The sequence below is a fragment of the Rhamphochromis longiceps genome, linkage group LG3 (genome assembly GCF_057381845.1).
Source record: "Rhamphochromis longiceps isolate RC_006_pf linkage group LG3, R_longiceps_female_GT1.1, whole genome shotgun sequence".
Classification (NCBI taxonomy): domain Eukaryota; kingdom Metazoa; phylum Chordata; class Actinopteri; order Cichliformes; family Cichlidae; genus Rhamphochromis; species Rhamphochromis longiceps.
Window position 1 is genome coordinate 32,488,966 of NC_140559.1, and position 52,553 is coordinate 32,541,518.

The 52,553-nt window shown below is 41.5% G+C and overlaps 1 protein-coding gene across 2 annotated transcripts; it reads right to left on the reverse strand.

The window, feature by feature from the left end:
• Positions 1-7,118: 7,118 nt before the first annotated feature.
• LOC146674172 (uncharacterized) lies at positions 7,119-29,558 on the reverse strand. 2 transcript variants are annotated; one of them, XM_085394512.1, is made up of 11 exons: positions 29,439-29,558; positions 29,166-29,353; positions 28,837-28,974; positions 28,528-28,666; positions 28,146-28,326; positions 27,789-27,930; positions 27,135-27,278; positions 11,580-11,636; positions 10,652-10,692; positions 9,835-9,911; positions 7,119-8,906 (listed from the first exon to the last, which is right to left on the reverse strand). In XM_085394512.1, the coding sequence occupies exons 1-11, from the start codon at positions 29,556-29,558 to the stop codon at positions 8,796-8,798; spliced, it is 1,338 nt and encodes a 445-aa protein (XP_085250638.1). In that variant the 3' UTR covers positions 7,119-8,795. The 2 variants fall into 2 exon arrangements, with proteins under 2 accessions (XP_085250638.1, XP_085250647.1); XM_085394521.1 differs by lacking the exons at positions 27,135-27,278; positions 27,789-27,930; positions 28,146-28,326; ... (2 more) ...; positions 29,166-29,353; positions 29,439-29,558 and having other exon boundaries at positions 10,652-11,488; positions 11,584-12,409.
• Positions 29,559-52,553: the final 22,995 nt, after the last annotated feature.

Genomic DNA, 52,553 nt, shown 5'->3' on the forward strand with positions numbered 1-52,553 from the left:
CAAGTGAAATTAAAACTCACTCCTGCTGACGAGCAGTGGTGAGAAAAGAAAAGTCCAGACGCCGGACAAAAACAGTGTCTGTAAACTGAGAGATTTAAGAAAAAATATAAACAGTCGGAAGAACAGAATCCAACTGCCAGTTTAGTAAAACCAGAAGACGAGACACTGTGCAGTCCCCACAATCCTTTTAGTAAACCAACACTCATTCCTGCAGCCGCATCTGCAGCACCACCCATATCAGGAAGAACATAATAATCCCTTATTAAGTGAAAACTAGAGATCAAAGTAGTTTGAAGTAGTTTAAAAGGGTTGAAAACAGACCCCACTGAGTAGATATAAATATAAAAAGTACGAAATAAAGATGAACAAAGGGAAAATTACAGTAGAAATGATCTTTAGAGTATTTGAAATTAATAATAGCAAGGATAACAACCTGTAAAGTGATATTATCAATGAAACACAGTTGGCATGATGACCATGCCCAGCATGTATAAAATGAATATAAAGCAAATAATTCACACGAAAATATTTTAATAAGATAAATAAGGTATATTAAGGCTGTGTCACTGTTCAGCCAAGGACAGTGTGTGAAAAGGTAACTGTCTCCACCTTGGGAAAAGGATGATTCTGCAGGTCATCTGAAGCCCTTGATGGATACAAAATAAAATATAAATAATATATTATAATAGAACTGCCTGGTCCGCCATGCAACAGAGAGAACAAATGTGACCGCAGATTGGATGAATTCTAAATTATCTGTTTGCTGAATAAGATGATCCTAACTAACAAATTGGCTCAGGAGTAGTATAGTGGTACACACTGATAAAATATTATAATATGCTATTGCTGTTATATAAGACAAAGAGGATAATATTAACAATGACATAATATTAATATGAAGAGGCACCTTAATCGGTTATGATGTGAGGTGGATAATTGTTAAGCAGTAGTCTGCATCAAGCTTAAGGTTTGCTAAAACTCAGTGTAATGACATGTGAGATGAAGACAATACAGAGAATAACTAAACTAATGAAGTGCATAGAGGCACTTAACCAGCTTGAAACCTATCATCCTAGAATGACACATTGCTGAGATATAGAGCACACCTATAATAACAACCAATAAGCAAAACCCTGTAGACAACAGCTACAACTACAGGATTGAGAAGCTGAATTAAATATGTAGACACTGCTGATGAGCATGTTCCACATTTTCTTTTCTTTTTATTTGTTTCTTTTAGAGCAGAAGCTGCTGTAACACACCCAAAGAAAGACTCTAGGTCTGACCAACCGTTTCAGTCATGGGCAAAAAGATGTCAGTCAATAAAATTCTAAAAGATAATTTATTGACAAAAAATATATCAAGAGATAAAAGATAAAACAGTCCAGTGTCCCACTTAAGAATTGTATAAAAACACACAGTCCCAAGGCCAGAGCCAGCTATGCCACACAGCCAAGTTGCACTCCACATGTTGCCTTTAACAGGGTTAGAAGTTGTCCTTGGAGACCCACCACCCTGCAAGCATATAGTCAGTGGTCACTCAAGCCTCTGCAACTCTGCTGCCTTTAGGCTGTGGCATATAATAGGCCCTGGCCTGCACAGAGAGACAAAACGACACACTTAATATAAAATTCATAGGGCAAAACCCATCCATCCCAAACATATCTGATTTCATCACATTACATACCTGCACAGAGAGACAAAACAACACAGCAGTGTTTGTAGTGTGGGCTATAAGTAGACCAGTGTGTCAGTGCAATCAAGTACACCTGCCTCTAATTAGTCCAACCCCATTCCAGCCATTGGCTCACCAAAAATGTGACACACACAAAACCACTCCCAACCCAGTGCAACTTCACACAATAATATGGAGCTGAATTAACACAGGCACATTAGTCTACCATGTTACAAGCTGCATGCTATTACAAGCCAACATATGCAGACTTCTGCCTTGTTCGGGTGGCAGCATTTTTCTTTTTTCTTTTGTGTCCTGACACGTTTATGTTTTTTGTTTTTGTTTGATTATTTTGTTGGTTTTGGAAACGAATTTAACCGAACTTGTGACAATACTTGAGAATCACAGTGACACATAGTGATTAGGCATATGATTGAAAAATGCCTAGGTTTAGAGCTGTGAGCTATGAGCTGTGAGCAATGCAAAGTTAAATATATATATATTTGTATAAATGGGAAACAACCCTAACTTGAAAGTTTGAAATGTGTGAGATCCATGAATTGTTTGAAGAACTAGAAATTATCTAAAAATGCCTTAAGTGAAAATGTAGAGTTGCATCTATTCTCCCAAACCAAAAAAAAAAAAAAAAAAAAGGAGAAGAAGCATTCTGTAACTTAGAAATAAGGCTGACGTGTTGACAACAGACTAAAACACTAATTCGCAGGTGGCTATCAGGAACAGAGAGGCGAGCAAAGTCACAAACACCAAGGCTGCAGACAGCCACGCAGCAACAGCAGATAACATAGAGACAACGCCTGCTAGAACCGTGGAGAGGAAGGTCACTTCACACGAGATTGTAGGAGTAGGCCACAGAGAAATAATGCAAAACAGTTTTGAGGCAGCCACTTAAACTGACAGTTTTCAAAGGACAAATTAGTTGTAAAGTCAGCTTCAGGCCACACAACTGTACAACAATTAACTGCCCCTTTAGAACTAGTACATACAGCAAGTGGCCGCAGGTGCTTTATTAAATGCATATATGACCCGTCGTGTCCAGTAAATTTGCTAGGTAGAGACGCTCTGACAAAACTTAAGATAGCAGTCATGCCATTCTTTTCTGGTATTAAACCTGAGTGCATGCTAAATGACACCCGCCACATCCACTTTCCAGAAACCGACCGAGTATCACAACATTCTGAGATTTAAACAAACTCCAGGCCCAGATCCACCTTATGATCAGCAAGTGTGGAAGCTAGGAGAACAGCATTTGACCTTACAGCACAGGCCGAAATTGTGTAGGTTACGCAGTAACCACAAATAGTAGAATAATAGAAGCAAAACCCCTTTCTTCTTCATGTTCTGCACAGAGCGCTGAGCTGATAGCTGTGATACGCGAAAGCTAAATACACAAAGACAAACTAATAAACATACATACAGACAGCCAGTATGTTTTCTCTGCTGTGCATCATTTTGCAAAAAATTTGGCATAACAGAGGAATGATTACACCAACTGGAAACTGACAGAGCAGCAAAATAGGCGGCACAAAAGACAAACATCACATTGATGGCAGTAAACACACATCAGATTCCACTGGATGTGTTGAAAAATGAACAAAAGCAGCAAGCACAGCAGAGCAGGCAAAATGGCTAAAACACGGTGCAGTTCTGACAAACGACTTAATGATGTGTTATGGCAAGCTAGTGTAGCCAAAATTCCTTCACAAAATGGCGGCATTAGTGACTCATGGCTGTACGCATTTGTCAACGGGGGGACTGACCAGTATTGTCAACTCTCATTTCTACACTGTAAATTCTACACTGTAAATTTTGAAACCTCAGCAAAACAATTTGTCAGAACGTGCATGACGTGTCAAAAATATAATGCTCAGGGAAACCTGAGACCACACAATCCATATGGACTTTATTGAGCTAAATGAATGCCAAGGGTAAAAATACACCCTAGTGGTTATAGATGTATTCTCAAAGTGGCCAGAAATCTACCCAGTGAAAAAGGCAGATACAATTTCAGTAGCAAAATGTATGTCTAAGTTGTAGGAAAATAAAGAGATGATTGTAAATGACGAAGAATGTAATGATGTCTATCAAGTGTCTTGCAGATCACAGCCCGGTGACTGGGTTCTGATCAAAGTGCTCCAAAGGAAAAACTGGAGCTTGCAAAATAGCGGAACGACCATCTTGCATCCATCAGAGCCAGTAAGTGAAGCCATCTAAACACAGCTGACGGCAGGCTTGCCCACTTGTTGTGATCTCGCCCGGTGGAGGGGTCAGCTTTCCTGGCCGGGGGGTCTACTCGCGACAGGAGGGTGTGTCCCGTCGTCATGAGGTGGTGGCTCTTAACAACTGCAGCGGCCCTGACCATGGCCGGGCTCCTCATCTTTGCTTCCGTGAGGGACAATAAGTCACGCTATATGAAGAAAAGGCAGACACTGTATGACAAAGGAAAGTACACCAAGTTTCCCCATGGCTATGCCACTAATTTCTGGTGGCAGTTTATGAACACTACAGCTTACTTGAATAATAAAACTGACTGCTATGCAAATACATATACACTTTCTGCCCACCGAGGAACGAGAGGAAGTGTATGGACTGTTCACTCAACGAAACCTGTGCCAGTAACGCAACACTGATGAGCCTCAACTGTCGCTCCAACTACAGCTACCGAATGATACTACAAACAAAGACTCATTACCAGACAGGATGTGCACGGACGGCACCAAGCAGTAAAGGAACCAGAGTTTCGCATCTGAGGAGGAGTGAAATTCTTACAGAGCTTGATCCCCGGCATTGGAGTTGCCGAGGTGCGGGATCATGTGGAAATCAACCGATATGCTCTGCTACGACACATCAACTTGACTAAGACCCTGGGAACCGCCTTAGCAGGTGAACAGCAGGCCATCAGAACGATGGTGCTGCAGAACAGACTGACACTAGACCTGCTAACAGCATCACAAGGAGGAGTTTGCAAGCTGATCGGGGAAACATGTTGCACTTTTATCCCTGATGGATACGAAACTGGAGGAGACATTTATGAAGCTTTGCAGAATTTGACCGCTCTGCAAAAATATGTCACTGACCACACACCTGGAGCAGCTACAGCACAAGGCTGGCTGGACTGGCTGTTCAGCGGTTCATGGCTGGCTGCTGTAGCAAAGCCATTTTTCCTTCTAGGTCTCATCATGATAGCACTGCTCATATTAGTGTTGTGTGTGTTGCCATGCCTAAGAGTAATGATTTCAAAGATGATAACAACTACAATGACTGCTTATGTTGCCGTGCCTGAGGAAGACCAGCATCCCGTTGCAATTCTGTTAGAGGAGAACTTGTAATAACTGCTAATGAATGACGTGGTGATTAAAAATGACTTGTCAAGTGATCACGCACTGATTAAAACATTAGTAGGTTATGCAGGTTTTCATCCTTTTATTTTTTGAAGTTTTCAGTTTTAAATATAAAGTTTTCATCCTTTTATTTTTTGAAGTTCTCATCATTTTATTTTTATTTTTTTGAAGTTTTCATTTTAAATATGAAGTTTTCATCATTTTACATATAAAGTTTTCAATTTAAGGTTTGCATCATTTTAAAATATAAGGTTTTTATCCTTTATTTTTTGTAGTTTTAGTTTTATTATTTCTTGTTTATTCCACTTGTTATTTCATTTACTATGATTTTCATTTACTATGTTTTTCTTTTTATTATTTTCTTTTGTTTTATTCTTTAGACCAAATGACTTCCATTTCTGCTATGCTGACATTTTGAAAATTAAAAAATTGCTTAAGATACTTAATAAATAACCTTCACAGACAATTGCTGTATACATTTAAAATAAGTTAAAACAGGAGGGAATGTTACAGGAAAAATGATTCTATGTTTCTTTACCTTCTTTTAAATGTACAAAGATGCCTTTTGTCTGCCCTCTGCCTATGGTTAGATTAGTTTAGAATTATCTTTTTAGACTTTCCCAGCAAACACATCTTGTTTCTGGGACATATTGTTTTAGATTGTTTTATCTTCCCTAGCTCTCTGCTGACGAGACTAGCACCATATATGGAGTTGTTTTATTTTATCTGTTTATTATTTGTTATCCTGTTCTCACTGTCTCTGTGCTCTGTGCCTATAAAAATTACCAAGCCACTGTGCATGGTGTGAGTTGTTCTTAGCAGCTCACCCGTGTACACGTTTGATAAAGAAAGTAACTTTGTCTCATTGTGTCTTTATTTCTCCTGGGTTTCTTACAGAGTTTTCCCCCGACATATATCGTGAAGAAAACCTTGGAAAAAGTTATCTACAGAAATATTTATGCAGAAAAAAACAACTGAATTTCCTGATCAAGGAAATTCATGATGTTACAGTAGAGGGCACTACAGCTTCACCAATCTGCGCCTCCCTGCTTCAGAGGGCTACAGTAATATCTCCTGATATCGCCTAAGTCTGGTATATTTTTAATTTAGAAAGGAAAAAGGAACAATAAGATGCAGGAATTTAGAAGCAATGTGTTGTAGAAATCATCCTTACATTAGAGAAGATCCACTGGTTCTCAATGTTATTATTGTGTGTCTTATGTGTAGTTTAAAGGTTGAATGAGGAGACTCAGATATAGGCAATTTTGTTGAATAAACTGTGTGACAGCATATTTTACAAATTATTTGCATTTTATGCATTTTAAACCTCCCCGGTGGTTTACATGCTTTGCAAGGCCTAACTGTGCCTACAGCTGTTATCAGTTTTCTCTGTAGAGCTAATGTTTGTACAATTCCAATTATATTTATAAGGTTGGAAATTACTGATGGTAGAAGTAATATACCTATTGTAAATATCAAGTACTAAGGCATTTCTTGATGCATATACATTTGCAGTTTGCATTAATGGAGCAATGCTCTATCTGTAGCTAGAGAAACACATAAAATTCAACAAGACAAGACATGGGTTACTATAAGAGACATCAAAGTTCCATCTTCCCATCTTTTTGCACACTAATTGGCTGTTTTCAATCCAGCTGCTATTTTTGGTAGAAGTCCCATTGTGCCTGATTGTCCTAACAACAGCTCTCCTCCTGTGTGTAAAAATGATCAAATATAGAACGTTCGAAAAAATTATGGGAGGGTAAATCTGCTGCATGGTCCAGGTAGTGAGAATCTTTGGTTTAAAAAAAAATCTTTCAGTTTGGCAGTCTTGTACACACCGTAGTTCACATCTTTCTCTTGTTTTGGTAAATCTCGGGTGTATGATAGCAGCAATATTAATGAGACTGGGACGGCTCTGTCTTAACGTGGTGACTCTGTTTATTCCCAAGCTGCAACAACAAACACACACAGCGCAACCACCAGAGGGTGCTGCATGACCCATTGAATTTTTTCTCTCATACGCCTCATGATTCTATAGTACAGGGTGGGCCATTTATATGGATACACCGTAATAACATGGGAATGGTTGGTGATATTAAAGTCCTGTTTGTGGCACATTAGTATATGTGAGGGGGCAAACTCCTCAAGATGGGTGGTGACCATGGTGGCCATTTAGAAGTCGGCCATCTTGGATACAACTTTTGTTTCTTCAATAGGAAGAGGGCCATGTGACACATCAAACTTATTGGTAATGGCACAAGAAAAACAATGGTGTGCTTGGTTTCAACGTAACTTTATTCTTTCATGAGTTATTTACAAGTTTCTCTTTGTTCACAGCCATTGACATGTCAGAGGTTAACTACAGTTACATGATGATGTGTTTCCCTCTTTATGCACTGAAGCTGGCACGTTCCCTGAGTTTTTCCAGCAAGATGGTGCACCACCACATTATGGGCGCCAGGTCCGAGCATTCCTAGATGAACAGTTTCTGACCCCCTTAGACTTTTATCTTTGGGGTCATCTGAAGGATATTGTCTATGGTACGAGATCTGCAGCACCTCAAACTACGGATACTGGATGCCTGTGCTGGCATTTCTCCTGCGGTGTTGCTATCAGTGTGTGAAGAGTGGGAGAAGAGGGTTGCATTGACAATCCAACACCATGGGCAGCACATTGAACACATTTTATAAGTGGTCAGAAACTTGTAAATAACGTACAACTTTTTAAACAGATTTTCGCTATCAGAGCTCTGTTGAGCCAACCAAGGCTTGTTCCTACTTTCTTCTAACAGTGATGAGCAGTAAGATTTTCTAGCTTTTTTTTCTTTTTTACAGAGTAACACGTGTTAACACATGGCATTGAAGAAGGTAACAAAGGAGGAAGCGCTTGTTTAAATTTTGTTACAGTATTTTGTGAGATTATTATACTATCTTATGCCACCTTAGACTTCTAATTGAAGAATTGTTGAATCATTATACGGCTATAGGCCACATTATACCTTGGATTAAAGATTGTGAAATCATTACACTGTTTTATGATGCATTATACTGCTGAATTATAAGAAATGCTGTTTTCAGAGGATCATGGCCTTAATTGTCTGATTAGAAAGAACAGAACATACTGCACAGGAAGCCAATGTCATAACTTAGGCTCACTGAGAGAGAAAGAATGTGGAAGTTTAGGTTTTATGACTTTGGAGGGGGGCTGAAGCTATAAGAACGTGAGAAATGGTCAGACATTCGAGATCTGGCAGACACCCTGCTGTCCACATCTCCCCTCCAGCCGTTTATGCTCAAAGTGTTGTATGGAATAAAGAGAATTGTATGGAATAAAGAGATTGTTGATTGAGCACTTATACACCAAGTGTTGTTCTTCCTTCAGCCCAAAGATCAAAGAATTGGGATATTTAACAGTTTTCAGAAAGTGAGGTTGTCATTATCAGCATCAATTAATGTTAAAATCTTCCACTATAATTATTTTATCTGAGCTGTTCTTCGTGTTTTCCAGTTGTGGATAATGAGTGTATCAGTTCTAGACTAAGGATAGTCACACCAAAAATAATATTTAATCTAACAATTTCTAAGCACAAATTAATTCATTTTAGATTATAGAACTGGAGAGTCAGGCTAACGTGTTGCTTTTAAAAGCTGCTCTTGAGAAGTGAACTTAATTATTAAAAATGTGTGTTAAATAACAGTGAAGCCAAAACTTCATTCAGCAGCTGAAATGAAAAAGCTCTTGAAGCTGTCAATAGATGTTCATGTTGTGCCAGTAGAGGGCGCTGTAGTTCCACCAATCTGTGGTTTGCTGCTTATGAGTTGGATGATCATGTGTTGGGGCAGCCCTATGGATATAAGAAAATTTTTGATCTACAGAGAGAAAAAAAGAAGAGCGAGAGATATGATCACTGATTTCTTTTATAAATGTAAGAAAGAAGTAGCAAAGGTTTTACAAAACTCTGCTCACAGAAACTATTTTTATGTTGAAATATGTACTTTTGTGGTTGTGCATGTCTATCATGTGTGAACACTGTGGAGTAAATTAGGATGATTATTCAGTTCATAGTATGGCCCCATGCAGTCATTTCTCAGAGTGGGATATTAGACATGCTCACCCAAAGGAATCGCTGTCCAATGAAAAGGCATATTCTTTAAATTATGATAGCAGTTTTGTATGCAACAGTTTTGCAGAGGAATTTGGTTGCGAATTTTTGTTTACTTGCATCCTAGCTTATTGTGGAAATTTTTGAAGTCGGGTATTCCACACACACACACACACACACACACACACACACACACACACACACACACACACACACACACACACACACACACACACACACACACACACACTAAAATGAGACCCCACTGCTGCAACAAGTCAAACAATTTCATCCCTCCTACATATTCCATGATCAACTGTAAGTGGTATCATTACAGAGTGGAAGTTGTTAAAAATCACAGCAACTCAGTCACAAAGTGTCAGACCACATAACGTTACAGATGAGGGTTGCCAGATTCTGGGGCACATCAGCAGAAAAACTGTGCACCTGGAGCTTCATGTTATGAAGTTGTCATTTCATGGTTTTTTGAGAGATCGGCTCCTGTAGTTTTAACGTGTTAGTGGCCCGGTATTTTTACCATTTAGTGTAATAAGGAGCCTGCCCTCATTCCCTTTATCCTTATGAGTCAGTGGGGATAATGGGTGCATTCCCTGTAATTTGTTGTCGATAAACTTTTTATGGTGCAATTGTTTGACGCTCTGATAGAATTTCTGAATAAATAAAAATATACTTACCTGTGTAAGGAAGGTATCTCTATCAATTTTAGACAAGTCCACCAAAGAGGTCATCTTCATTTGCAAAACTGCAACATCTAAACAGAAGAATGCAACATGTTAGAATTCAATAGAAATCACTTTGCGCTAAAGTTACTGCAAGTAGTTGCATTTATCAACGTTTCAAAGCAACCTCAATTCTGTTGATATTTTTTTAATTCAGACCAAATATTTTTTTCCTATTTTGTGTTAGTAATGAGAGATTGTGTCTTCCATGTTGTCCTCCATGACACATTAAACACAAATGGCTTAATAACTCCAGAATGTGACAATGTAAAATCAATCCGTGTATCTTTGGGTACACACTTTAAAGACTTTTATATCAAACAAATTTGTTTTGTGTTTGTTGTTGAACGAGCCTGTGTTCATCCACCAAGGCTTAGTTGGCTTTACCTAGTAATCGATTTCATTCCTGCTGGCATTTTGATTGTGATTGTATATTTCTTACTTTGCTGATCTTAAGTTTATTCACTAATTGACACTGTTGATTTCAAAGACAATCATTGTGTTTTTCTGGCCAGCTCATGCCTTTATTTTGGAGTTTGGATTTTGTATGCAGTTAGTCAATGCTACAAAATTCACTCAGCATACCTCAAAAGTATTTTGCTGGATTTACAAATTGTGACATGAGGGTATTATGTAGTGATATAAAACTGACGTGAATTTTACTGTTTTGGTGTGACCAGCAATCAATAGACATGAATTAAGGTGAGATTAATAATTGTTACACTGAGACAGAGTAACTATAAAAACATCACCTCATTTTATTCATACTCACAAGATGGTTCACTGGGTGTAGTTGATGTAGGAAGAGTTGTGCTTGGAGTATTAGTAGTAGTAGTTGCAGGTACAATAGTTGGAGTACCGGTAGTAGTTGTTGCAGGTACAATAGTTGGAGTACTGGTAGTAGTTGTTGCAGGGAAAATAGTAGGAGTACTGGTAGTAGTTGTTGCAGGTTCAGTAGTTGGAGTATTGGTAGTAGTTGTTGCAGGTTCAGTAGCTGGATTACTGGTAGTAGTTGTTGCAGGTTCAGTAGTTGGAGTACTGGTAGTAGTTGTTGCAGGTACAATAGTTGGAGTATCGGTAGTAGTTGTTGCAGGTTCAGTAGTTGGAGTATCGGTAGTAGTTGTTGAAGGTTCTGTAGTTGGAGTATCGGTAGTAGTTGTTGCAGGTTCAGTAGTTGGAGTATCGGTAGTAGTTGTCGCAGGTTCAGTAGTTGGCGTATTGGTAGTAGTTGTTGAAGGTTCAGTAGTTGGAGTATCGGTAGTAGTTGTCGCAGGTTCAGTAGTTGGAGTATCGGTAGTAGTGGTTGCAGGTTCAGTAGTTGGAGTATCGGTAGTAGTTGTTGCAGGTTCAGTAGTTGGAGTATCGGTAGTAGTTGGAGTATCGGTAGTAGTTGTTGAAGGTTCAGTAGTTGGAGTATCGGTAGTAGTTGTCGCAGGTTCAGTAGTTGGCGTATCGGTAGTAGTTGGAGTATCGGTAGTAGTTGTTGCAGGTTCAGTAGTTGGAGTATCGGTAGTAGTTGGAGTGTCGGTAGTAGTTGGAGTATCGGTAGTAGTTGTTGCAGGTTCAGTAGTTGGAGTACTGGTGGTAGTTGTTGTCGTTATTATTGGTCCTATAAACAGTCAGAATTAGATGTTATAACTCAGTTACACTGATTCAGTAAATTCAATTTAAAATGTGGCTGAAATGGTGAAAGGCTCTACTCACCGTTTGCAACAGTCACAGTGACACATCGAAGCTCTGAGTGATACTTGGTTCCACTGTAAAAATAAGTAAGTTTAATATAGGCCTCTGATGCCATGATATCTTCAAGTCACCTAAGCACTGATACTTTCTATCTTAATTGAGCATGCTTTTACGACATGGTGGTTTTCAAACTGGCTGCTTTCTAATACTTGCACCCCTTACTGTACCCCTTACTTATTTCTGGCGCCACTCCGAGCTGGCAGCCAGTATCAGCAGCTCCGACCTGACCGAGTCCTTTTTTCTCTTTTTTTATTGTTATTGTGTTTCTTGTTCTTGTTTTTTTTTTTTTTTTATTGAGGGCTGTACTACTCTGCAACAGAGCTTAGAATTTTATGGACAATTGTTTTTTTTATCACATTTTTTACGGCATCTGTTTCCGGAGAGCGCGTGGATGTCCGACCGCTCATTGTATACAGCAGGGATCAGCTGTTAGCCCTCAGCGCCGCTGCTGTTCCGCCTAGCGCCAAGTGAGCCAGCATCCCCCGCGACGTGAGGAGGATGAGACGCGGCACTTGGGCCGGGATCGGGCGTCGCAGTAAGGTTAGGAGGTACCAGCCTGCGATTCCATCTGTTATTATGGGGAATGTGAGAATGCTCCCCAAAAAAGTGGATGAACTGGCGGCTCTAACCCGACATCAGCAGAGCTACAGGGAGTGCAGCCTGATGTGCTTCACAGAGTCGTGGCTAACCGCGCTAAATCCGGACTCTTGCAAATGGAACATTGAGCAAAAAAAGATCACTTGAACGCAGGCTGTAAGAAACAGTACTCCTCCGTGTGAGCAGATCGCAAATGTAGGTGGGCATTTGTCCAAGCAGGGCCTTATAAATAAAGATGCACCAGTGAACAAACCTCCTGGAGGACAACGAAGGCCATCCCACTCAAGCGTACAGATCACAACAATGGGTCAAGGCCCTACAGTTTGTAATAAACCGTAAAGAGGCATGATATACTGAGTCAATCTTATGAAGACACTGGGCGGAAGCATTCATGTACAGCTGATCACCATAATCTAAAACAGATAAAAATGTGGCATTTACAAGATGCTTTTTTGTCTCAAAAGAAAAGCAAAATTTGTTTCGAAAGAAAAATCCCAGTTTTAGTTTGAGTTTTTTCACAAGATTGTCTATGTGAGATTTAAAGGTCAGAGAATCATCAATTAAAAAGCCAAGATATTTATACGTATGCACCACTTCTATGAGGTTTCCCTCAAGAGTGGACACCAAAGGGACAGTTTGAGGAAATCTCTTTATGTTTGAAAACAACATTAGCTTTGTCTTTTCAGCATTGAGAACCAATTTCAGCTCCAGAAGTGTGTTCTGGACCACGTCGAAAGCTTTCTGCAAAGATTCTATTGCCTTTTCAAGGTTTGAGCCAAAGGAATAAATAACTGTGTCATCAGCATAAAAATGCATACTAGCATTGGACACATTTTGTCCCAAATCATTTATATACATGATGAACAACAGAGGTCCTAAAATTGAATCCCGTGGCACCCCAGTGTGAATATTCAAAAGTTCTGCGCACAGATTTTCACATTTAATGCATTGAGTCCTGTCACTCCAATAGTTAGTGAACCAGGAGACGACATGTCTAGACAGCCCCAAAGAAAGAAGCCTATGCTTTAAGATGGCGTGATCCACAGTGTCGAAAGCTTTTGACAGGTCGATAAAGAGAGAAGCACAGTGCTGTTTTTTATCAAGAGCAACAAGTATGTCATTTATCACTTTTGTGGCAGCAGTAACAGCACTATGCTGTTTTCTGAACCCAGATTGCAGTTTTGAGAGAACTTCATTAGAGTACAAGAACTCTTTTAATTGCTCACTGACGAGAGACTCAAGGACTTTTGCCAAGACACACAAGTTTGATATTGGCCTGTAATTAGTCAGAATGGCCGGGTCGCCTCCTTTTAATATTGGCGTAACAAAAGCAGACTTCCAAACAAGTGGAATTTCTTTATTTTGGATTGAAAGATTAAAAAGGATCGTAAGAGGTTGTGCAATGTAATCAGCTGCTATTTTCAAAAAAATAGGGCTCTATTAAGTCTGGCCCTGGGGGTTTCCTGTGATCTAAGGCTTTAAGAGCTTTATGCACTTCCTGGACAGAAAAAGGAGAAAAATCAAAAAGCTCCCCAAAATATGTTTGGGGTTCTGTGCAGGGAATCATGGGGGCTGCTCCAACAGAGTTAAATAAAAAACCAGTAGCTACGAAGTGCTTGTTAAAGCTATTTAAGACCTCAGTTCTGTCATAAACTGGGACAGAATCTTTTAAAATGAATTTTGGAAGAGCCTGTGATATTTTATTTATAGATAAAGACTTAATTACTTTCCAAAATTTCTGAGGGTTATTCAGGTTTTCTGTAGTAACAGATAAATAATATTCTGACTTAGCCTTCTTGATAAGTGTTGTGCATTTGTTTCTTAATTTCCTGAAATCTAACCAGTCAGTCAGGGAATCGTTTTTCCTAGCTTTTGCCCATGCCACGTTGCGCTGATGGATGGACTCTGATAATTCCGATGAAAACCAAGGGTTCTCCCGTCCCTTGACCCTAAATTTTCTGGCAGGTGCATGCTTATTTAAAATCTTCATAAAAATTTCTTTAAAATAAGCCCAAGCCAGATGGATGTCTGGTATCAGACTCACATTTTCCCAATTTACCATGGACAAGTCATAATGAAACGCTTGCTCATTAAATATTTTAAAATTTCTTTTACAGATGATACGCGGTTTACATTTAGGGATTTTAGTGTTCCTACAAGTAGCAACTACACAATGATCGCTTAAATCATTACAGAACACGCCTAGAGACAGGAACTTATGAGGGACATTTGTTAGAATTAGGTCAATCAAAGTAGATTTGTCAGGACTCTTTATATTTGGCCTTGTAGGTAGGTTGACCAACTGGCTAAGATTAACAGAGTCACAGATTTAAATTCATCAGAAGCTATATTCAGCCAGTCCCAGTTCAAGTCTCCGGCCAATAGAAGTTCATTATAATTTAATTTGGACAGAAGATGCTTTAGAGATAATAAAGTTTCCTTTACAGCAGACGGAGGCCTATAGCACCCAACAACTGTTAAATGGAATTCTTGGCTTTGAATATTAAAATAGTAAAGTCTCTCTCTATGTTTAGGAATAGATTCAGATAAAACAATGGATACTTCATATCTTGATTTAACATAAATTGCTACGCCTCCACCTTTCCTAGGCCTATCTGTACGATAAAGATTGTATCCCGTTATGTTGATGTCATCATCTGTAATAGATTTGGACAACCAAGTTTCGGAGATAATCACTGAAGGAAATTGCCATCCCGGGTTTCCTCCGTGGCGTGAGCGATAAGCAGAGTTCTGTCCTTTCCTTCTAAGATTCCTAATTATTTAAAGTAACACTCAGGTATGCCATTCAGCGTGTTAGTACGAGCTCGGGAGCAGCTTGGGAGAACAAGAAAACAGAGACTGCTTTAGGTTGCCTTCCCAATCGACTCAAAGGTTTATTTAGTACATAACAGCTTATATAGAGGAAAAAAAGGTTCGTGTGTCAGCTTTCCCAGTTCAAACCGGTACAGACCAAATAAGGAAACGTCTTCCTGCCTTGTGAGCAAAGAAGTATCCTGTGTAGTTTATCAGTTCAGCTATAATTTATGATCATCCCAGCAAAATACACTCCTAGACATAGAATACAGAGTTCTTTCATCAGTGAATTCTGAAACAAACCACCTAGCCTTTAACGAGCCTTTTCCAGGAGATAAAGAAAAAGGGAGGATGGGAGTAAGGAAGTGGTCTCATCTCTGTGGTGTTTTCGACCTTGGGGTACCAGCCTGTGAGTCCTACACATTAATTCTTGGGTCACAGAGAAAGAGAAAAACAACTAGTATATAGGCCTTATTGAGTAACAGTTTTCCTGTATAAAACAATCTTCTGTAAATGCTAACCGTGGTATCAAAATATCATAACAGTTCTCCCCTTTTATCATGAAATGATAACATAGTATAAAGACAGAATGTAATAACATAATATAAAGATAAATCATAAATGTGAAACAAATCATAAATGTAACTAGTCCTTCGAGGAAGCTTAATATCAAAATCTTAAAAAGAAGAAAAGAAAGAGAAGAAAACGTCATACTCTTCTTGAACAATCGAGTAATTCACAATCTAATGCTCAATACATACATCAGGATCATCATCGATGACATCTGACACATAATCTGGGTCAATTCGTGCCAATTGAAAATACATTGAAGTAGCTGTACTAGTAGCTATACGGGTTATCATTGAACGTACACAGGGTACCACACAACAGACAATAATCATCAAAAACAAATAATACATGCTGCAACGGTTACAAAGGCTACAATTAGTTCCTTCCATCTTCCAAACGTGTCCTGTAGCCACTTATGTAGCCACTGACCGTGACCTGTATTGGCAATTAGTTCTATCTGCAATGCTTCAAGTTTATTCATAGCTTGTGTGAATGAACCGTTAGGGGCGGTATTATTGGGAATGAAAGTACAGCATACATCAACGGTTACTAGACCACAGGTACCGGTCCAATTAACAGGTAAAGCTAATCTAAGAGTATTATTGCACATCCAATAAGCATGTGGGATTGCTCTAGTTAGGCGCGTGACCATGTGTGATTTAACTAACTCCCCCCCAGTCAGTATCATTTAAGACACCCTCTGGGGGAACAATGATCGATTCTCTGCTCGAACTTGAACTGTGTGTGTGTTCCTCCAGATATGATACAACTTCAGCCACAGAGACAGCTAGCCATGTCTCATTACAGCGTGCACCTGGGGAGTCAGAGAAGAATGTATAGTTATCCTTTGTATAATCTATGTGTGTGTCTGGGCCAGTTAACTTTAGTCTGCGCAGACATATCATACTAGTATTAAAATGGAGAGGGATCTGTCCTAAGGGCAGTGAGGGTTTTAACCTATTCTTAGGGCGTTTCATTGGGGCGCAGGTCCCTGCGGTGTCATTAGATAACTTCAATAATTCGCCTAATGGAGTCTCAGGGTTAGTTGGTGTGTGTGTGTGTCTAAGTAAGCAGTCGAGAGGGCTCAGAGTCAACTGTAAAGCGTCTTTAAAGAGAGCATTATTTCCGCTGATTTGCTCTAGTCCCTCAGTGAGGGGGAAACCGGATATGGGGTATCCTACTATTACCTGTTCTGGATTAGCCTTTGAACAGACATAACAGTTACTGTTTCCTAAATCACGAGCGGCTGTTCTGGCATTTTCATACCAGGCGTTAGCTCCTGTTCTAGAGGGCGCATAAAATGGTTTATTAGTGGCGTCTATGTTGCTATTTACTGATTTTAGGGAACGTGAGGAGTGCATTAAGTAGGTGTCTTGCAAAATGGAGCATGAGGTATAGTCAGCAAAATATGACCTGCAGAAATATGAACATGGTTGCAGTCTACAATACAAAATAGCAAAGAGAAATCCTAAGGTTAATGCGATAGATATGATAGATAACCTAAATATATAAGACAATATATAAGAAAAACAGTTCTTCAGTTGTCTCCTGGCCTGGTCCCAGGTTCGAGAGACATTGAATAAGCGTCGTGTGATGACAATGGGCATTTCATTTTCTCCATTATCAGGATGGAATGAGTCTGGCTTTATCAGGTTAGACATCATGTGGTACTTTTGGCTTTCTGTTCCTGCTGGATGTTTGAGTACCTTGTTGTTGTTCTTTCAGACGTTGTGTGTTAATCAGTGATTGCGTGTGTGTATGTAACTTTTGGATCCGGGCGCTGGCTCGCCTGAGATGTCATCTACCCGTGTGTGTTTATTTGCTCTAGTTCCGGGCGCTGGCTCGCCGGAGATGTCATCTGCTTGATCCGACGCCTGAGATGGTCCGATTGGGCTGGTCTTAACCCTGCTGGCATGAATCCACTGAGGTTGTCCGTCCGTAAGGATGCTGGTTCTTCGTCACTGCCAGTACAGTCTGGGGCTGGAACACGCGCGGCCTCCCAGAGAGTCCTTGGTTTTAGTGGCTTCTCCAACATGCATCTCCTTGTCTCCACTGGTGGAACTGTGGAGGGGAAAGGCTGAGAGAGACAAACTTTCTGATAGTTATTATTCAGTTTTTCTACCAGGTTGTGAACATCAGTGGACAATGCAATATACATCACCTTCTACTAGCGGTGCCCCTCTGGAAGCTGACCATGGTGTTGGAAATAGTCTTATTTCAAATGGAAATAATTTGGTTACTCTAGATGGAGTCATTCTAATCTCACACAGGACTTGAGTAAGTAATTTGACCCAGGTCATTAAAGTTTTAGCACACTTTTGAATTACTTCTAATGTGAATTAAGATCCTCTATCACTGTTAATCTTGTGAGGTATTCCGAATCTGGGTATTATTTCATTGCTCAACTTTTGACAGACTACTTCTGCAGTTTCTTTTGAGGTTGGATAAGCTTCTACTCATTTACTAAATTGATCCACTATTACCAGTAAGTACTTGATGCTTCCTTGTGCTGGCATATGTATAAAATCAATTTGTAATGTATGAAATGGAAAATCTGGTTGTGGTAAATGCTGATGTTTTGCTTTTGAGCTACCTACATTAGTTCGCGCACATGTTAGACAGGTTGCTAATATGCTTTTTACTGCATGCAATGTTTTCTCAATTACAAATCTTGATTTTATTGCTCCTATTACCCCTCTTTGTCCGACATGACTCACACAGTGAAAATGTCGGGCAAGGACTGGCATCAGGGAATATGGGAGGGCAATCAAACCCTTAAGATTTTGTATAAGCCATCTCTGTCATCTAAGGTACAGTCATTATTCTCACAATAGGTGTAATCACATGCAGAGGCTTGCTCTTGTATGAATTTTAAATCAACATTTGTGTCTAAATAGTCTGGGAGTGTAACAAGTGGCAGCTGTAGGGGCACAGATAATACTTCCTGCGGAGGTGGGAGCTGTGATGCAGCTGCAGCCTTGGCTGTCACGTCTGCTAAGGCATTACCTGTTGCTTCGTCTGTGTCAGCTGTACTGTGTCCATTCGTTTTTACAACTGCAACGGCCGATGGTAGCTGTATAGCCTGAAAAAGTCTTTGAACAAAATCAGAATTTAGCAATTTATTTTCCATCAGCAGATCTAAATCCTCTCTGTCTCCACAATGTGCCAAAGTCATGCACAACGCCAAATGCATAGCGGCTGTCTGTGTAAATTGTCACACGCTTATCCAAATGTAGCTCACAGGCGCGTATTAAAGCCATGAGCTCTGCTTTTTGTGCTGAGTGAAATGGTAATGAGTGAGCCTCTAGTATGATGTCAGGCAATGTCACCACTGAATAGCCACAAATAAATGAGTTGTCACTCGGCCTTGAACAGGACCCGTCCACATAAACCGTGGCTGAGTCTGGGATAGGTGTTTGCTCTAAATCTGGACGTGGTACTGTGGATTCCCGTATACGTGTCATGCAGTCATGAACGTCAAGCCTGTCTGAGCCATCCTGTCGGTCAGAAGAACACAGCATAGGATCAATAAATGTGCTGGCGAATTGGGTGTGCTGCTCGCTTTTATAGTGAGATTTGCATATGTTGTGTAGTTATGTTTGCTAGAATGGTCGTGACCTGGTGATTGGTGTGTAGAATAGTGTCATGTGAGAGTGTGAGCTTCTCGCAGTCCCTTATCATGATAGAGCAAGCTGCTACTGCCCTCAGGCAGGCCGGCATTCCTGAACAATTCAGGCAGCACCTTTGAGTGGCGGAGGTCAGCACTCCCTGTAATGCATTGAAAGAGGCAGTCATTTCTGTGGACCACAGTATTCGAGGAGGCTTGTCTTTTTTTTACAACAGTCACGCAGAATGTGGTCATGAAAAGAACAGTCTGGTATCCACTGTCTGCAATAGTTCACCATGCCCAGGAAGGACAACATTTCCTTCTGTGTAGTGGGACGAGGGACAGAGGTCACAGCTTTGACCCTGTCTGCAGTCATGGAACGTTTTCCGTGAGACAGTGTGAATCCCAAATATTGAACAGAAGTCTGACAGTACTGCATTTTCTTTGCAGATGCTTTGTGGCCAGTCTTTTGGAGGTGCTGGAGAAGCATGTGTGTAGCAGTTTGACATAGTTTTTCACTCGGAGCACAGAGGAGGAGGTCATCCACATGTGGATCAGGGTGCAGCCCTGGAGGAGTGAAGCACCATTGAGAAAGCAGCAGAGCTGTCTATCATGCCTTGGGGCAAACGAGTCCAAGTGTACTGCTTATTTCTATGTGTGAATGCAAATAACGGCTGTGTGTTTTACTGAGAAAAAGGAGCGGAGCATAAATCCACCACGGTAAAGTGTGTATGCAAAGCATGTCAATATGCTGTGAACATCTGAAACGAGAGGTGGCAGAGGAATGTTGACTGCATTAATTTGCCTTAAGTCTTGTATGAAACGCCATACGCCAGGTTTGTTAGGCTTTGGCACAGGATTGACAGGAGTATTATATGGAGATACTGTAGGCTTTATTACTCCTGTAGTCAATAAATCTCCTATGATGACATCTAGGGCTGAGGCTTTTTCGACAGAAATGGGATGTTGCTTGACATATACTGGCTTGTTGTGTTTTAATAGGTGTACGTGATAAAGTGTACAGTCAATAAATCCTATATCATTCTCACTTTTTGACCACAATGTCATATTCTGGTATTCAGCTGGCAATGTAACTGCAGAAATAGTACCGTCGATAGGGTAGGTTAGATCTATGTGACGACATATTTCGTAACCTATGTCTGAGTTATGTAACAAAATCACTGTTTGACCTTAGAGAAACAAAAGTGTGGCTCCCAGTCGTGGGATTACCTGTTAGTGGCGTCTGTACACGTTTTTTTTGGCACAGTGTGTGACATAGAGTACCGGACAAAAAGGATGTTGAGTTCATTCTCTGCTGAGGGTCCAGCTGACACAGAGGATGTTCCTTCTCCATCATGTCGGTACATAGGGCAGAGAAAACATAAGCTGTTATCAGTGTCAGCAAACATTTCACCCTTTGTGTTAAATTAAATACACAAATTCATTTTTGCTTTGGGTGTCTGCGGCTGCTGGAAAACTGAGCTAAATTTGCACCTCTAGCTTGTCCAACAGTGCATAAAGCGTTTTATGAATACTAGGATAGATTCATCAGGCTTCTGTTTACACATAGTTACTGCATTTAAGTCAATTTTGTCTCTGGACATTGTTAGCAGGAATTTCTTTAGATTCTTAAAGAAATCGGCGACTTTGTCATTATTTACCCTCCTTTTGTCCATAGCGGTAACATTTGATGCATCACGTCGCGGCATTCTATCATATATTTTCTACAGGACTTTTTAAGCAGACTACTTTTCTTATCACAAATGATATTCAACATTTCTACTGACCTGTTTTCTGGCGATAATCGTTCGGGATAAGGCTCCGAAAAGAAATTAGAATGCATTGTACTCACAGTCCGTAAGTTGTAAACAAAGTCAGTCACATAAGCACTTCCGCATGTTCTGGATACGTAATCATGGAAGTCTTCGCCGATTCGTGGACGTAGGTTACACGTAACCGGAAATGGGAGGCGCACTGAGCCGTTATTTGAGACTTTAAATTTAATTTTTTTTGGTTTTACAGGTAATTTTGATTTTTTATCGGACTTGTCTGTGGTCTTTGAATAATTCTGACCCATGTTCAGTGATTTCCAGAGGGGTTTACACGCTAGGAGGATTTATGTTAGTATTTTCGCTGCGGCACAGCTGAGGTTACTTTAAATTTATTGCTAGCAATTTTTTGTTTGTGTGAGCAACTCTCACATAGCGAGCAACTTCTCGCTTAACGAGCAACTTCTCGTAAAACAACAGGCAACTTCCTGTGTCTTTCTGCTTTTAATTTACTGCTTTTAACCCTTGTATGGTAATCGGGTCTGTGAGACCCGTTTTCAGTTTTCTTTCGTTTTTTTTTTTTTTTTTTTTTTAACAAAATTAAATTTAATTATTTACTAGCTTTCTGTGAGTGAGCAACTTCTCACTTTTTAACGTACGTTTCAAGATAACAGGCAACTTCCTGTGTCACTCTTTGGTGAGCAACTTCTCACTTAACGAGAAGTATTTAAGACAACAGGCAACTTCCTGTGTCACTCTTTCTGAGCAACTTCTCACTTAACGAGAAGTATTTAAGACAACAGGCAGCTTCCTGTGTCACTCTTTTGAGTGAGCAACTTAAACAAAATTAAAATATTCAAGACAACAGGCAACTTCCTGTGTCCACCAACACCACACAAGGGTTAATTTACTTTATTCGGGGACTGAGGAAGTCAGTCAGTGTATCTCTCTGGATCACTAAGTGAAACTTCGTCAGCATATCCCGTTTTTTTTATGGATCGATCACTGAGAGAGGTATAATATGGTCTCTATATAAATATGAAAGACGCATATTTACCTTCTGTCAGCGGATCCCACTTCTGACACCAAAATTGAAGGAAATTGCCATCCCGGGTTTCCTCCGTGGCGTGAGCGATAAGCAGAGTTCTGTCCTTTCCTTCTAAGATTCCTAATTATTTAAAGTAACACTCAGGTATGCCATTCAGCGTGTTAGTACGAGCTCGGGAGCAGCTTGGGAGAACAAGAAAACAGAGACTGCTTTAGGTTGCCTTCCCAATCGACTCAAAGGTTTATTTAGTACATAACAGCTTATATAGAGGAAAAAAAGGTTCGTGTGTCAGCTTTCCCAGTTCAAACCGGTACAGACCAAATAAGGAAACGTCTTCCTGCCTTGTGAGCAAAGAAGTATCCTGTGTAGTTTATCAGTTCAGCTATAATTTATGATCATCCCAGCAAAATACACTCCTAGACATAGAATACAGAGTTCTTTCATCAGTGAATTCTGAAACAAACCACCTAGCCTTTAACGAGCCTTTTCCAGGAGATAAAGAAAAAGGGAGGATGGGAGTAAGGAAGTGGTCTCATCTCTGTGGTGTTTTCGACCTTGGGGTACCAGCCTGTGAGTCCTACACATTAATTCTTGGGTCACAGAGAAAGAGAAAAACAACTAGTATATAGGCCTTATTGAGTAACAGTTTTCCTGTATAAAACAATCTTCTGTAAATGCTAACCGTGGTATCAAAATATCATAACAATCACAATATACGCGTTTGTCAATTTCGCCCAAATTCTGACCAAGTCCATCTTGTGTAATAAACTGCGTACGTTTAGATGAACACATTTTAACCCTGGCTGAGATTTAAAATCGGCAGGGGTCTGGACACTTTTCAACTCAGGTCCAGGATTTGGTTGCACATCTCCGGATATAAGTAAAAGTAAAACAATCATCATTAACCTTCGTTTCATATTACATTTAAAAGCATTTTCGTACTTTGCAGATGTTAACGACAAATACTGCTTTTTCTTAAGTGAAAATGAAAGATTATACAGAACAAGAGAACCTTGTAATTTGGGTAATACTTCATATCGATTTAAGCTAACAACCAGAGCCAAATGAATCGTTGGTGACTCCAGGTGCACTTCTACAGTTGACCTAGTGCCACTAAAATAAGTTTCACCCATACTCAGCTCATATTCTGCAGGCCTGTTAGCTGCGTGTCCGGACGGTGTAGCAGTCTCCGGCCTGTTAACTCTGCGTCCAGGCAGTATAGCAGGCTCCGTCCTGTTAGCTCCGCGTCCGGGTGGTGTAGCATACTCCGGCTTCGTTAGCTTCGAAATACGGACAATGTAGCCGGCTCCAGCCTGCCAGCTCCGAGTCCGGGAAATGCAGCGGGCTCCGGCCTGATTTGCTCCGAGTCTGGGGGACGCAACAGTCCGAGCTAGCTCCAAACAGTGCTAGCTCCAAGTCCGAGCGGGGGAGGACAAGGAGGACAGGGCAGGGCCCAGCCTGCCCTCCCAGGAATCTAGTAGACGCAGTAGGCACTGGCAGGCTCCGGCCCATCAATCCAGAGTCCAGATGGAGGCGGACACGGTAGACTCAGGTTTGCCTACCCAGAGTCAGTATTTAGACCGGCCCGCTTTGCCCAAAGCCCTATTTCAGTCCAGAGGGAGACGCTACGGCGAGAGTTTACGTGTCGCCATCTTGGAAAAAATTCAGTGTTGTGACAGTCAGCTGGAAATGGAAGATAAGGCAAGAAAAGGAAAACTACAGGAGGAAGATGGAAGAGCAGCTGCAACAGGACAACATCAGAGGGGTTTGGAACAGCCTGAAGACAATCTCAAGACAAAAACCAACCCCCCAGGCTGCAGGAGACTTGGGGTGGGTGAATGACCTAAATAAATATTTGAATAGGTTTGATCAACCACCCACCCCTCCCCCATCACCGTCCCCCCTGCTGCCATTTCCCTCATCTTCAGGAACTGCCTGTCTTTCATCTCAGGACTTCTGTTCAATCTGTGCCTGTCACTGGGGAAAGTACCACAGCTGTGGAAGACATCCTGTGTGGTACTGGTACCAAAGACGTTCCTCTTCACCCTCTACACTGCAGACTTCTCCATCAACTCCCCATGCTGCCACCGACAGAAGTTCTCTGACGACTCTGTCATAGTCAGCCTCATCACAGGAGTACAGACAGTGAACTCTGGACTTTGTGGACCAATGCCAGCAGAACTACCTGCTGATCAACACTGGAAAAACCAAGGAGTTGGTGGCGGACTTCCGGAGACGCAGACCGACCACATTGACAGCGGTGAACATGCAGGGAGTGGACATTGAGATAGTGGACTCGTATAGGTGCCTGGGTGTTTACCTGAATAATAAGCTAGACTTGAGCCACAACACAGATGCTCTATACAAGAAGGGTCAGAGCAGACTCTACCTGGTGAGGTGGCTGAGGTCATTTGGAGTCCAGGGAGCGCTTTTAAAGACCTATGACTCTGTGGTGGCATCTGTAATTTTTTACAGTGTTGTATGTTGGAGCTGCTGTTTATTGACAGCTGAGAGGAAGAGGTTGGATAAACTCATCAGGAAGGCCAGCTCTGTACTGGGATGCACCCTGGACCCCAGTGCAGGTGGTGGGAGACAGAAGGACTCTGGCCAAAATAACATCTCTGTTGGACAGAGTCTCCCACCCCATGCATGCATGTAAATGTTGCTGAACTGCAGAGCTCCTTCAGTGACAGACTGCTGCATCCTGGATGCACGAAGGAGCATTTCCGCAGGTCCTTCCTCCCTGCAGCTGTCAGACTGTACAATCAGAACTGCTCCCAACAAACATAGATGTTTACATCAGCGCTGTAACTTGGCACTATTTTATCAACCAATTCACACTATAACCAGGGTTTGCCTCTTATCTGTATTTAATTTAATTTAATTTAATTTAATAACAGTACAGTACTCTGTTTTTGGTAACCATTGTCCTTGATGTAAATATGTAAAAAATGTGTATGTTTGTTTGTATATGTGTCTTTCTTGCTGCTGTTACACCCAAATTTCCCCTTGTGGGACAATTAAAGGATTATTCTATTCTATTCTATTCTATTCTATTCTACTGGTCACTACAGCAGAAGATTTGCCTCCTATGTTTCTAACATCCTTTTCAGTCACACCAACCCTATGTATGTCTTCCTTCACTACATCCATGAATCTTCTTCAATCTTTTTTTCTCTTTTTCTCTTTCTAAAAGCAGTGTTAGGGAGTAACGAAATACATGTACCAGCGTTACGTATTTAAAATACAAAATATAAAATATAATATAATATAACTGTATCCTGTTAACGTTTAAATAGGTGGTAATCGGAATACAGCTACTTTGTTGAAATAAATGGAATACACAGTGGTCATTTCCTGTTTCGTATGTTAGGCTATCCCCTCTCTATGTCTTCTCCAATTTGGTGATTAAACACAGTCAGGCGCAGGTTTAGCTCAGTTGGATCCGCATGTAATTACATATCACATGGCTGAGAGCGGCTGGCCCAGGTTCGAGTAGGATTCGCAGCCTTTTATAAAAAAAATACCCCCCCCCCCAAAAAAAAACAAACAAACAAACAAAAAAAAAACAACCCAATTTCTATTTGGGATTAATACAGTTTCTCTGATTACTAACATTGTTAGCTGGCGTTAGCTGAGGTTAGCTCATAGACTGCAGACTGTTAGGCCGTTTCTAAATACTCATGTACTTGAGTCCGTACTCGTGTTCTTGCTAGTCTGGACTTCATAAGTTCACACGGGAGTCCGGACTTTCCGAGAACGCAGTGCGATCATTCCACAATTGGAACAGCAGTGTACATGATGATATCACAGCTCCGGAGTTTTTACTGCCGTCCCCTCTTAATTTAACTGTAATTAATATTTGCAATGGAAATGACACACGACATAAAAAAATGACACATGATGTAGTAGATTTCTTTAAAAAAAGATAATTGAAACTAATTTGATTTGAACAAATATTTAAAATATAATCTGATCATTTTTGGAGCAGCCTTCAGGATCTCCAGTATTAACATGCTGTTTTTAGACTTGATGGATAGCATTAACAACCTGCTACCTGCAAATAATCATGTGCAGTTACACATGATTATTGACAGACAAAAAGAAAACATATTACTGATACCGAAATAGTTTTCTATACAAGATCAATGCAAAAAGTGCAGCCTTACCTAATGTCCATCCCACTGTTATTCGTTTTATATTAAGATTCAAAAATTTAGTTGGTATTGGTAAGTGAGTAACCTTCAGTAATGGTAATAAATCACACAGCAATAGTGCATTCATGTAGTTGTAAAAAGCATGATAATATATGTAAGAGCTGTTTTTCTCTTGTTATCAGCTTCCTGGTTTTCATTTTGTCTCCTCACTACAATCGTAATCTCAAAAGATAAAAAAAAATGTTTATTGACTCAAAGGAGAGCTAACTGACTTCTAATGACGGAACAATCCTTAAAACAGGAAACTTTTTCAGCAACAAGTTAAAATGTCCATCCATCCATCCATCTTCATCTGCTTTATCCGAGGCCGGGTCGCGGGGCCAGCAACCTTGAGCAAAGAGGCCCAGACCTCCCTCTCCCCAGCCACCTCCTCCAGCTTATCCGGGGGAACACCAAGGCGTTCCCAGGCCAGCCAAGAGATATAATCTCTCCAGCGTGTCCTGGGTCTGCCCCGGGGCCTCCTCCCGGTGGGACATGCCTGGAACACCTCACCCAGGAGGCGCCCAGGGGGCAGCCTTGTCAGATGCCCGAACCACCTCAGCTGGCTCCTTTCGATGTGGAGCAGCAGCTGCTCTACTCTGAGCCCCTCCCGGATGGCCGAACTTCTCACCCTATCTCTAAGGGAGAGGCCAGCCACCCTTCGGAGGAAGCTCATTTCTGCCGCTTGTATCCGCGATCTCGTTCTTTCGGTCACCCACAGCTCGTGGCCATACTTCAAATCCTCCACTTGGGGCAGGAACTCATCCCCGACCCGGAGTGAGCACTCCACCCTTTTCCGGCTGAGAACCATGGCCTCAGATTTGGAGGTGTGACTTTGAAAATTTTTCATTTCAGGAATTTCAGCTGCTATAACTTTCTACAGAGTCATTTATATGAAATATGAGACTGACCCAGAAACGGCCTGGACAACAAAACAGATGGGGAGGCTTTGTCCGTCTTCGCTCTCAGATGGTGCCCATCTCAGGGTGAACTGTCCAGGTCCTGATGCACTGTTGATTAACTTGTATGGCCCACTGTAGAGCAGTTCAGAGATCCTTCAAAAGACAAAATCAAAAACTCGTCAAATTGTGTTTCTTTTTTTCAATATCTCCGCGACTACAAAAGGAGCATATTTCTTTGGTTTCCCAACTAGAGCACAGCTTTTATTAGGCCATGCTTGTTTTTTGTTTTGATTTTTTGCATATACCAACCAACCTTGGAAGTGTTTCATGTTGCCTTACTTTCAATGTTTACTGTTGTTTTACCTAATCTTTTTGTATTTATGTCCTTAAATCTGTATTGTCTTGGCTGTTTTTCACTTACTGTGTCGTCTAACTTGACGTCTGACTGTAATCTTGTACATCAGCACTGGAGTTTTGTAATACTAAAGATCATGTCAGATATGTAACCTGATAAACTAAAAAATAGTTTTGATTTTCACATCACTCATTTCTGATAGATTCAGACTTCTAGGACTATTTCTCATGTCTACCCAGAGGCTGCCCTGAATGAAATATTTAAACTTTTATATATTCAGACAAAGTCTTTAACTGTGTTTTACTTACATGGAGTTAAGTGCCTCTGCAGTGATGTTAATTTCCAGAGTCTGACTGACATTGTTGTAGAGCTGAGCTCCGTTGGCTGGTGTTGGAGGAAGAAACTTGGGCAGAAAGAGTCCTTCTGTGCAGGATGGAACTGCAGGATCAACTGGAAGAATACAGAGAAGTTAAGGTGATTCTCACAGGATGCAAAGATGATCCAGAGTAAAATATCTGCTGGACAGATTAATATTTGTTGGTCCAGAGAATCAGTCCCGATGACACTGGTGGTCAAACATCTCTGTACATCAGGCCGAGCACTAAGTTCATCAGCAGCAGCTCTTTAGTGCTTTCATTGTAAGATAATGAAACGTATATAGGTACCTTTCAAAGCAAACTGAATCGGTATTTTGCTGATGGCATTGTTGGTAGTTATTGTTGTTTGTGTCCCGCTGGTTTGAGTCAGAGTGATGGTCTGTCTGGGGAAGTCCTCCATCACCAGCTGTACTACATACGAACCTTCATTACTGCTGCTGGTGGGGCTGAATGACAGAGTACAAGACGACTGCAAGAGGACGAAAATGGGCTTGAAGTTAAAATAACCAAAATGTTTTCTGTCATGTAATTAAATTGAGGGCTATAAATAACTGCTACTTCTTTTGGACAAACTTTCACTTCTACCAAATCGATATCAATTGTAATTCAATTAAAAAGCTTTTAGTCTTTGCCTGTCTCATCTGACATGAGAGTAACAATCATTGCTCACCGATGAGAGGCTGAGGACAGAGGGTGGAGTGCAGGGGTTACACTCTAAGAGTGCAGAGTTTCCATATCTGCATTTAACTTCGTCTCCATCAGGGTCAAACATCAACAGGCTGAAATCTCTCTGACAGTTTGAAGGAACTCTGAGAGAGAAACAAAGATTGTAGCTCTATTTGCTGTATTCATTTTAATGTAACGAACGGGTGATAAATACTTTGTTAAATTAATTGAAAATGAAAAGGATAAATGAAAAATATGAAATGTAAAAGAAAACTAGATTTATAACAAAGATACACACATAAAGTGGGCTTACCTCACAGCTGGTAGGATGGTGGTCTGAGGTGATGTGTTGGCTTTGCTGATGTCAGACCGGTTCCTCAGTTCCACCCGAGTCACAGCTCTCCATGATATGATGTTATTGATGTTTGATATCCAGTTACCACTATTCAACCTTGATAGAAAATTCAGTTTTCAAAGTCTGAACATAACATGTTTTAGTAAATTATTAGTTTACCATGTGTCACTCATCAAAAAGACTGTTTAGTGGAGCTGCTGATGTTTTGGGGAAGTTGTTTTGTCGCCCTTCAATGGCAATTAAAAAATGTTGTAACAAATTACCTTTTCCTGTTGTTGTACACTCACCAAAGTTCAAACGGAGCGTTGCTGGAAACCCGTCGAGTCATGATTCCCTCTCTCTGACACCAGTCTCCGCTGCTCTCCTGTTTTACCACATATAGTGTGTAGGTTCCAGTCCCACAATCACCACTGAGGCAACTCCATATATCACCATGTGTGCAGTCGTGGAAGTTCAGTTTATACCGAATGGTCACCTGTAGAGTTACAGCCACAAAGTGTTTACCTAACATTTTAAATTTTTCAAGTCCCTAAATTATTTTAGAAAGAAAATGTACGTACTGTGACAGATCCGTTTTCAAAAGTGTCCTTTGGATAGTAGGTCATGACTGTGCCTAAAAAATGTGAAGCCTGAGTGCCGCAAACCATCAGCAGCACCAACGATGTCGCAGAGAGCAACATGATGAAAGTGTGTGTCTCTGCACAAAGGTAGAAATCACTGACAACACGAATACATGTACTTCCAAAGACAGCCTCTCTTTCACTCTCTGTCCTTTTGTCTGATGTTTTTTTCCCACACGGAAGTTGATTCAGTTTGTAAATCAGAAAATTACCTGGAATGAGGAAACGTCTTTCAAAGATTACAGTCAGATGGGTATTGCACCGAATGCAGCTGTCTAAACCACCTGCAAGAAGCACAAGTATATTTTCAACTATATTTAAACAAAGTTGTTTTGAATTTGTCAAAACAACATTTGTTTTTAATTTCATCTTTTGGGGGGCGACCGTGGTTCAGGGGGTTGGGGAGCTCATCTTGTTTGTGGAAGGTTGCCAGTTCAACCCCCTGTCTGTCTCAGTCGTTGTGTCCTTGGGCAAGACACTTCACCTATCGCCTATTGGTGATGGCCAGAGGGACCGATGGCGTGGTATGGCAGCCTCGCTTCGGTCAGTCTGCCCCAGGGCAGCTGTGGCTACAACTGTAGCTTGCCTCCTCCAGTGTGTGTGGATGTGAGAGTGAATGAATAGTGGAAATGTAAAGCACTTTGAGGGTCTCGAAAAGCGCTATATAAATGCAATGCAATCCAATCTTTCAGTTGTAATAGTGATTAACACAGTGTCAATTGGTTTTGTGAAACAAAAGTTACTTCTTCTTCTTTTTTTTTATTGAAAGTTTTGTAATTATGACAGTCATCCACATGAAAAAACAAACAAAAAAAAAAACAGTAAAAAAACCAAACAAACAACTTATGATCATTGCTTCACTCTCATGGTATGTTTAGACCAAACACAAATCCCTCTTTTCCCATAATTACATATAGATATACAAAATTTGAGCCCCAGTCATCTTTATGGACCGCCAGCCCTGTATCATTCAGCTTTGATATGGAGACAGAAAAAATAGGAAGGGAAAATATTGTAAAATCCAAATTCATTCTATATCTCACAAATGATCATTTCTGTGCAGATTGTACCTTCTTATTTTCCTTTGGCTTTGCTAAGAAATAACGTCTTATTGCAGATTATATTCTGCCACTGAGAACCTCATAAGCTTTTTTATAAAAAGGTACTTTAATTTAGCAATACACACAAACAAAAAAACAAACAAAAAAAAAAAAAACAACCCGCCCCCGTCCCCAGAAAAAAAAAAGAGAGAGAAAAAAAAACCCCAACAAACAAAGATACTACGCTCTAACAATAACATAATGGCACAGTGAGACCCGCAGATCTGCTCGGTCCAGTCTCTTTTATAAACTACCTTAAAAAAAAACAAAAAAAACGTCCTTAGCAGACCTTCCTTCTTCCAGTAGTTGCGTGAATATCTCATCCCATGTTACCACCTTCAACAAATCTCTCCCATTTCCTCCAGTTTTTATGAAATTGGTCCATTTTGAGGTTAAAAAAAAAAGTAAGTTTTTCCATTCTATGTATTTCCTCCATTATTCCTATCCAATCTTTCTTTGTTGGGGGCTCTTTCTCCAGCCACCTCCTGGTAAGCGCTTTTTTGCCAGCTCCCAACAGGATGTTTATCAAGTATTTGTCCTTTAAGGAGGCTGCTGATGGGATATCGCCCAAGTACACAGTACAAAAAATCCAAATTTAGTTTGACACCAGTCACCAAGTAAATTGATTTGACCAATTCACTCCAGTATGACAGGATTATTGGGCATTTCCAAAATATATGGAAATGATCTGCCATGTTTTCCCCACAGTTTCTCCAGCAGTGTCCATCTGTCAGTTGACCTTTTTGTTTGTATTTTATTTTGGGTGTTATAAAAAACCTAATAAAATTTTTCCACGTGAATTCCCTCCAATAACCCGAGCTAGTAGTTTCCATCTGTGTCCTGCATATATTTAACCAACTGTCCTCTGATATGTTGATTTTAGCCTCCGTTTCCCATTTAATTTTGATATAATTGGTTGATTGATCCTTAAGTGATTGTAAGCAACTTTTGTTGTGTTTACAACAAAAGTTACTTCTGTTCACAACAGATCACAGAGAGTGCAAGCTCCATGTTTCATTAGTGTCTCTTGTGCATGGTAAAATGTACTACAGTCAATACTAGTAGTGCAACGGATCAAAAAACTCACAGTTTGGTCCGGATCACGGTTTTGAGTCACGAATCAGCAAAAAAAGAAATAGACAAGAAAAATTTAACTCTCAGTTTTTTTATTTAAATACTTTTTGGCCATTAAAAACATTCAACTCAAAACTCATTCCCCGCAATTATATAAAACAAATTAAGGTGCATAATAGGGTATAATAATCATTTCCTTTAATGTGGGCACAATCAAAAACAACTTAAAATGCAATTTAGGTATCATTCCTTCCTACTTTGAACATGGAGAATGAATAACACTCCACATCAAAAAAGAAGAAACAAAGCAAAGCAGACGTATGCCTATAACTTCAATTTTTTTTTCAAAAGATGAGGATTTCTACATTCTCTGGGGAGAGTGTAGACCTCTGTGCTGTAACTATCTCCCCTGCTGTTGAGAACACTTTCTCGCTAGGCACTGAAGTGCCAGGCACCACAAGCTAGACTCTTGCCAACATGGCAAGGTGAGGGTATTTACAGTCATTGCTTTTCATCCACGTCAGTGGATCACCATTGACTGGAATGCCACTTGCAGCCACATAGGATGCCACCTCCTCTTTGATGGTGTCAGCAAAAGCCTTGCTGCCCATGTCCTTTGGTGCAAATGTCTTGCCAAAAAGCTGCGCCATTGCCGACTTCTTTTGACAAGACATGTGTCTGCTCCTGGTGGTGCTGCTTGACCCTGCAGGGAAAGTTACTTCATAGATTAAAACATTTTTTTAATATATATTTCATAGATGTTAAAATGGGGCAATAACTTAAACATCATCATTATAAATAAATAATACATAGTTTTAAAATATTTATTTTCTTTACCTCTTCACAGTCTACAGTGCGAAGACTGCTCACAATCTCAGTAGTGAGATCACTGTATATCCTCAGGCATAGAGCAAGGTTTAGGTGAGACAGGGACTTGAACCTTTAATCAAGTGCAGTAGATCTGTGAAGGTAGTCCTGTAGGGTTGGTGGGGAAGTGTTTCTGGGCTTCAGGTCCTCTCTAATGGCAGACTTGACGTGATGGCGCTGTCTTCCTCACTTGGGGCCATGGATTGTAGGATCCTTGTTTTCAGAGGCAGGATCATGAACACAGATGGTGCAGTTTCAGTGTTCAACAGAGTTGTAACCGCTTTGAGTGGTTTAAGCAGCTGGAGGACCTCCTCTGCCACTCTAACATTATTATCAGACAAGGTGACAATGTCTCTGACATTTTTCTTCAGGTTTTTATCTGTTGTGACATCATGTACGAGCTTATGAGTAGGCAGCTGTAGCATAACTTGCTTGGTCTTAAGCACATGAGCAGCTGTTGAGCTTTTGTCTAAGTAGGAAACCACCTTCCTTATCCTCCCAAGGAAGCGTCCCATCTTACTCAATATAATTCCTTTTTGGGATGCTAAATTAATTGCATGTGCTAAGCACCCTATCTGTGGGCTCAGTCCTGCCTCATTCACTGCATTTATTTGGTTTATAGTATTATCTGTTGTGACTGGGATGTTATTATTGGGCCTCTATATCCTCCACTCCACCACTGTTCCAGTAAATGCGCCAGATTTGTGTCTTTCTGACTCTCATAGAGGGAGCGTGTCTGCAGTACAGGGCTTTGTATTGTGGGATTGTGGGATTGTGGGATTTGAATCCGTAACAGTTTGGGGGCTCGTCCTGTGGTATTGGGGTGGAAGTTGGAGGTTTGGACGGTCCAAGGTTGTCAAACGGACAGGCACAAGCCAGTGGTCTGACATGAGTGGGCATAAGCCGGCTTATACAAAGGTAAGGCACTACCTGTTGAATCTATTTCCAAAGTGTGCCAAATTGGACATGATAAAATTAAAGTCTACTCGCTGAAATTACTGGTGGATGTCTGTTTTGATTTTGATGAAAAATCTCATGAGTTAAAGCAGTTAGAGTCTGCTAAGAAGACGTTAAAGCAGTTAGAGTCTGCTAAGAAAAGTTTAAATACTGGGTTAGAGTCCCAAGAAATTGAGTTAGAGTCTCAAGTAGTTTGGTAGGGAATTGGTCATTTTGTTGGTTAGAGTCCAAATTGGTTATAAGAGTGGACCTGAGTGGTCATTTTGTGAGTTAGAGTCTCCATTGACCTTTGGCACTTGCCTCAGTCAGACTCTTGTTTTGGGGTGCTGACTGTGGCTTCAAAATGTTATAAATTATTATAGGATGGCAGTTAGAGTCTGCTAAGAAGCGCATAGCCCGGAGGTTACGCTCCCTCCTGGCCGTGGACGCGCGACCTTGACCTGTCGGCGAACAGGGTTAGTTCAGTTTGGCTTAACTGTGGGGTACAGGGCATCCTGGAATAAGCTAGGAGTTAGAGTCTCCTTACCGTTTGTAACGGTATCTGCGCTTTTTTGGACACTGTTAAATTGAGTTAGGGACTTTAGAGATTAGGCCAGATACAGTTAGAGTCTGATACTGGTTAATTGATTACAAAAAAGTTGGACTTTCTTCGGTTGGACCCATTAACTTAAATTTGTCAAAATTGTGTAGGCGCTAAAGCTGTCAGGCCTTACAGTGATTGTAAATATAAGACGTCTGTGTAATATAAAATAACAGAGCTTTGTGTGAGACTGTGTGTGACGTGCAGCTGCAGCGCTGCGAGCTATTTTTAGACTGTGTGTGAACATGCAAATGAGGTGGCTGCTGTGAAGCGCACAGAGGACTTTTGCTTCCTGTTTAGCGTGTTTTTGAGTTTTATAATTATGATTTGCAAACAATGATGCATGCCTGTAATTAAAACGCTGATTTTGCTGATTATAATATTACAAATAAAGTTTTGAATGACTAGGGTGAAGAGTATGCAGCGCCACCCTGTCAGATGCCAGTCACGGTGGGGCTCAGTGATGAATCAGGTGAGCTGGATTCATGGCTGAATCAAGACAAAGATTCCCCTGCTGTGGTCAGTAAGGGAAAAGCAGGGGGAAATAAAATTTAAAAGAGGCATTTATAAACGTTTATGTGTCAAGTTTATAAACGGGATAAAAATGGGGTGTTTTACTGTTATTTTAGCATCAGCATTATTATTGCATCAGAATCATATAACAGGCATTGCGTTAATCATTTATTGAAGCTATTGGCATTATACTAACATTTGTATTACAGTGATTGTTATAACCTCAGGTTAATCTTCTATTCACAGGTGTCAGGATAATCATATAATCTTTCATTGCAGGTGTAACCATGATCATTTTTATACATATTGCAGTTTGTTGCTCATTATAGAGTTGTGCTCAAGTTAATAAGGGTTAAAAGCTACAGTCAGCGCGATGTTTGGCTGATCTATGGACTGGAGTGACTTCGAGCATAGAAGGCCGCACGCGCTTACATAACACTGACATCATGCTTTTCTTTGTGATCTTTTATTCAGTTATATCTTTTGCTAAGTTTTATGTAGTGGCAGTTAATTAAACGACATTCATTTAATATTACATACCTGATTCAGAGCATTACACAGATAAACTTAACAATCTGCAAAACCTTGTAGCTGCAATGTTGTGTCTCCATAAGGGACAGTTGGCTGCAGAAGATAAGTGGGAGTCAGTGCCTGTCCTCGAGAAGGAGAGCATGTTCCTTTGCTGTGTCAAAAGTAGTCAACAAGTTCATATTCAAGTGAAGTTCATATTAATGCAGGTTTTGTTTCTTGGCAATTCTGCGGACGCAGGCTCTGGGCGGAGCCAGGAGTTGAACAGATCTAACATGACAATTAAATTGATTTCATTCCCTGGCACAGGCTGACAGGACTGGAGCAAAGACACTGGATAGGAGGAGGTCTCATACCTTCTAAGATAGGAGGTCACTAACCTTTTCTTTTAATTTTCTAGCTCCGTTGATTTGACACATGGGAATGTGTCAAAAAAGGGGGGGAAGTTGAGTTTTAACATCAAACAAGGATTATATGAACATTTTTATGACTTCATTTGTGTTTTAATAACTTAGGTATGGTAAAGCTTAAGCTAATAGTGACCCAAAAGGTTTCCGGACTTTTTTAGAGAACCAGTGAGAAGCATAAATCATTATTTCCATGTTTATGCATTAATCATTGAAATGAACTGAATAGCATTTAGATGATAAAATGCCTGTGTTCATGAGTACCACACTGGAGAGGAAACCGTGGGACAGTAGGCGAAAGCAAACACATGATTTTTGGGGGGGCAAATGTTAGAATTAAAAATGGCTAATTTGTTTTTGAGGTCTTTTGTTAAAATGAGTGGTTTTAATAATTTTCAGACACACCTTGCAAATGTGCTTATAATGAGTTGGCACTCGGTCTTTTGAAGGTCATAAGCTTCGTTCGGCGTGATGGTCCGGACTGATAAAGTGTAGGAAATGCTTTGAGTGCAGAGGGCTAAATGCAAACACGCTTACACACACATAGGATATGATTAGAATAAGTCCCTGGGACATTCTGAATATTCTAAACCAATTCTGAATCACTAGAAGATCAGTAGATAACAACATTAGATTATTAGGGCTAGGAAGAGAGGTGTTTTGGTTTTCTGTCTCTTACAGAGAAAGGAACAGACACCAGACGAGGTCACAGATATACGAGGATCCTTCGCAACAGAGACAGACACGGTGACTGCTGAGACACCAACTGGGTTCAAGTGTCATGGCGTTTGGGCTCCGATTAGTCACCTCAAAAGGATGGATCCCATAAACACACAACCATGAAGGGGTTGGCGGAAATCCAGGAAGACCAGACCAACGAGGTTCGAGAGGCTCTTGGGCAAAAGGGGGACACATTCCTGTTCCTTTTTCTGGAGGATACACAGGACACACAGGACCCGAGGATACACAGATCGTTGTTTGAAATCGTGGCAGAATAATCCCCTGATCTGTGTAACGACTGAAGGGTTGTCTAACCCCTGAGGTTGAAGAAAGAAGAGCAGAGGATCACCCAACTGGACGACACTGGTGGCTGCAGCAATAAAATAAAGGCTAAAAGCTCCTTGGACAGAGGTTCTAGTCTGAGTACGTCTGAAGGGTATAAGGTAGCACCAAAATAAAGCTGTGGGAGAACTGGAGAGTGTCATCTGTACCTGCTATTGTTGTAATAATAGTTTTTCTTGCATCTGAACTGCGCAAACTCAGAGGTCATCTCACATATGGTTCACCCAACAGGGGGACAAAGGGCCTCAGGAGTGAGAAGAAATGAACTCGGCCACACTGGATTACAGGGTGTAATCTCTATTCTAAAGAGCTCATCAGGGGGACTGTGGGATTATAATATTATTTTATGCCATGTTAGACTCCTAATTAAAGATTGTGAATTATTATGTAGTTTTAGTTTGCATTATTCTCCTGAATTAGAAGAAGTGAAATGCGTTAGTCAGTGACGGAAGTGACAAGTAAGGTAAGCGACCCATGTTGTAGGTGACGTCAGACGCCGGAGATTTGGCGGGGAAAAAAAGCAAATGGTAGCATAGAGTTTAACAAAGGTTTTTCAAGCTTCAGTATTACCAAATATACTAATCAATTGTCATATAACTAACAACATCTGTCCTATCATCTCTAACACCCTGGAGGACAACGGGGAGAGTTTAGACGCTCTCCAAGATTACATCGATCGCTGTTTTCAAGATTTAGTAATGAAGAAGGCCCAGAGTGCATCCTCCCCGGCCAAAATTGAGACGCTGTCATCGAAGAGATGTCGCCCGGCAGACTCCTCCGGTACAACATCGCCTGCCGGCAAAGACATCGCAGACATCCTGGAGTCAATCGACAAGCGATTGTCCAGTTTTGATGTGAGGCTGTCCCTGGTGGAGATTTTACACCGGGAATTTAAATCTCTGAGAGAATCCCTGGAATTCAGCCAGCAGCAGGTGGAAACGCTTGCCGCTGAAAATACCACACTACGGGAGTCGGTCAAATCTCTCACCGATAACGTGACCCAGCTAAACATTGAAAATAAAAAAATAAAAGAGTCCGTTATCGATCTACAAGCCCGTAGCATGAGAGATAATCTTGTGTTTTCTGGTATTCCAGAAACTGCCGGAGAGGACGCGGAGGCAACGGTGAAAAGCTTCATCAAAATCCACCTGAAGCTGCCGGAGGACACCGTAAAGAACATCGACTTCGATAGAGTGCATCACTTGGGGGGCATGAGGTCGCGGACCGGGAGACCACGGCCTATTGTGGCCAAATTCGGTCAATTCAAACAGAAGGAACAGGTGAAGAGTCGCGGCAGAGAGCTGAAAGGAACGGACTTCAGCGTGAACGACCAGTTCCACAAAGAGATCCTGGAATGACGCAAGGTCCTGTTCCCAGTTCGACGTAGCTTCATCCAGAAAGGCTCCCGTGCTGTCATCGCCGTGGACCGGCTCTACGTGGACGGACAGCTCTACCGCGACCCCAGCACCACACCGTGGTTATATTGACTGCACTCCAGATAAGAACCCGCTACACTCTTTTCTTATTCATTCACACTTTCTCCTTTAACATGGGTTTAACCTAGTAATATCAATATGATGTCATAGCAGATATAACACCGTCACCCTCCGTCATTACTTTAATTGGAATGTTTCCGTTTCGTTCCTTTTTTTTTTTTTTGTTGCTCACAGTTCATGTGGTTTCTTTCTTTCTCTTGTCTTTCACTGCTGTGATCACCTACTTCCCCACTCACCTACAGACAACACCCTCTATTTCTCCATATTTTCACACCACGATCACGCAAACACATCAGCTCAACGGAAGCACATTCACAACAGCCTCACAGCACGCACAGACTTGCAGGACACATAACACAAGCCACGCTTGTTCATATTAGTGAATATTCACACACATAGTCAGACTTATGGAGCCTCTCACCACACTTTTTTTTTCTCTCTCTCTTTCTATTTACAAACAAGGGATGTTTCCACATTCTCTCCACCTGTCTAAACGAAACACCCAGCATACATCATTAGACATACACACACAATTATGGACATGCTGAGGTTTGTCACATGGAATGTAAATGGAGCTGGCTCCAGAGGAAAGAGGTTAAAGATATTTAACCAGCTTAAAAAACTACAGGCAGATGTTGTTTTATTACAGGAAACTCACAGACCTGTCACAGGTTTAAGCGAACTTAAAACACCTGAGTTTCCTAACGTGTTTGCAGCCTGTTATAATTCTAGACAACGGGGAGTAGCAATTTTAATACATAAAAATGTTAATTTTACAGTACTCGATACAGTTATAGATCCAGAGGGTAGATTTCTAATTATTAAACTATCATGCTCCTGTATCTTTAACACTAATGCACAAGAATAATACTACGCCAAGTAAAAACTGGAGATTTTATACATCATTGCTTAAAGATGAAGACTTTATTAAATATTTTAAAAAGGAATGGACTTCATATTTAGACTTTAATGACACTTTAATATCTGCTTCTGTTCTATGGGAAGCAGGGAAAGCTGTGATGAGAGGTAAAATATCTTTCTCATCACACAAAAAGAAAGAAGAAAGCAAAAATATTCAGGAATTAGGAAAAAACCATCAAATCACTAGAAGAAGCCTATGCGTGCGACCAAGATCAGGAAACATTGAACAAAATATGCAAGACAAAACTAGAATTAAATGAAACTATTAATAAAAAAACACAATTCCTTATACAAAGACTTCGCTTGCAGAATTTTGAACACAGGAACAAATCAGGTCGATTTCTAGCTAACCAGCTAAAAATAAATAAATAAAAAACAACTATATGTGCTGCTAAAGATTTATCGGGGAACACAATATATGACCCTGGAAGAATAAACAACATTTTTAGGGATTTCTATGAAACTTTATACTCACCACAAATAAACCCATCTAAAAATGAAATTGATCTGTTTCTTGACAACGTAACTCTTCCAAAATTACTACACAGTCAAGCAATGGAACTGGATTCGCCACTGACGCCAAGTGAACTCCAGGAAGCTCTGATAAGTATGCCCAATAATAAGGCTCCAGGTCCAGACGGCTTCCCTGCAGAATTCTACAAAGAATTCTGGACAATTCTGGCACCAGTATTCCACGGCATGTTGCAGGAAATCGAGGAAAATGGCAGACTACCACCAAATATGAATTCTGCCAACATTAGTCTCCTGCTAAAACCAGGCAAAGACCCTTTATTTCCCTCAAGCTATCGTCCAATTTCTCTTTTAAATGTAGACCTTAAAATAATCTGCAAAGCTCTCTCAAAGAGATTAGAGAAAATAACCCCCCTCTTAATTCATCCTGACCAAACTGGTTTCATAAAAGGTCGGCACTCCTCAACAAACACTCGTAGATTGCTTAATTTAATAGACTACTCATACAATAAAAACATCGAAACCATAATATTATCTCTAGATGCAGAAAAAGCATTTGACAGAGTTAACTGGAAATTTTTATTCGCAACTTTACACAAATTTGGTTTTGGAAACTCTTTCATAAACTGGATAAGAATATTATACAATTCCCCAACAGCTCGTATCAGAACAAATGACCAGACATCCTCCAGCTTCTGTCTCCTGAGGGGCACCAGACAGGGATGCCCACTCTCCCCTTCACTTTTTGCAATTTTTATCGAACCTCTAGCAGCAGCATTTAGACAGGCTACAACAATTAAGGGCATAAAATATAAGAACATAGAACATAAAATCAGTCTCTATGCGGATGATGTGTTGCTTTTTCTGCAAAACACACAAACCAACCTCTCTGAGGTAATTACTTTAATAAACTGGTTTTCAAGAGTTTCAGATTATTCAATTAACTGGCCAAAATCTACAGTTCTCCCCATTAACTGCTCCTTCCATAATTCTTCCTCTGCCCCACTGCAATCCGGAAATATTAAATATTTAGGTATTAATGTTTCTCCTAAGCTTTCAGACTTAACTAAATTAAACCACATCCCACTTCTAAAGAAAGTAGAAGGCGATCTGACTAGATGGAAATCTTTACCCATATCACTCATGGGAAGGGTCGCCACTATAAAAATGATGATCTTACCAAAAATAAATTACTTATTTTTGATGATCCCTAACAAACCATCACAAGATTGGTTCACATCTCTGGATTCATATATTTCCAAATTCCTTTGGAAAGATAAACCCCCGCATATCAGCTTAAAAACACTACAAAGAACCAAGGATAGAGGAGGATTAGATCTGCCTAATTTTCACCAATACTTCTTAGCCAACAGGCTTCAGTTCATCTCAGAATGGTTAAAACATACCTTCTTAGATGAGCCCTGGCTAGATGTTGAACAGGCACTATGCAAGGATCTAGAGATTTCAGACCTACCATTTATTAGCTCAAACATCAAAAGACATGAATGCTTTAAAAGTATCAACATCAGCTTTTCTCTGACAGCATGGTGGGAGTTTCTAAAAATAACGGAGTCTTCATTAATCCCATGCAAACGTACACCTATCTGGAATAACCCTGACATATTACAAAACAATAATATGATTAATTTCCCAGAATGGAGTTGTAAAGGAATTAAATACTTAGAACATATATTAGAGGGAACAGAATTTATTCCATTTGACAGACTAGTTGCACAATATGGGATCAACAAGAAAATATTTTTACAATATCAACAAATTAAATCCATAGTAAAAAAGAAATTTAACCTCAGTCAAGTTGAATTACAAACACCACCAAGTGCGGCACATTTCCTTACTCTTAAATCCCCCAAATTATTATCTAAAATATACAGAATACTTTCTAAATTAGATGAATCAATATCCCTTCCTATTGCAAAGTGGGAAGCAGATTTATCAGTCAGCTTAGACCAAAACTTCTGGTCTCAGGTATGCTTAAAAACCTTTAAATTGATTAAAAATCCCAGTCTGCAATTAATACAATACAAAATACTACATAGAGTGCACTATACAGGTCATCGGATGTTCAAGATGGGCTTTACATCTTCCAACAACTGCTCACACTGCCAAGGCAATACACCAGACAATTACATTCACGCTCTTTGGTTCTGTCCACCAGTGCAGAAGTTTTGGCGCGAGATATGTGAAGACTTATCAAAGTGTCTGAAATGTAACATTCCAACTTCCCCCTTAGTGTGTTTGTTGGGCAGCTTAGATAATGTCACTTCAGAAAAGAATATAGCCCATATGGTTTTCACTGCCCTATGCATAGCCAAGAAAACTGTCCTCATGAACTGGAAAAATGAAAACAATCTTAATTCTAACCAATATAGAAATTATCTATTAGATTACATTAGTCTTGATACAGCCTCTGCCACCACATCAGATCAATTGCTCTGGGCTCCTTTGATCAGCTCCATCACCTAGTGGGGGTGGGGGGGTCATAGTTTGGTCCCGCCTTCACTGTTGTGACTGGTGTGGGGGTAGGGACAGGCTTAGGGCGTCGGGGGGTTCCCCGGAGGCATCTTCCTTGGGGGGCTCAACCCGGGGTAGCGGTCATGTCCGGTTGGGGGCTCTTTTGGCTCTCGGGTGACTGTTTCCTCGTGGCTGCGTGCAGCGGGGCTAGGGGAGGGTCTGTGCTGACGGACGTGGGTTACTGACCTGGTAGCCTGGCTGCCCCTGGGTGGGTCCGGGATGGTCGTGAGGTTCTGGGGGCGCTCCGTCTCTGGGCTGGGGCCCTGGCCGGGCCTCGGGGCCTTGGGTCCTGGTTGGTGTGTTGCCGGGGTTGTGGGCGGGTGGGTGCATGGGGGACCATCCCTGGCGCAGGGTGCCGCCGGTGCGTCGAGCCACCTGGGGGGCTCTTCAACTGGTGGGGGAGATTGTCACACCTTGCAGGAGCTTTCCTCTCCTCAGGAACTCTCTCTGCAGGAGGGGGAGATACAGGAGAGGTGGAGGAAGATCTCAGCCTGGGCGTCTATTGTCTCATGTAGTCTGGAAGATGAGTGGATGGTGGGGTGGGTGCAGTTTTCTCTGTGGTGGGGTTGGGTGGACTGTCCCGGGCTCTGTGGGGCCGGGGGGCGCTGCTGCACTGGGCCCTGGTCTGGATGGGCCTGGGCCCCCTTTCCCAGGCGGGTCGCGGAGTATGGGAGTGCCTACTGGGGTCAGCGGGGGAGCTGGCCCCAGGGAGGGGTCACCTGCCCCTCCCTTCCTTCCCTCCCCATCTCCAGCTGCCTCCCTCTTCCCGCTCCACCACAACCACCCACACATGCAGGGCCTTGGAGTAGGGGTATTTCACCAGGGTGCAGAGGAGGCTACCCCCCCCCCCCCCCCTGTCCCCTTCTGGCTGCCTCTGCCTCAATTTTATCCCACAACTTAGACATTCACATTACTCACACTCTCATTACACATACATATAGGATCTTGGGGGTGGGCACGATACACGGAGTCCAAAGTACCATCAGGGTGTACACCCCACCCCTGGCGTCGTTGCCCACCTCTCAATTTTAAATACACGTAGACATTGAGGGCTAGCAGGAGGGACTATGCGCTTACCTGCTGCTCTCTGGCAGGTAGCTCCATGCCCTCCTGGGTTTTAATTGCACCTTAGAACACACATGCATCAACACTACAATGAGCGGGTGGAGGGCGGTTTGGAGTCTTCTCTCACCCCCATTGTCTGCGGCCTGCTGGAGCGGGGGGGCTAGGAGGAGGAGTTGGCCATCCGACTGCGGTCTGGAGTGTGGGGCCTCCCTGCTGCTACGGAGTCGGGGCGGTCTGCCTCTCCCCACCGCAGGGAAAAGGGTAACACCACCTAGGTCTGGGTGCAGTTCCCACCTCCAGGGGCAAGGGTACCTAGACCCGGTTTGTAGAGTACGCTTGGGGAGTGTGATCGTGTGTACAGCGTCTCTTTATGTCTGTCTCCACGTTGGTTGAGTGTGGAGTAAGTGCATATGAGAGCATGAGGGTGGGAATGGATGTTTGTGCCTGTGTGTGCATGTATGTCTGTGTCTATATGTCAGGTTGGGTATCAGACGCCACCTCTCTGGGGACATCTCAGGCCCTCCAAGGTTTGGAGGCCTATCTCCACCCACCACCACTTCCCCTGCCAGTGGCGGACTCCCTCAGGTATCGGTGCGTTGGTGGTTCTTTGTGTCTGGGGATGGGCGTCCGGGTACACACCAGCTCACTCCTTGGCGGCCGCTTATCGGGGCCTGGAGCCTGGGGCTCGCTCGGGCCACTTCGGAGGTGGGGTGCCCCTGGCCTCTCGGCCTGGGGATCGGTCACTCAGGCACAGCTGGCTGCCGGCGGAGCTCACGGGCGCGTCACTGCAACTCCCCCTGGCTTCTGCTCCGTGGCTGCTGAGTGAGCCCTCATCTGGGACTCTCCTCAGCTCTTACTGGGACAGTGGCGCGGCTGCCCCTCTGTTGGTCTTCCTTGGTCTCTTGTGTTCTGGGGGCCTCTGGATGTCTGGAGTTTTGATCTCCTCCATACCTGCTTCATACCCTGGAGGACGGGGCTGTGGCTCCCCACACTCCCTAGCAGATCATTACATGGAGAAACCTTTGGAATCCAAGCATGCTGATCCACACAGGTTTGCACACAGGTGTACACATGGGTATTCACAGACGCGGACTACAGCTTTCTTGGCTGCTGCCTCAAAGCACATTGTGCGCTGTCTATCTTGCGTGCTGCACAATATCGTTTATTATTTAGTATCTACTGATATCTACTGCTAGCTAGTTTATTGTGATGGTGCTGTTTTTTTTATTATGTTGCTCTTTGTTGTTTGCTTTCTCTTCTGTTTTTTTTTCTCCACACAGGTGACCCAGGTGTTTTGTTTGTTTTTTTGTTTTTTTCTTTCTTCCCCCCCTTCTCACCGTCTCTTCTCCCCTTTGGTTTTCTTTCTTTCTTTCTCTCCCTCTCTTTCTTTCATTCTTTCTCCCTGTCCTGTCCCGTTTGTAGCAACTGAAAATAAAATAAATTCATAATCATAATAAAGGTCAATCAAATGGACCAATATGGCAAGGCCATGATGATCCACTTGGTAAAATAAATCCGCTTGGCATCTTTCTTGGCCTTAAGACAACAATTCTGATGGCTAAAGATCCAAACGGGACACAAAAAAAAAAAAAAAAAAAGAATTAGAAGAAGTGATAACTATTGCATTTGTTAAACTGATTTGCATTACATTAGACTGCTGATTTATTGTGAATGAATGATATTGTTTTATGATGCATTATACTGCTGAGTTATAAGAAATACTGTTCGCAGAAAGTCATCGCCTTATTTGTCTGATTAGAAGAGAACAGAACATACTGGAGTTTTCTGCCCCATCTCAGCAGGAGCAGATAAACAGGGAGCCACTGTCGTAGCTTAGGCGCTGTGTGAGAGAAAGAATGTGAATGTTTAGGCTTTTATGATTAGGTGAGGGCCACTAGAGGCTATAAGAGGTTGATCAATGCTCCACCATTTTGAGATCTGATGCTATCTGCGTACGGTGTCCATCTCCCACGCATGTGATCATTAAAATCATCGTTTGACTCAACCCGGCCGGACCAGTGTTGTTCTTTTGGCTTTTCCTCTTGTATCCATCCCCAATATTTGAATCCGTAACAGTATCTACCACTCCGCTGTGACATAATGAGCGTTCACTCTCCGTTTCCCTGGAGGTCCACCCGTCTGTAGTTAGGGTGACAGAAGATGCCTGGGACAGCTCAGCCATAATGTCAGACTTTTCCTGCTCATACATGCCTGAAATGATCTTGTCACTGAAGTGGACAATGGGATAATATAGCGTGGCTCAAGCACATTCATCATACCTTTAAACCCCTTGTTTTGCAAAAGGGAATATGGCCTCTTGCCTGCAGCTATAAACACTCTAACAGCTTTTGTAATAGCTTTAGCCTGGTTGGATTGGACAGCAAAGGGCTGCTTAAATGCTGCAGATATCAGCAGTTGTTGTATAGTATAGTGTAGTATTCTTATATTGGTTAAGCTGTTCAACCTATTGTGCTGTGTGGCCTTCGTTTTAGCTCCCATCACACCAGGGTGATGCTATTTCAAATGAGCAGCCATGCCCCACGTGTCGCCAGTGTCATAAGGCTTCCTCGTACCACACTGTCGACAAACTTTTCCCATCAATATATTTAACGGGAAAGCCAAAATACTACCACACATGAGATTTAAGTGATGCGGGAGGTTTCTTGAGCTCCTCTGCTCCTCCACTCCTCCACTTGGACTGTTAGCGCAGGCCATGAATATCACTTGACAGACTGACCACACTACACTTTTTTTTTCTTTTTCGAATCTTCAGATCACGTGTGTGCCAAACCATGGAGAGGGATCGTTTTGGATCATGAATCAAGAGTATAGTGTAGTGTTCTTAAATTGGTTAACCCATTCAACCTATTGTACTGCGTGGCTAGTGGTAGGTTATAGCAAGAGGCAATGGAAGCTTGGGGCACTTGAATAGTGTAGCTGGACAGTGTAGTGGCAAAATTACCATCTTTGGAACAATAGGTCAGGGTCTGATTCACAACCAGAGCATGAATCCATTAAGCGCTCTCATGCTACCCAAGCTTACCTCAGAATTTAAGAATCAGATAACTGATGGATACCAACTCAGACCTTACCTTCACTAACTAGGTCCCAGGCTGGTGTTGAGGAACTAGGACAGAGGCTACTGATGAGAACAAAGCATACATGGAGTGGGGTCATATGCCACACATGTGGGAACTATTAATGGATGATTTCAGTACTGAACAGATCTTTGCAGTTGCCTATCTGACCATTTTTTTCTGCTGATCCTCTTTAGGGTCGTGGGGGTCAATGGAACCTATCCCAGAGGTGAAAGGCAGGGTACACTCTTAATAGTCTGCCGCAGGGCTTGAAGTAGCCTACACATTTAAATTTACATGCAGCTGTAGAAGTATTTAGGTGCTTTATTAGCAGTAGGTGACATCAATGTAACTTCTTTTTAGGGGGAAAAAGAAGTTGGTGCTACGCAATGCCTTGCAAGATGGATTTCACTAACAGAAAAAAAGGATCAGTGATGCAGAGGCAAGCGATGTTTCTCTGACCTCTGGTTCATGATACAGCTGCATTAACGCTCTCGCCCTTACTCTCTCTTTGTGTGAGTCCTACAGAGAGAGTTGGAAGAAGAGGCAAACCAGCACAAAGCAAGGTAGAAACGGCTCTGCCATGGTCCTGGGTCATTTTGACCCAGCGTTCTCAGTTTACTTGTGTTTTTGTATCATGTTAAGTTCATTTGTTGTTCTAAGGATTTATTCTATGCTTCCTAGGTTGTTCTGTTCAGTTTAGTTTATTAGATTCCCCCTTGTGTCTTTGCCATCTGTCTTGCACACTTTGTCTGTTTATTTAATTGTGAGTTCTTGTGCCTCATTTCATCATGTTTCCCCAGCCTGTCATGTCTGTGCTCTCCCTCTTGCTCCTCCGTGTTCTCTCTCCCTCCAGTCTGCGTACTTCCTGTTTTACTTTGATAGTCTCCCATCAGTGTAGCTCATGTTGTGTTTGCTCCTGCCCTGTCTTGTTATGATTATCAGTGTCAGCTGTGTTCCCCATGTGCACCCACATCCCTCGTTATCCTGTGTATTTATGTCCGCATCTCCCTCAGTTTTGTGTCGTGTCCTCCCTATTGGCTGTGTTCCCTTGTGTGCCTCCTCGTGTTGTTAGGTTATGATTTTCCCAGTTTAGTTTTGCATTGTTTTGTATTACCTTCATCCAGCAATAAAGCTGTATTTTGAGTTAAGCCCTTTTTTCGGTGAGTTTGCGTTTGGGTCCTCTCCTGCCTGCATACAGCTGGTTCATGACAGGCTCCTTATACACTGCTGTAATTTTACACCATTCATGTTAATGATACTTTGTTTTTTGTTTTTTAACCAAGTACTGAGCTGCTCTGCCAGGAGTTTTTTTTTTTTTTGTGTGTCACATTCAACATTAAACATCATTATTATACAGTTTTCAGTTAAATTTAGGTTTCATAAATGATATGCAAGTCTCTGCAATCAATCTTTATGTACATTTGACACAACAGCCGGTAACTGTAAAAGAAAATTTGTTTGTCATTTTGGGCATTTAGATTAGAGATCTAAAGAGATAGCTGAAAATTTATTTGTTTCAGTATTTTTTTAGTAGGTGAACAAACTGCATTTGGTGCTTTGACATTGAATGCTGAGAGACAAACTTACCAAGCAGGAAATAAAGTCACAGGAACACATCTTTTGGAAAGAAACTGTGACTGGTATTGTTAGTGTTTAAAGTGGAGCAATTCTGAACAATGATCAGCTGTGCAACACTGGCACAATGGTTGTGACATGGACATCTTTGTCTTCAGAGCTGCAGCAAATGAATCATTTCTTTCCAGACTAGAAAGGGTCTATTTCAGATGTAGTATATGTAATGTTACTTCATGATTCATCAGTCAGTGATTCAGACATGGTTCAATTTTGTACGACTGCTTTGAAAGCTTTGTTCAGACACACTCATGACAGTGACAGAATCAGAACAAAAAGAAAATTGTGCGAGAGGAAAACTAAAAAGCTCTGCATGACAGTCTGTGGTTTGGTCAGTAAGACATCAAAAGCACAATGCTCAGGTCATGAAAGACTGCACAGAACTGACACAGAGTTGTGTCAGTTTGTTGTGTAACTGTTGAAAACACGGAGTCATGAAGCAGGTTTTTGGCCTAATGAGGTAACTTGTGGGTTAAGTCTTTGTTTTCAGTATCAGGGAAGTGACTCACTTCTTACTCTACCATAACGTCATGTGCAGACTTGAGGTGCATTATGTTATTCTAAATGTAGTTGACTGTAAACAATTTTACAAAGATTTTCTAATAAAAATCCATATATGATCCTAAAACAGGACACCTAGTGAACAGGACACTGTCTCAGGTGGCTTAATTATCCATCCATTCATTCTCTTCCACTTTTCCTTGACGGGCTTGCAGGGAGGGCTGGAGCCTATGCTAGCAACCACAGAGGAACAAGCAGGGAACATCATGGACAGTCTCCAGTCTGTGGCAGGGCTAACACATTTAGAATTATCAATTAACCTAACCCCACTACCTTCATGTCTTTGGACTGTGGGAGGCAGCCAGAATACCCAGAGAGAACCCTCGCAAACACGTGGAGAACATGAAAACTCCACACAGAAAGGCCCCGGCCAGGTGGTGGAATTAAACTCAAAACCTTCTTATGTGTGTATACACATGCACACACACATAAAATTATACAATAATTACACTGCAGTGAATCAAGACTGACATGATATTTTGGCGTTTGAGCACCCCATCAATTCAAGCACTCTCACACTCAGATGTGTACTGGATACCCCAAATCTATTGACTTGATGTTTGCTCTATGATTCGTCTTTTCACTCATACTCACACGCTGGTTTACTGGCTGGTGGTGTAGTTGATAAAGACTTGAAGGTATAGTAATTGGTGAATTTACTTATAACCTTAAATCCAGTAACCTAATGCTTGTAGGAAAAAATGGGGAATGGCTCTACTCACCACCTCCAACACTCACAAGGAAGCTTTGAGTGATTCAAATGGTAAAAATAAATTGATATGGTAACTCCACTGATAGGTTTGTAGCTTGAACCTATTCGCTGGAACGTTGAAGGCAATATAATTACACCGCAAGCAAGACACGAAGTAGGCAAAGTTCTTCATGTTTCTCGTGCACGGGAGAGAACCGGACAACGCCATTCCTTCGCTTGACCCCAGTTGCTCTCGTCCGTTCTCCCATAACACTGCTCTTTTATTGAGGTTACATGAATATGCATAGGTTCATTAACATATGACGTCTACATACACACAAAGAGTACCTTGCCTTCGTGTGTGTGTGTGTGTGTGTGTGTGTGTGTGTGTGTGTGTGTGTGTGTGTGTGTGTGTGTGTGTGTGTGTGTGTGTGTGTGTGTGTGAGGTCAAGATGTGACCCTGTGAAGACTCCCCATAGCTGGTGCCAGGAGTCTAGCGGGTCCATCTGAACAAAAGGCTCTTATACTTAAACAGATATACGTGTGTTTGCTATGCCATATATCAGCAAGAGAAGATACGACCTCTCCTAGGAGGTGTGTGATCTATGCCAGAACACTCTGTAGAGGAGTGAACGCACCCCCCTCCTCATGCTACACAGAGTTGTTACAGACCTCCTAGGATGAGACATTCTTTCAATCTACAAATGATTATATACTTCTAAGCATATATGAGTAAATATTTCTAAGCATAAATGACAATGAACAATACAAAACCTAACATCCCCCCCTTTTTGACCTTTATGCTAGAAAAGCTCCCAGTTATGATCACCTCATGTCTGACCGTTTCAATGCAAACATTTTTATACACAGCATATGTCAAATCACACTAAATTGCTGTAAAAGTACACAGTTTAACAAATGTATTAGCAGTTATCCCATTCCTCATTGCTCTCATCCAATGGCAAACTGCATCCTATGAGCAAACAAATGAATCGTTAATTTAATAGTTAAAATAAGAAAGTAACATTTTCAAAAACATCTCAGCTTTGCTGTGATCACCCATCATCTGTGCAGAGTGGTTTGAGTTCTGCAGGGCGTCATGAATGTCTCTTCCAGTTGTTTCCATCATTGTCCATAGGACCAGAGTCCAAATGTATGTAGAATAAACATTCAAACATACCAGTTGGTTTTGTTGTTTGTCAACATGGGTCTCAGCTATCTCCAAAGCTGCAGACCTCTTCAGCACTCTAGTTTTATGGCCTCTACCAACCCCCATCACCTCACTACAGGCCTTCGTCCTGCGAGGGGGATACTTATGACTCCTCCATTGTCCACGCTCTGCAGAAAAACCCCTCTGTAAAAAGGGTGCTGGGTCCAGTTATCTTACTGCTGTTGTGATCCCAGCAGCCTTCAGAGTGTCATCGTATGCACAGTATAGTTACACAGCATTAGGTGATGTTCATAGGAAACTGCTGTCATCACCACCATAGCTTCTGGTTCCTGTGCTTTCACAGAATCATGATGTCATCCTTAGACTCCTTCTGCGTTGTCGATGGAGCTTGGCACGCTCCCCTCATCCTTCAGGTGCCCGTCTGTTGTCCACAATCTCCTCTGTTGGCCTCTGGAAATCCCCCCGGCACAGCTCTCATTCCAACGCAGTTTCATGGTCCTTGCTGTGGCTCCAAAGTCTGATCTCATGATGGGCCCCAACCAGCTTGACCTTTGACCTCAACCACTGCCTGGGCTGTCAGCTGTGCCTGGAATGGTTCTCGCTTCTTCACTGGGCCTCTGAAGATTTCTCAGGAGATTACTGCTGCACCTGTATTTCCTTGCTAGGAGGAGAAACTTCTATTTGGAGAGCATGTCAACAATCATCAAACAACATTCTTTAGTTCAGTGAACTTCACTTATAGGCCATCAAAGTCTCATCTGAACATGGATGCACCACTTGCATAGGTTTAATACCTGTAAATAAACTGTTAATCACACAAATCACTGCAACAATAATAAAAAACATTATTTCATGTTAATCCTGGACCTATAATCCTGCAATCAAAGATGTTAGTGTGTTTTGCATATTAAATTTGCTTAAAAACTGGCTCCGCCAGGAGCCTGCATACACACCATCATGGCCTGGAAACAAGATCTGGAAGTAAAATCAAACTTCACACTTCTAAACAATTGTATCATAAGAGTAATAAGCATTCAACATCAGCAAGACAAGTGTCATGTGCAGGTTTTCTCAAATCAGTAAACTACAACTATTACCCTAATTTGCCTCAGACATGGATCATCCCATGTACTCAGTCAACATTAATGTAATCGGTGACTGCTCTTAAGCAAAGTCACTCCACTCATATATTATTTATGGGCTCAAAAGTGGCCAGCAAATGAGCTCCATATTAAACTATTCCAGAAACACTGCATCTCTTATTTGTTTTCCTCATGTCACTTGTTCGCTTCTGCTGAATCTTCTACATGCATTCTCAGAAAAACAAACATTAGCAATACACATTGACTGTGGTCAGACGCAGGTCGACAGGTTCCAGAGGTGCCATAAAAAGACCATAAAGTTAGCCATCCATAGCTGTGGAAAGAAGCGACACTAGTTTTCAACACAGGAAATTTCTCACATGTTATTCACATTATCAAAGTAACCTTCACATTTTCCCAAAAACACAGTGTAACAGCATCACCACTCATAACCTCTAAACACAGTTTTCTTCACACATAAACCCAGAAATCCTGTAGTAGGAAAAACATCAACCAGTTGTCCTGGTATAAGTCGCATCATCAATTCACATGAAGAACTGTAATGCTGTAGAAAAGAAATGCAAAAGTTAGCGCTGCGCAGACGTATACACACTTTCTCACAGTTTCCTCTGTGAGCAACACAAGGTAGTGAATAACACCCCTGGTAGATGCACAGACACAGAAAGTGGCATTTAAAAGGTTAAATCATCACGCAACCTCGAATGTGGCTGTCATCTTCTGCTCCTGTAAAAGGAAACACACATAGATTCATCTGCACCTTTGTCAAGTGGGGGTTAACTTCGCACAGTCATGTTACATCAGTAAAGTCTTGTCAACTTTTTGTCAGCTTTTACCAGTCAGTCAGTTTGTTTTTTTTTCTTTCACTCATTCATTCATGCATTCATTCTTTCTTTGCTGATAGTGGAACCCATCGTCGCATTTAGTTTCCACTCTCAGCAAAATGACGTCATTTCAAAAAGAAAAAGAACTTTAGTTCGGATTACATCGCTGAATCCTTTTTGGGCAGGGACTCTCATTTTCTAATTGTCCCAAATAAGTGGCTTTCTCCAGAGCCCATTTTAATGTGGAGAAACTCACTTGCAACAATTTTCTCGACGACGTGTCGTACAGCGCTTTCTGTTCTAATCGTGCAGATCTGCTCAAACGACAGAGATTATCGAACAAAACTTTCAGTGCACTGTGAAAGTATCAAAATAAAAAGGCCTTATTAAGTCATGACACAAGCTCCTCATCTCAGGAGGGTA

What these genes read in the sequence shown, in the direction of transcription:
- LOC146674172 (XM_085394512.1), bottom strand. Translation starts at nt 29,558, where the DNA reads ATGTTGCTCTCTGCGACATCGTTGGTGCTGCTGATGGTTTGCGGCACT. An exon ending in ACCATCCTACCAGCTGTGAG is followed by an intron (nt 28,667 to 28,836) that starts GTAAGCCCACTT and finishes TTTCTCTCTCAG; the next exon opens with AGTTCCTTCAAACTGTCAGA. An exon ending in GTTGTCCAGGCCGTTTCTGG is followed by an intron (nt 11,637 to 27,134) that starts GTCAGTCTCATA and finishes TTATTTTTACAG; the next exon opens with TGGAACCAAGTATCACTCAG.